Source organism: Ruditapes philippinarum, unplaced genomic scaffold (genome assembly GCF_026571515.1).
Source record: "Ruditapes philippinarum isolate M1 unplaced genomic scaffold, ASM2657151v2 ctg132_1_1_1_1, whole genome shotgun sequence".
Classification (NCBI taxonomy): domain Eukaryota; kingdom Metazoa; phylum Mollusca; class Bivalvia; order Venerida; family Veneridae; genus Ruditapes; species Ruditapes philippinarum.
Window position 1 is genome coordinate 1 of NW_026860195.1, and position 72089 is coordinate 72089.

At 32.6% G+C, this 72089-nt stretch overlaps 3 protein-coding genes and 1 long non-coding RNA gene across 6 annotated transcripts in view; 1 reads left to right on the forward strand and 3 right to left on the reverse strand.

The window, feature by feature from the left end:
* Positions 1 to 582: 582 nt before the first annotated feature.
* LOC132759175 (uncharacterized) lies at positions 583 to 18433 on the reverse strand. The gene is made up of 18 exons (XM_060750899.1): positions 18342 to 18433; positions 17743 to 17796; positions 17057 to 17108; positions 15678 to 15904; positions 13718 to 13872; positions 13161 to 13285; positions 12589 to 12685; positions 12077 to 12263; positions 11728 to 11813; positions 10966 to 11090; positions 10338 to 10431; positions 9564 to 9753; positions 8347 to 8429; positions 3925 to 4064; positions 3059 to 3149; positions 2452 to 2632; positions 1750 to 1858; positions 583 to 1153 (listed from the first exon to the last, which is right to left on the reverse strand). The coding sequence occupies exons 2-18, from the start codon at positions 17782 to 17784 to the stop codon at positions 978 to 980; spliced, it is 2160 nt and encodes a 719-aa protein (XP_060606882.1). The 5' UTR covers positions 17785 to 17796; positions 18342 to 18433; the 3' UTR covers positions 583 to 977.
* A 6391-nt stretch (positions 18434 to 24824) lies between these two features.
* LOC132759176 (B9 domain-containing protein 2-like) lies at positions 24825 to 30261 on the reverse strand. The gene is made up of 4 exons (XM_060750900.1): positions 30121 to 30261; positions 28040 to 28142; positions 26721 to 26846; positions 24825 to 26168 (listed from the first exon to the last, which is right to left on the reverse strand). Exons 2-4 carry the CDS (start codon positions 28125 to 28127, stop codon positions 25855 to 25857), a joined length of 528 nt encoding a protein of 175 aa, XP_060606883.1. The 5' UTR covers positions 28128 to 28142; positions 30121 to 30261; the 3' UTR covers positions 24825 to 25854.
* A 6875-nt stretch (positions 30262 to 37136) lies between these two features.
* Positions 37137 to 45083, forward strand: LOC132759177 (uncharacterized). Of its 2 annotated transcripts, none has more exons than XR_009629675.1 (3): positions 37137 to 37290; positions 42662 to 42832; positions 44799 to 45083. It is a non-coding gene; the product is annotated as an uncharacterized LOC132759177 (long non-coding RNA). The 2 variants fall into 2 exon arrangements; XR_009629676.1 differs by having other exon boundaries at positions 37280 to 37416.
* Positions 45084 to 50338: 5255 nt separating this feature from the next.
* LOC132759178 (serine/threonine-protein kinase Nek2-like) overlaps positions 50339 to 72089 on the reverse strand; it is a 22676-nt gene continuing 925 nt past the window's right edge. For both annotated transcript variants that reach the window (XM_060750902.1, XM_060750901.1), the window contains exons 2-9: positions 70517 to 70616; positions 69814 to 70031; positions 69087 to 69324; positions 67478 to 67687; positions 66712 to 66889; positions 65711 to 65807; positions 64700 to 64791; positions 50339 to 52166 (exon numbers count right to left, since the gene is read on the reverse strand). In XM_060750902.1, coding sequence (XP_060606885.1) covers positions 51877 to 52166; positions 64700 to 64791; positions 65711 to 65807; positions 66712 to 66889; positions 67478 to 67687; positions 69087 to 69324; positions 69814 to 70031; positions 70517 to 70616 — 1423 coding nt within the window. In that variant the 3' untranslated portion in view covers positions 50339 to 51876. The remainder of the gene's footprint in view (positions 52167 to 64699; positions 64792 to 65710; positions 65808 to 66711; positions 66890 to 67477; positions 67688 to 69086; positions 69325 to 69813; positions 70032 to 70516; positions 70617 to 72089) is intronic.

Sequence of the window (72089 nt, forward strand, 5' to 3'; positions counted from 1 at the left end):
GAGAACAGCGTTTTCTACAACAACCTCCAGAATGTGATGTAAAGTCACTGTCAGTATCAAATCTAGATCTAACTAAAAAGTCTTGTAAGTTTCTTGGACGTTTATAGGCAATTATGGGTGTGTAGTTATTGTGAATATTTTTAACACCTTCGTTTTTTGACAGATTTAGTAGGTCCCAATATTTATGAATAGTATTTCCAATATTAGGTAAGGACGGATTATATGTCACAATAAATGGAAGAACGTTTTTCTTTTCTTTATCTTGTGGCCGTAAGGCATCCTCTTGTGACATCTGTGACACGTGAAGAAACGCTGAATCTATAACCGTCTCAGGGAAATTTCTACTTATGAAGAATTCTCGTAGTTTGCTCAGTGAAGTAGAGAACACGTCGTCGTCGGATATAATTCTCCTGTAACGCTTAGCCTGACTGTGGGGTATTCCGTCTTTACACCGTGTTTTGGATGACAGGATGTATAATCAAGATATTGGTGGTTGTTAGTTATTATGAATTGATAATAAACAATATGCTAGTTGCTATGTAATTCTGGGCATGGTTAAATATCATATAGACAACAACTCAGTTTAAGGATAACTATTTTAATAATATCTAGCTATAGAATTGCAATCCTGAATAAATGTATTTAATAATTATCTTAAAATAACTTCAACAATACTTTAAGGAAATTCTTATGGTCTTGGTGTTATTTATTCAAATAATTTTTGATTTAATAAATGTTTTTTTTAATTCCTGTCTGTATAATGACCAAAACTACAGGAACAAGTAATACAATATTGTAAGACATTATTGTTTTTGAAATATTGTATCTGAAATATTGTTCTTAGAAGTTTTTTGTACATTTATCCTTTATGACAATCAATATACAACAACATTCTTCATTCAAATTACTAGTGAGATGTTATATAATTATAACCATACATTATCAAATATACATATTGAGTATAATGAAACATGATTTTAGCCAAACAGGTCTATATTTAGTAATAATTGTATCGTCTGCCATCCAGTTTTACGTTTAGCTAGGGATTTCTGCTTGTTAACAATAATACACGTTCCCACTGTTACACCAAGCAGAATGAGAGCTGCTAAAACGACGCTCACGGCGGCGATGGTGTTCCGCAACTCTTCAGATTCTGAAATAAAAAAATACACCAATAATGACACCACTAAATCTTCAGCAGACATATTGTTTGATAAGGTATTCTTTTAATGTTATTTTGAATCGTGTCACATGTACGTATATACATTCGCTAATCGTTAACAAATGCTTGAATTGTCTTTCTTATGAAGTACATGTATAATGAAGTGGTATATAATGTTAAAATTATAAGCGGACAATATATATTTGCCTGGACACGCATGTCGGTATGTTCAATCAGGAATGGTCATGTAACTTCTCTATTTGGGGTATAATCATTTATACAGGATTAACCCTTTTGGACCGCACTAGGTCTATACGAACCTGGGATTCGCACACGGAGTTTACTTTTTGAAAAGGCAAGATGTTTTTCGACAAGCGTCCGATGTCTATGATTCCAGAAGCTTATATAAAGTCTAAGGAATACATGTTAGTACAGATATAAGATCCAGAAGAACTTAAAAATACGCAAGGGCTAGAATACTTTGTTAAACAAACAGACCTATAACATAGTCGATACATTATATACTAGTCTATAGACTGTACACATATTTTGTTCGCTGATTTAATGGACTTAAATATAATACTTACTGACAGCTGTTCTTGGTCTGGTGGTATCTTGAGTTCGGAATGCAGCGGTAGTTGACAAATTTGGGTTAACTACATTCGAATCTGGTTGAATTTCTCCTGCAGTGCACCGCTGTAAATATGGTAAAATAAAGTTGTAGTAATACAAACACGTTTATACCGATATACCTATATATACCTTAACACGTATAGGAAATCAAAGCATTAATATGAAAATATTGACCTTAACACGTATAGGAAATCAAAGCATTAATATGAAAATATTGACCAATGCTACTTTATATGTAGTAGGACATAAACGAATATGATATGTTTTGCTGAAACAACATATAAAGAACCATAAAGAGTTATTGTGTGGAGCTCCTGACCTCCGTCCCAACTATCACGTTTTTAGGACCATATATTTTTCTTTTTCTTTTTTTTTTTCTTCATTAATTTAAAATGCGCATCATTCATAACTAAACTAAAAACTCACTCTTTTGTCTGTGAAATAGACAATTTTATAGAAAATATATATCATTACAAAAGCAAACAATATTAACAAACACTTCGTTGAATGTCTCCAGATTCAAACTAATTTTCATTTAAAAAGTAGGAAGCACACAGTGATTGAATTGTCCGTCCGTCCGAACGTTCGTCCTGCAGTCCGTGTCCGCACGACGATAATTATTCGTAAATCTTACTCATATCTGATATATTCCTTACATTTTCGCAGAATTTATTATTTTCCGTTGTACAAATGCTTATATTACAGGTCTGTTCTACATCTCCGGTATCCGGGACTGTAAATGTTCCACAGTCTATCTTAAATGGTGGTACCCCGTCCACTTCTGTAACATCTTTACAGTTTTCAGAAGTTTCATACGGCGACCCTGCAACTGAACAACTGTAAAGAAGGAAGTGCGGTCAAATACATGCTTAAGCTTTTTTAGTGTAAAAAATAACTACATGTATATATAAATTGCGCCAAAACATCAGAAGGCAACTACCGGAAATTTCGAATAATATAATTATGGTGGTCTGTGCCGCTAGTGTCCATGATCACGGACCGCGTACTGTTCTTAAGACTGACTTAGATTTTATATATTGAGTACATTGTAGTATACTATTGAAAGATACGAGTTGAGAAGCGCAGACACGTAGATTCCGTGCAATTTTATAACGTATATGATAATATCTCATTGTCCACCTAAGATGGCGCATATTGTTGGGAGATCCAAAAATGCTTAAACATGACAGATGTTGTATTTTTTATTATCTATTCGGATTAGACTAAATTAAACAGCATTGATGTAAAGACGCGTCTACGTACCCTTTCTCATCAATGAACATCCGTCGTTGATTATTCTGTGTTGCATAGCAACTATGGAGGAATATACCTTTTGCATTTACAAAAGCTGCACCTGAATACAGAAATGAAGTTATAAACTTATGAAAAAATTCACTGTTGACTATGTAATAAGTTTTGAAATTTTAATATTTTATATAACATTTGAAAAGTTAGATCATATTTCAAGCATACTAATATATGTGAGCATACTTATATATTCAAAACACCACTGTTTTAATTAAAACTTTAACGACAACCTGCTGGCGCCGAAAGTGATTAACGTTTGACACCAATGGCCAGCCTACATATCCGTCCAGTCTGATCAGGCTCTAGCATGTAGATATTTTTCTTGCATGTCAGACAGGATTATCTACCGTTTACACCGGTGCTAGAAAACCCTGTCTTACACCCCCCATGTAAGACAAGTCGCGTGCTTTAAATGACGTCATTGCTGCGCGCCTTTTATGAATGAATTTCGTTCTTAGGATGACGTCACTTAACCGTTATGAATGAAGTTGTATGTTCATACGCTACTATAAGAAAAAAGTACGTAATGAAAATATCAGGTTTCGTTATTTCTGTTCTGAAAATAATTGGTATGTAATATGCAAGAAAAAGAATCAAACACCGGCTGTCGGTACAGACGGGAATATCTAGCTCTCGGGTAACTGTTTAAGCGGAAACTCGGCAGAGCCTCGTTACCGCCGTAAACAGTTACCCTCGAGCTAGATATTCCGGTCTGTACCGGCAGCCAGTGTAAGATTCTTATAAAATCCCTTAAATTTTCAACTGGCTGAAGAGCAATGTTATTACACAAATTCAGAAGGTTGTGGGTTAAACAATCTTACTGGCCGGTCCTGTACCACCAGGTGTAACTTCAGCACCAAAGTTGACATTGTTTCCAATAGTGACTGGATCACTTGTTCTCGACAACGCTTGACCATTTGGTCCTTGTAGATTCATATTTAAAGCTGGCACGTTCACTACACTGAAATATACACGTTTAGTTCCAATAAAACGTTTACAAATAAAGTGCCATCAAATTTATTTTAAAAAGTTTTTTTTTATATAAATGGGTTTAGTGTAATCAATTTTAAAAATTTATTTCCCAATACTAAAAATGGCTGCTGTCTAATATAATGATGCAAAGTGAATTCTAAATAAATGAAACTCATGATTTATTTTTGGTTGGACGTTAATGTGATAATATGAGGTTATCATACATTGCTGAGAACAATACTGAATTCTACTTGACGGATACACAACTGTCAAATCTATTTCTGACAAGGCGCTGGCAGAATAATATGATATTCTGAATAATTAATGTTTCATGTTTTTTCCATCTGTGTACCAGTCCAAAAGAATCAGTATCGTACAAAACAATGTATAATGACCTCTTTATTTCACACCGCCATTTTTGGGGAGGCTATGCCGACCCAATGTTAATAACCGTCTGTCAAATCTTACTGCCGCGGTAATCAGGTCAAAAAATAGTACCTTGATTTTTTCTAAGCTGACTCATCACTCATCACAGACATTTACAATATGAAAATATTTTCATTCTTTAATTTCATATCTGCAATTTGTAAAGATAATAATTCTCTGAAAAATTCTTGATTTTTGTTTAAATCACTACTCCGTGACGTCATACTGCCGCGGTAATCAGGTCAAAAAATAGTACCTTGATTTTTTCTAAGCTGACTCATCACTCATCACAGACATTTACAATATGAAAATATTTTCATTCTTTAATTTCATATCTGCAATTTGTAAAGATAATAATTCTCTGAAAAATTCTTGAGTTTTGTTTAAATCACTACTCCGTGACGTCATACTGCCGCGGTAATCAGGTTAAGGCATACGTACGTCTGTAATAAATAGTTCTGGTATGAAAACCCTTCAAAATAATAACTTTATCAATATTTTTTAACAAAAAGCATAAATGAAAATTTATAAGTAAATGCTTTAATTCAGTGGCAAATATTCTTTATTATTTTTGATAACAATTTTCCAATTACTACGCAGCGACCAACTGTTTATGACGGGTCATTAACTAGAACGTTGCAACACCGTATTCTCAATATCATGCATGTTCTTTTGTTGTTATAAACTATTAATAGTCCTTAATATTTTTTAAAGACAAATAATTGTAAACTGTCGCTTACATCAGAGACATGGATCATGCTTGCGTGATAACTAAGGAAAACTAACTTATTTGTACACCCCAGGAGGCTGTACGCGGAAAACGCTCATAAACCGCTAAATCATATAGCTGTTTAGTAAATATTTTGCATACATTTAACTAAAAATTCACTGATGGTGATGAACATATAGTTTGAAAACATTATATTCTTTAACCATTATCGCCGAAAAAAAACTATTTAACTACAAAACCCCTAAGGACCTCCGACAAAATTCCAGCACAATATTACATTTTACATTAGCAAAATAAAAAAAGCAATACTTATATTTTCATCTTACATAATTCATTAATCAAACTTTTAACATAAAAGTATCTTTGGCAATTGACAGATCCCTACTCTGATCTTTTATTTGTATAGGAATAAATTTAAACATGTGCTCTTTTGTTTAGGAATATTTTGTAGTGAAAGTCTTATATATTCACTAATCTCATAATTAGAATTAGACAGGTCAGGAATTTATACAAACAGTTGTTTAGTTAACTATGCTCATTTTAATCCCAATAGAAACATTCAAATATTTGTGGTAAAAAACATGACCAAAGTACCTAGTAGTCGTTTACCCGGTGGTGATCCCATTAAACTGATTATATATTCGAATTGATTAGAAAACACAAATAGAAACATGTGTTTCCGTACAATAAAATCGGAAGTAAAGTGAACAGTTAATTGACAGAAATATGTGGTCAAATATGTTTTAACAAGGAAATAATTATTTCAGAGAAAGACGCAAAGATCAGTATGACCCCGTATTGTGTAATTAGAAAGTTTATTCAATTCTAGGGCATACATCATAATTTGATAGTCCATGTGTAATAAAATTCAAATTTTCAATACAGATTATGAGATACATAAAAAATATTAAAGAATAAGAAGCTTTAATTAAAAAACAAAAACAAAAAAACAAAAACAAAAAAAAACCGCATACATATACAAATTACTTACAGTCGAGCATCGGGAAGTCATTAACATATCTTACGAAACTTTAATTTGAAACCGATATTTGCGCGCGCTGAAGTGATTAATGTTTATTTGAAAAATAAAAAAAAAGAACTTTTATGGTTGTGTTCTAAAAATAATGGGCGGCATAAGAGGAATTTCTTATTCATTTTACAACACTTGAAAAATTACTACAGAAAATGTGTTGTTGTTTTGTTTTCAACAAAAGTGTGTGTGTTTTAAGTTTATTTATACTCGGCGCCGGAATAACCATATGTCCGAGATTATAGCATCTGGGACGTCTTTTTCAAGCAGATTCTTCCTGGAAGCCCATTCTTCGTTCTTTGGTGGTAAAGGAGACGACAATACCGTCAAGGCATCAACTTTCTGACTGACGACAACAAAAACGGCATCTATTAGCGCCAAACCTCCAGAGTAAGTCACGACAGGTCAACCAATCACCTCTGGTACTTATATGATGACTTGACTATGACCTTCCGTGTGCCTTCTCCGCGACGTGCACGCCTCAGGAGGTATTTGGAGAAGTTTCAACAAAAACTTCCAAAACACGCCATTTATAACACCATTCATAGCACTGACGGCTTCGATGTTCTCATCTATTTGCGGGAAATGGTCGACAGGGAAAACCCTACGTAATAACCGCACACCCTGTTAACAACAGATTTTCCGCAGTATATATTTCAAGCTAGTGAGGTTTAAAAATACACGTAGAATCTATCGATTAACTACCATAAGTTGGTTGAGTGTTGGCGGTAAAAAAAGAAGATATAACTTCCTGATCAATTTTCACTTAGGTTGATTCAGTTTTGAATAAGCTTTGCAGAGATGTATTTTTTCAAGAAATATTTAGCTTTAATATTATCCGACGCCGTCAGTAATGAAATGGGATTAATTTTCTGAAACGTGATTTTATTCGAGATTTGCTTCTGGAGAAGACAACCTTCTGTCCGTAGAGCAGGAATATTAATACTCATCACAAGACAGTATCTTATTGATCTCAATTATGGTACATCTAAACGTGCATAATTTTTATGTTCAATAAAAATGTTGCATCACTTGCAGTTGTTATTATCATTCAATAATATTAAAATGACATAAAGTATTATGATGAACAGTCCTAGAATATTTTGATAAGGAACCGTCAGTTGTAAAATGTTATTGTTATCTGATAATGAACAGTCGTCATACTTGCTGGTATGTCATTTATTATTGACAGTTTAGGTTTTTCAAAATTTGCATGATTAACAGTCCGAATGTAGACCTCAATTAAATGTTCTGGAATATTTACAAAATGAATAGTCAACCACATTAACCGTATATATGAATGGTTGAACACAACAGTAAGGATAAATAGCGCAATGTGCATATCTTTTTATTTTGGTAGCATATTTTAAGCAAAAAGAAAAGAAACTATAAGTCTGAAACATTCTCTCATAGCCTCCCCATCAGTACATTCAGTGCTTTGATTTAAATTTTGACAGAACATTGTAACTTTAAGGACAATATATATCATATTGATATAGATTTCTGGACTATAAAAATGAAAAACGAGGCTATATGGGGTATGTACGATAGAAAATGATTCAAACGAGGTTAAATTGATAAGAATTGATCCAATAATTATTTCCGCTGGAAAATGACTGGTGTTCGTTGGTTATATCGTATTAGGTGTGAAATAAACAACGTTATCAAGAATTGTACAGATATTCGCAACTTTTAGTACACTGTATAATTATATTACAAATATTTGTTTGTAGTGACAATTTCTTGCCCGCTTAATTCGTCTGGGGTAGCATTATGTCTCGTGCACATTCGATTTCTATGAGCCTCTGGTTTGTGGAGAAAATCAAATTATTGGTACAGAAGTTAATTAATTAATTAACTAGTTAATTGACTGGTCGCAAATATATGAATGCATAACTGGTGTATCCGGTAGAAAATGATTAACAAAACAAATCATATATCCGTGTATATGCTGTGTGTACACACCTAATCGATGCCACTTATTCATCTATCACACATAAACATCTATAACATCGTGTTTGGTATATATTATACAAAAGACCAAACAAATGCAATTATAAATCTTGCATAACAAAATAAACTTACTCTAACACAGACAATGTGAAACTATGTCCAATATAACCAAGCTTAGCACTTCCGCTAACATTGTTATCTGTTGCCCTACATCTCTGTAATATAATTTCAAATAGATTTTATTGCAAACAATTTAAGTTTATATAGATCATATTAGATATTTAAATATGCCATATGTTTCAACTATGAATAAATGTTGATTAACTAGTACTGGGCTGGAATGTAGAGAGCACGGTAAGTACTCTTATGATTTGTTTAATCATGAAGCTATAAAGCTTCTGTTGTCCATCAGTGGTCAAGGTCAAATCGTCTCAAGTACCAGAGACAATTGGTTGACCTGTTGTGACTAACTCGGGATGAGCCCTTTTTTGTTTGTTTCCATCAAGAAACTTGATGCCTTGGCAGTATTGCCGTACCTCCATCAACCACCAATGAACAAAAATATGTTAAGTAAGATCAGCATAAAATAACCGTCCCCAGAGTGGACCGGCATGGACTTTGAGATCTCGGACTTTTGAATTTCCGGCATCGAGCTAAAATGAAACTAAAACACACTGAAAGTGTCTGTTCGGTTAGCTCGGTAGAGATTGTGAATCGGGCGATCTGGGTTCGATTCCCGGACCATGCAGGTCACTTCCGTTGCGATTGATAATGAAATCCTTTCTACAGTCATCCACACTGTATCTCTGCTCTAACATGCACAGAAGTTCCTTTCGAAATTGAAGGCAACTAGTACTGGCAAACTGCTTGACAGCCTGCAATGGAACGATGCGATGGCTGAACTTTTCTACGCTTACAATGTGCATTACTGCCGTGATCTGGAGTAAAAATACCAACACCATCACCACAAAAAGGAATGTATCTTTGCTGCATGCAACAAGTTTTTAAAAACGACGCGATGGAGAAACGGCTTTAAACGGCCTTGTTGCGGGAAACTCAAGGTTCGAGTCTGACCGGAATTACATGTATATTTTTGTGTCTTACATTACTAATATATCTTATTATTAACCCAAACAATGCTGGTGACAACAAATTCTTTCCATGAGGCTATTGGGGGCATATCTGTATATTCATGCAATACTTTTCTCAAAAATTTCGCTACAGTATGATGAATTGTTTTGTCCTGATTGAAGATTCAACGGGGATAACTGATAGATATTTTGACCATATATTCTGCGAATATACAATACATCGCTTTATCAAGATTAACATTATTATATATTTGATACCTTTTTGCAGAAGTTGTGTCCTGCGACAGTACATTTGCCTGTATTACATCGTACCCTATAGACAGCGTTGCCAACTTTTCGAACAATTATTTGTCCTGTCGATAAAACAAATTTACTGTCTGGTGACGATAAAGTGTCGTCTGCCTCAAAGTCTGACACTGGGGTTAGTTCTGTATTCGGTACAAGGCATCTTGATTTAAAGATAAATATACTGAATATAGGAATATAAATAACTAATAACATACAACTGGAAAAGAATAAACAAAGGAGATCGATCAATGAATCAATCAATCAATCAATCAATCAATCAATCAATCAATCAAACAGCCGGCCAGTCAGTCTGTCTGTCTACTTTTTTTTTAAAGATTTAAAGATTGAATATACCAACATGTTATTAAAAATGTATCTTAATCAAAGCGCTGAAGGCACTAAAAGTATATAAGCAATAGCTTGTAATTTTCAGGGTGACTTACCAAAGAAGGCGGGGCTATAATCATTACAATTTAATAAATAATTTTACTTGTTTTATTGTTATTTTTTCTTGACGATGTATGTGATATATGCTTCTTTTCTTTATCTGCATTTGATAAGTTAAACATTCAAGTCATGATATCAAATAACAGAGATTAAATACTTAGAACAAGGTAGAAAGATTATTTGTTATCTAGAATTGACCTGAACATTTCATCTAAACTATTTGCTTATGACGATCACATAATTAGTAAAACTTATGTATGCACGTTTAAATCACTATAATGTAAAATGCATATATACCCGTTGGCATCAATGAAAGTTGTGGGGTTTGTCATCGCTGCGTTTGTAGAATAAGTACAGCTGTACAGGTAGAAACCTTTAGCATCACGTAAATCTATAAGTTTAGAAAGCTTCCAAATAATTCGCTCTTATTTAAAGATCTGATCGTGTATATCCGTAAAATAGGAATGTGTTACAGCATATACAGGGTAGAGACGCTCGTATTTTAAATGTGCCTGGCATTTCTTCATTACTTTTGAATGAAATCAAAACGGAACAATTTGTATAAATAACGTAATTTGGGTTTTATAATGAATAAGAATATACTTAAATTGGTTATTTACACAAATCACAATCTGTAAATGCTAATTTGTCCATTATGATACAAGAAGTAAAGACAAGAGAAGGTCAGAAAGTTAAAGGAAAAGAATATTAAACCACACAATAGCTAGTTTTTCTATTTCAGGCTCATTGTTTAAACAGCATTGGCGTTATTCTGAAAGAATTTCAAAGTTTGTAGCTATCAATCATAAGGGACTAGAATTTCTTGATTTACATGCAAAATTGACCTCGGCTGAACAATTTAGAAAATGTATATGCATTTTGTTTATGCTGTTACTATAGATATTTTAATATTTCGTACACTTACCAGAACCTCCGTCTATCCCGCTAGGAACAGTCACAGCAGTTATTCGAATGTTATTTCCAGAGTTTACGGATGTTAGTGCCGTAGTTCCAGTTGTAGACGCAGGGAACAACTGAAGTGCTCGTTGCCTGTGATAAATGTATATGGTATATTATCCGTCAGTTAACGATCAAATGAGGAGGAGCAAAAACAGCAGTAGTAACAAATGTGTTCATTCTAATCTGTCCAGGACATAACCGTGTGGCTAAAGTTGCTGACTATGAATCATTGCCCCTTACCGCAGTTAGCTCGAATCTTGCAATGGGATGTATGGGGGTCGGTGCTTCAACTTAGACCTAGAACAAATTCTACGGAGATAACACGGGTTCTTCCTCAACAAGTAAAGCCGAAAAGTCACCCTGTGACTCTTAGCATAAGATACCGAAAAACAGGAAGTTTTTTCTTTTAATAAACGGAATACCCTGATATTGCAAGCGTTTCGACATATATTTACGTGCGTTTAGTTATATTTTGAATATATCATCAAGGGTATAGAACATTTAATGTTTAGCCTCAGTGGCATAAAATGTTTACGATAAATGAAGGCTTTATGTTAAAAGGAAATTTCTATTTTACCAAAAATGACGGAGATACGAGAAACGGCAAACTGGGAATATAATATACGTATTTGATTACATGTTTGAATCTTGTCATCGTCTTTAGAGGCCATTTTTGTAAAACAGAGACTCTAGCCTGGATAAAACTTATAAATAACGAAAAGCTTACTGTTGAACATTGAAGCTTGTTGAGTACGTGACACCGGTGTTAACACTACTTGGACATAAATCGTTGTTTATGCTGGCCGAACAATACTGAAATATAATGATGACATACACACATCACCGAAAGTTAAACAATACTCAAAACTTTCATCATGTAACCAGAAATATCCTTAATGACTTGCTGAAACTTTAGCTAATTAAAACCGTTCACAAAGATTTTAGCGAGCAAGTAAAAAATACATGTACTTAATATTTTATGATTTCTTATTCTTCAAAACAATCACTATGGACATTGTAAGCATACCAGTGTTATTTTTTGTAGACGACAAAACAAATTAGGGAACAAAGCTTACATCCAAACAACAGGGATCATTTATTGCTGTACATTTTCTCACAGCACATTCGAAATAGATCGTGTCCCGGTTATCCAACAAAACCGCCGTGGAAAATTTAGCTTCAAGCTTGATGTGGTTCCCAGTATTGGTGACTTGTCTGAACGATGTAGTGGGTGCAAACGCTGCACCCGTCACTGGCCCCCATCTTTCAAAATTTTAAAAAATAACAAAAAATTTTTAATAAATTTTATAATTAAAAAATTTTATTAAAAATCAAAAAATTTAGGAAGTTCTCAAAAAATTATGTTAATGTTTGTGAAATTAAAAAACCCAAAAAGCAGTTTCCCAAACGAGTAGCATTTGTAAAATTTTTGCAAAGGTAAAAACGTTTTTAAAAATTTAAATTTTTTAGAAAAAAACACTTTTATATTTTTCTAACTGAAGTTTGATATAATTCAACAAATGAAATTTTCTATCCATCATTAAAGTAAGCCAGTGAAAATAATAGATAATTTATAACTCATTTTTACCCGTTTGCATCTATGAATTTTTGTCCGTCAGTTGGGTCGGCAGGGTTTGTCTTAGCAAAGCAATTATATAGAGCAAAGCCCTTAGCATCTTTTAGTTCTGCAATTAATGAAGAATATTAACAGTTTTTTGAGCTTAATGTTGATGTATTTATCAGGAAACTAAAAGTTTACATAATCGTTCATGTTTATATTTTCCTTACTCAATAAAAGATATAGATATGCTTAATTAGTCTTGGTCTATTCAGTGATATACAACTTTGACAATTTTAATCATATACTGTTACTAATAATATAACATTTCTATCATACTATTTGCTCATTTTTATACATTTGTATATATATTTACTTATTTTGTCTACTTATTCTAGTATATATACAGTGCATATAGTAAACTAAATATTGATTACCTGTAGATATATAGTAAACTAAATATTGATTACCTGTAGATATATAGTAAACTAAATATTGATTACCTGTAGATATATAGTAAACTAAATATTGATTACCTGTAGATATATAGTAAACTAAATATTGATTACCTGTAGATATATAGTAAACTAAATATTGATTACCTGTAGATGTCAATCTTCCGTCTGGGTACAAATTTGCTACGTAGTATATGTTAGCGTTTCTTGCAATGGTGTTAACACCCGTTAGATCAATCAGATTTTCGGGGAAAACAGATAAACTGTCCACGCTAAAAGTACAAACAAGTACACAAACATGAGCGGAGCTGTCATATATACATTATATTGTACACTGTCAGTGTACATATAATCATCAGTTAACTGCCCACTTTTAGAAAGTACATGTACCAGAATCAATACATCGGCTATTCTTTTTCTCTCTCATATTGATGCCAAAAAGATCAAATAAATTTCTTTTTAAACAAAGTCAAGTTGTGTTTGTTTTTCTTACACTATAGCTGCAATAACTCATCATGTATGTCTATGTCTTTATCTATATGCTGGTGTCGACATAATTATCTTGAAAAGAGACTCATATGCTCGTCTTCTTTTATTTGAGACAACATAAAGCAATTATAGCATGAAATGAAGAAGAAGTATAACTCTTTAATACTCTTATGTACATATTCTAAATGAAAAAAAATATTAACAAAGATAGTTACTTAATATCAACGAGCGTTTCAACTCGTCCATCTGTAAGGTCGTTAGGGTTACACTGTAGTGTCAGGATAAAGCCGATGTTGTTAGGGTAGTATTCAATCGGGTAGCTGTATGCTTTAACCCGCCAGTTATAAATCCTTTGCCCGTTCACAGTAGTCTACAAGAAAAGCATTGATGCAAAGCATCAAAGGGCGACGCCAAAAGAATTAGATCCAGGTTTGCACCTAAATACTTAACAAAAGATGTGTACTTTATAGTACTACCATTACATGTGACCTGGAGGCTATAGGCCCAGTTTAAATTGAAACTTAAACCAAAAAGAATAGACTCTGTCTTGCCAAGATTCAAAGACAATTTATAGTCAATTAACCAATCTTATAAGACTCATTATAATAAGAAAGAATTTCTTATATAATAAGAAAGAATTTCTTCAGATTTATTTTACCAGACACAAGTCATCAGCATATAATCACAGGCACCAGTATCGGACCTGGGAAGAAAAAATATGACTAGATTGATAAAAAAAACTGTGTTCATAAACCCCCCCCCCCCCCCCCAAAAAAAAAATGTAAATAATGACCCCTTTAAAAATATACTTAGAATAATTAACTTAAAGTATATTTTTAATGGGGGTCATTATTTACATTTTATTTTGGTTTTTGACACTTTTGAGATGAACACAGTTTTTTTTTTATCAATCTGGTCATATTTTTTCTTCCCAGGTTTTAATTTAATTAATAAAATGCAATATTTAAAGAAGAGCATGATTTTTTGCTGCATCGCTTGAAAATAATAAAACAGAATCCGACAAGGGTTTGAGATATTTCACACACTGAACAAATAATTGTAAAGATTACAGCAAAAAACAAAGGAATAAAAGGATTAAATTCGGTATAATATAACAAATAAAACATGGCCTTTCGGGCAAAATGCAAGTTTACGGACTGGTTGGTCAGACCTCGGAAGGTATATGGCCCTCAGCTGCGCTTCGGGCCATATACCTTCCTCAGTCTGACCAACCAGTCCGTAAACTTTCATATTGCCCTCAATGCCATGTTTTATTTGTTAAATGTATAACTAAAGACTACACGTTCGGTCATTAAAATACAATGTATAACATAAGAATACACGCAAGGTCATTAAAGTACAATGTAAAAAATAAGAATACACGCACGGTCATAAAAATACAATGTATAACTAAAGAATACACACGGTCATTAAAATGCTATGTATAACATCAGAATACACACACGGTCATTAAAATACATGCAATGTATAACTAAAGAATACACGCACGGTCATTAAAATACAATGTATAACTAAAGAATACACACACGGTCATTAAAATGCAATGTAAAAAATAAGAATACACACACGGTCATTAAAATACAATGTATAACTAAAGAATACACGCTCGGTCATTAAAATACAATGTAAAAAATAAGAATACACGCACGGTCATAAAAATACAATGTATAACTAAAGAATACACGCACGGTCATTAAAATAGAACATAAGAAGACACGCACGGTCATTAAATTTTAGAATACACGCACGGTGATTAACATACAATGTTTAACTTAAAAATGCACAATATTATCATTAAATTCAATGTATATTATAAGAAAATATGTAAGATTATTAAAATACAATGTATAACATAAGAAAACATATAAGGTAATTAAAATACAATGTATAATACGACGTGCGGTCATGTAAATATTAAAAGAAGACTGAGATAAGAATGTATGGACAATGTGGTCTAGAAAATTGGTCACGTGAAATATTTACCTGAGCATGCGCTGTAATTTACAAGTATTACCTATATATTGCAAAGTCATAAGAAATATGTTTCCATTCTACATGTGTGTTTAAGAATTTATAATCAAATGAACGGTAAGTATGAAAATATGATAAAATGTTAGTTTTCATGATTGTTCTCAGCAATAATATAACATATACCTTTGTCATACCGCAACTATTTATCATTTCGGAATCGTCGTTCATGTTGATTTTAGAGGTAACGTAAAATGGGGAAACTATATTTCCTGAACCAGATATCACACACGATGTGATCTCCACTTCTTCAGCATCAATGGCATTCAATCTTGTCGCATGTGCATTCACATCATATACAAACAACTCAAGACGTAATTGATTTGAAGGGTGAAGTGAGCACTTGTAATAGCCTATCAATATATCAAATGATATATCACATATAGTGTGATGTAAAATGACGCCTGTCAATATATCAAATAATATATCAAATAAAATGTGATGTAAAATGACGCCTGTCAATATATCAAATAATATATCAAATACAGTGTGATGAAAATTGACGCCTATCAATATATCAAATAATATATCAAATATAGTGTAAAGTGACGCCTTTCAATATATCAAATATAGTGTGACGCAAAATGACGCCTGTCAATCAAGTATATCAAATAATATATCAAAATAAAATGTGATGAAAATTGACGCCTGTCAATATATCAAATAATACATCAAATACAGTGTGATGTTAAATGACGCCTGTCAATATATCAAATAATACATCAAATATTATACAAATATGGACTTTTTAGCTGTTGAATATGATGTGATATGTACTGAAAAATTAATATTGACCTCGGCGATAGCCGAGGTCAATATTAATTTTTCAGTGATATAGCCGAGGTCAATATTAATTTTTCAGTACATATCACATCATATTCAACAGCTAAAAAGTACATATCTGTTTTATTATATAATCTATAAATAGCTTTTATATGGCTTATCACATCTGCCATTGCATACGACGGAAATCCATTGGCATGCTAATCCCTATTTTTCTTAAAAATGAAAAACGGTAACTAAAATAGACTAATTTGACTCTCATGTACACTAAACTGAACGTTTCTTCAGAATAATAGCAACAAAATCTATTTTTAGAAGAAAAACCGGTGAATATACTCTGAAAATCTATTTTTAGGAAAAAAACAGTGAATATACTCTGATATTGACCTGTTATTTTTTACAAAAAGTTGCTTGTTAGCCAATCAGGGAAAGGCATTTCAAAGCTATTTATAGATTATATAATAAAGTGCGATGTAAAATGACGCCTGTCAATATATCAAGTAATATATCAAATAAAATGTGATGTAAAATGACGCCTGTCAACATATCAAATAATATATCAAATATTGTGTGATGTAAAATTTTGTCGCCATATTAAAGAAAACCGAATACCCAGTCAATCAAAGCTTTATTTGTCCATTGATAGAGATTACTCAGAATAGACGAAAATCATTTCATTTATATATAGATTACAATGGTAAATGTATTATTTAAATAATTACCTTTTAGACTGATGTCTTTTATTGTAGACTGTGTATGAACACATACAACTATCTGAAATGTAAAAACATAACCTGATCATAGCGGACGCATGTTTCAGCTTAATTTCTCAGTATCCACTTTTGGAACTTTATCAATGTCTATCAAGGGGTGGGGGAAGGGGTCGCGGTTCACGGACCTAGTAATACAAATACACGTGAAACATTGATTGATAATGTAACTCATACAAATGTTGACACAGATTAAGATGAAACTTTAAGCATCTGATTAAATATGAAAGATAAAAAAAAAAGTAGTTAGACCAAGAAGCGATAACAAAATTAGTTCCTTTTTAGCTTACCCTATGTTATTTGTTGCACAATGTTTAAATTGTCCTTTTGTTATTCAAATAGCAAACATATTTTCTATCAGTTAAAGATTTATTAGAATTATTGAAATTATTTAACAATTTCAAGAAAAAAATGAAAATTTCACAGGTATAAATACGATTTTTGTCACAAAATGTGTTCACATCTTTAAATCTTTTTACCAGAAGGCTGCAGTCAACAATGGTGTAACTATGTAATACCAGACTTTTTGTTGTTTTTATTTATCTATCGTGTTTGAGATATGATTATGTTAATAAGCATTGTCATAGTTGTATAATATATGTAGAAGGCAAACGCTGTATTTAAAACGGCATATTTACCAGCAGCAGACAATAAACACTGTAAACGCTTGAAAACCTCATGATGGAAACTCACTGAAAATGAAAAAATTTTACATATCAAAATATGTTGGAAGATTAATAAAGTTTGCTATCTAGATTTAAATTACTTCTGACGTTTGTATGTAGCCAACTGTAGTTACTTATTCCATAATACCAGGACACAATCAAATTACTGTGACAAATGTTCGGATGCCAAGTAGGATAAATCGAGGGATTTTCGTTTCCTATAGTAATATGTTATGTATATAATAAGCATAAACAAAATAAAATACATGTAGACTGCATGACTATCTTATCATTGCACATATAAAGGACATTACCCGGAGAAAAATGAAACTAAAACAGACTATATTGTTCTATTAAAGGGAATTATTCTAAACACAGGCTATTTACCGAATAGAAAAATAAATTAAACGTTGTACTCAATACTATCGCCAGATAACGTTAAAAACCGTGATTAAATATTATTTACAGGGAGTTCATTTGATTAAATATTAAACTTTTCTTACAATACCTTAAAAATATAGTCAAGAAAAAAGGCATAAAGGATTTAAAATGATTCACCAAGAAAAACATACCTCTTTATATGTTATATTCCTCCATTTGTTGAACGACATACATGGATGAAATGAGGAATTGATCAAGCATATACAGATGTAACCGTGTGTAACTAGGCATATCCTTGTCAAACTCTACTTCATATATTTTAATAAAAAACGAAATCTTTATTCTTTACATCGTTTAAATCACACATTTATTTGCTATTTGCAACTGAAACATCATGACTTGACGTCTTTTTTTCTAATTTCATTAGTAATATATGGTTGTTATGTTTAAACAGTGAAATCTGCAGACACCTTGCTCAGTTCGTACATACTACTACATTAAATTGGAGTGGTATTCGGTAAATAGCCTTTGTTACCGAGGATGCCTTGCTAAATGAAATGAAGATCTTTTGATTTTTTGAACAGCTAGAATTATAGAAAAATAAATGTTTATCACATGCATAAAAGTCAACGCATGAGATAGAAGTGTTTTAGATATCATTTAAAAACATATTTGCTACATCTTCAAATGATATCATACAACAGAATAATTTAGTAATATCGACATAGTGACTTTTATTATTTACAGTAAAGTTGAAATATGCTGCATGGTCATAAAACTTGCTAGTTTTGAATTCATTGATAATCTAAAATAAAGATTTAGAATGATTTGTAATATGATTTGCAAAGTATCTGCTTATATAATTGGTGTACCACAAAAAAGTTACAATATTAAATTGTTCGTGACATGGTAAATGTGTTTAGGGTTTGAAATTTTCTTCTAAATTCATCTGGGTGTAACTAAAATTTAATATAGGGTGTTTCCTCAAGTTAAATTACATAGATTAAGTGACCTGAAACAGAATATGATGCAGCGTTAACCATGCGGAACTATTTTCCTCCACCCGAAGATGCGGGATAGCATGGTTGACTTCACCTATATGATCTGTAAAATATTACCTCGACTCACTCAAGGAGGGAAAGGGGAGAGAAACGTGTAAAAAAATTTGTAGTTACAAAGGACATTTGTCTTTGCCTGAATTTGTAAGATTCAAAGTTACGGATTTCGCAAAACTGAAAGCTGATTAATTCGATGTAATGTTATGAATTTACGTTACATAAATCTAAATAGATAGCAGATACGTAGAAAACGTCTTTTAGACAATTTTAAGTGTAAAGCTAAACAGATGCTACATGGAATATAAAATATAATTGTTTAAATTTTGAAAAATAATCATTCCAAAATACCATTATGTTAGTATACACTATTTCCTCAAGAGCCAAAGGCGCATGCACAAAATTATTGTGTGTTAAAATTTAATAAGAGAAACAGTCTATGTTACAAATCTTCCAACAATCGACCATAAAATTATTGAAACAACCTTACCATTAAAATATTTTGCATGATGATAGCTTCTTTACGTCAAGACACTTGCTCAGTGTATGAAATGCGACAATTGAGAGAGCACGTTTGGTACTAGTCGTATTATTGTAATGAAATACTCTTGAACTGTAGATCAACTTTACAGAGAATATGGAGGGATTGTCGGTGTCTGTCTCAGCACCCACGTCAGTCACCGTGTCCTTAAGTTGCTAACAACAATAGCTGCTATAAAACTCTTGATTAAATAAACTATATATTAATCATTACGATTTTACATGGCAAAGAAATTAAGAAGTAAATATGCTGCCATAATTTAAAACAACTATTCAGAGGCATTTGATAAAAAAAAAGTATCACCATTTCTGCTTTAGTGTGAACTTAAAAAGATAAAAATAAGAATAAAAATCAAAGCACTGAATGTACTGATGGGGAGGCTATGACAGAATGTTTCAGGCTTATAGTTTCTTTTCTTTTTGCTTAAAATGTGCTGTTAAATAAGAAGATATGCACATTGCGCCATTTATCGCTCAGCCATTCATATATATGGTTAATATGGTTGACTATTCATTTTGTTAATATTCCAGAACATATCATTGAGGTCTACATTCCGATTGTTAATCATGCAAATTTTGAAAAACCTAAAAAACCATTTATAAAATGACACACCAGCAGGTATGACGACTGTTCATCATATAAGATCATAATTTACCATTTTTACAACTGACGGTTCCTTATCAAAATATTCTAGGACTGTTCATCATAAAATACTTTATGTCATTTTAATATCATTGAATGATAATAACAACTGCAAGTTAAGCAACATTTTAATTGAACATAAAATTATACATTATTTACATGTACCATAATTGAGATCAATAAGACACTGTCTTGTGATGAGTATTAATATTCATGCTCTACGGACAGAAAGTTGTCTTCTCCCGAAGCAAATCTCGAATAAAATCACGTTTCAGGAAATTATTCTCAATTTCATTACTCGTCGCTGACTTTGACGGCTTCGGATAAATTTAAAGCTAAATATTCTTGAAAAATACATATCTGCAAAGCTTATTCAAAATTGAATCAAACCTAAGTGAAAATTGATCAGGAAGTTATATCTTCTTTTTTTTACCAACTTATGGTAGTTATTCGATAGATTTTAAACCTCACTAGCTTGAAATATATACTGCGGTAAATCTGTTGTTAACAGGATGTGCGGTTATAAACGTAGGTTTCCTTGTCGACCATTTCCCGCAAATATGATGAGAACATCGAAGCGTCAGTGCTATGAATGGTGTTATAAAAAGCGTCTTTTGGAGGTTTTTGTTGAAACTTCTCCAAATCCCTCCAGAGGTATGCACGTCGCGGAGAAGGCACACGGAAGGTCAAGGTCAAGTCATCTCAAGTACCAGAGGTGATTGGTTGACCTGTCGTAACTTACTCTGGAGGTTTGGGGCTAATGAATGCCGTTTTTGTTGTCGTCAGTCAGGAAGTTGATGCATTGACAGTACTGTCGTCTCCTTTACCACTAACGAACGAAGAATGGCTACCAGGAAGATTCTGCTTGAAAAAGACGTCCCCGATGCTATAATCTCGGACATATGGTTATTCCGGTGCCGAGAATAAATGAACTTAAAACACACACTCTTGTTGAAAACAAAACAAAAAAAACAACAACATATTTTCTGTAGTAATTTTTCAAGTGTTGTAAAATGAAAACGAAATTCGTCTTATGCCGCCAATTATTTTTAGAACACAAACATATATAACTTCTTTTTTATTTTGCTTTATTCAAATAAACATAAATCACTTCAGCGCGCGCAAAATATCGTTTTCAATTTAAAATTTCGTAAGATATGTTTTGATGAATTTCCGATGCTCGACTGTAAGTCATTCGTATATATATGCGTTGTTTTTTTTTTTTTTTTTTTTTTTTAAAGCTTCTTATTCTTTAATATTTTTATGTATCTTCATAATCTGTATTGAAAATTTTATTACACATGGACTATCAAATTATGATTCGTTGCCCTAGAATTGAATAAACTTTCTAATTACACAATACGGGGTCATTCATTTGATTGAAGACTGATCTTTGCGTCTTTCTCTGAAATAATTATTTCCTTGTTAAAACATATTTGACCACATATTTCTGTCATTTAACTGTTCACTTTACTTCCGATTTTTGTTGTACCGAAACACATGTTTCTATTTGTGTTTTCTATTCGAATCTATAATCAGTTTAATGGGATCACCACCGGGTAAACGACTACTAGGTACTTTGGTCATGTTTTTTACCCCAAATATTTGAATGTTTCTATTGGGATTAAATGAGCGTAGATAACTAAACTACTGGTTGTATAAATCCCTGACCTGTCTAATTCTAATAATGAGATTAGTGGATATATTAAGACTTTCACTACAAAATATTCCTAAACAAAAAGAGCGCATGTTTAAATTTATTCCTTTACAAATAAAAGATCAGAGTAGGGATCTGTCAATTGCCAGACATATTTTTAAAAGATACTTTTATGTTAAAAGTTTGATTAATGAATTATGTAAGATGAAAATATAAGTATTGCTTTTTTTATTTTGCTAATATTAAATGCAATCTTGTGGTGAAATTTTGTGGGAGGGTCCTTACGGATTTTGTAGTTAAATAGTTTTTTTTTCGGCGATACATGGTTTAAGAATATAATGTTTCAAACTATATGTTCATCACCATTAGTGAATTTTTTTAGTTCTAAATGTATGCAAAATATTTACTAACAGCTATATGATATAGCGGTTAATGAGCGTTTTCCGCGTACAGCCTCCTAAGGTGTACTAATAAGTTAGTTTTCCTTAGTTATCACGCAAGCATGATCCATGTCTCTGATGTAAGCGACAGTTTACCATTATTTGTATTTTTATTTGTCTTTAAAAAAATAAATATTAAGGACTATTAATGGTTTATAACAACAAAAGAACATGCATTATATTGAAGACTACGGTGTTGCAACGTTCTAGTTAATGACCCGTCATAAACAGTTTGTCGCTGCGTAGTAATTGGAAAATTGTTATCAAAAATAATAAAGAATATTTGCCACCTAATTAAAGCATTTATCTATAAATTTTTCATTTATGCTTTTTGTTTAAAAAATATTGATAAAGTTATTATATAGAAGGGTTTTCATACCAGAACTATTTATTACCAACGTACGTATGCCTAAACCTGATTACCGCGGCAGTATGAACGTCACGGAGTAGTGATTTTGAAAAAATAAACAAAAATCGAGAATTATTATCTTTACAAATTGCAGATATGAAATTAAAGAATGAAAATATTTTCATATTGTAAATGTCTGTGATTAGTGATGAGTCAGCTTAGAAAAAATCAAGGTACTATTTTTTGACCTGATTACCGCGGCAGTAAGATTTGACGGACGGTTATTAACATTGGGTCGGCATAGCCTCCCCAATAAGTGCAATTTCTGAATGTTTTATTTATTACAAAATAGAAAAATATCATTCTTTAGTAATTAAATGTCCAAACGACACTTTTGGGGCATGCATTTGTTTCTAAGTTGGTCCTTAAACAAAAACAAAAAAAAACCCCGAAAAATCCCTACAATGCATAAAGCTATGATGGTGAAAACGTGCTGATGCGATAGTAAGCAAGTGAAATCACCCTTTGCGCAACGTAGGTACCCGAGCTAGAACAAAGACAGGGTTTTATCTGAGAAGAGCAGCTCTGACTTTCATATAAAATAATTACAATCCTTGTTTTTCTTTGTAATTGGAGGGCTAATACGTCCGTCATACAGAATTCGAAAATGCGTTCTCATTCTTTGTTTCTGCACTTATATTTTGTGTGCAAAGCGAAGTCCCTACATTCGCTAAAACAAGATCTGATAGAATAAATAAAAGAAGATCTAAACATATTGAGGTTTGTGATTCCTTTTCAATAAAAGGAGTTTGTATGGCCAAGAAGCTGCTATATAGAGGGGGTTTCTAAAAAAAATAATGGTTTATTCTGTGAATTATTTTTAGTGTCTAAAAGTTCTTGAATCTTACCGAAATGTAATTGCAAGGATTACTTAGAGGACGTAAATTTTTAAGAAGTTTTTAATTCATTACTTAACAGAACATAAGTACCTGAAGATTACAGAATATTGTTTGTATATTGGTTTGTTCAGACGGTAACAAAATCTCATTATCTGGTTTTAGAGAAGATAATTCTGTTTTGTTCAGCATTAGTATGCAATATGATATTCTAACGTTATCTCACCGGTACGTTCGCTGCTGGTCAAGACGGAATGAGCAAAACAAGATTAGTCAACAGTCCACTATAAAGTGTCTACAAATATTCCAGGTAACTACATAATGCCGTAGTTATTCAAAGAATTAGCATATATAGATTAACATTGTTGTTGTTTTTGAAGGATCATCAGTGTTCATAAATGTAGTGTTCGATAGAAAACTAAAGATTGCCGACTACACAGTCTAATACAAGAGCAGAAACAATATAAGAGAGAAAATATGTTATTACCAATACATATAAGTTTAAAAATTACACAACGAACCCAGCAAAGCAAATTGGATGGATTTTTATTAAAGCCATTCTGAAATTTTCAAATATAACAAAATGATTTGGTAATATATATCTATTAGTTTATGGACTTGATTTATAAATTACATCCTACTGCAGTTTCCTGAATATGTATAATGGGTCTGCCTAGCTTTTAATTTGGTACAGATCATTAACAGTCAGTGTTTTTTTACATTATATAACAGACAGGGGCGTAGCCAGCTTTTTTCAACTTGTAGGCACATAAAAGGGGGTCTGGGGGCTTAGCCCCCGGAAGCCAAAAACAAGTTCATGCAGTTTAAAAGGAGCAAAATTCACATTCCAAAGTATTTTCAAGGAAAATTATCAAAACAATAATTTTTAAACTATGAATTTTGATTAGATGGCATACTTTATTGAGGGTGGTAAATCATGGCGCCACACAGACTTGATTTGACTATACGGCTTGAACTCACTACCTACTCCATTCTCGCCTGTTTTATGGTATTTTTGGGACTTTTGAAAATGTTAATTTCTTGACCAACTTGTAGGCCCGTGCCTACATGGCCTAATAGTAGCTACGCCTCTGACAGAGACCCGTAAAAGGCCTCCTCAAAATTGAAATTTTCTTTCAAATAATGCAGGATTCCCCAAAATCCTAACTTACACCAGGTTTTTCCTTTTCCAAATTAGCAATTGAATAATAAAATAATTTATAACAATCTTTCCTAGATCATCGCTTTACAGAAGGTTTAGGATGTCACTATGCAATTATTCAAAATTTACATGCAAGTTAATTCTAGAACTTGAACTAGAATATGTTGTTCATACTACATGTAAATTGTGTAAGGAAATGGTGTTGAAAATGCCAAATATTAATCTAAGTCAGGTCACTATTTGTTTAAATCTAACAAACAGAAATGTAGGAAAGAACCAATTGTAAAATTTAAATATGAAATGAATAGCCTGAATATCATTGGTATATAAAATTATTGTGTTTGCTACAAATTACAATGTACTAATGTCTAGGAAGTTGATAGCCACATTTACTATGAAATCTTTTTCTCTGAAGCATTCATTGCATTCACTGTAGTGTTTATCTGAACTGAAATGCACTTATCAAAAATTTAACAAATTATTTTAAAAATTATTGTTAAACAAAGTCAGGAGAGCTTTTAATTACAATGCGTATGAATAATAAATTATTTTTAGCTTCCAATAAAAATAATTATATTATTGCCATAAAAATTTGTAATTACCATGCATTTTACTCTTAAGTACAAAGATTACCAACAAATAAATTACATGTATTTAAATTGATCAACATCATTCAAAGCAGTAACAGTTATCAAATACACTTTTAAATTACAGATATAAGAAAATGAATTTTGTCAAGTAAGAAACAACCCATGTTCTACGTTATAATCACTAACCTAGTTTAAATACTACCTCATAATGGTTTATAAACATGTGTTTGATCAATCTTTGACATTCAAACTTTCTTTCATACACTGTTTTGTATAAGTATCATTCTATCATCCATCTTATAATTTCATCTATGTAAAATAATCGTTGCCTAACACCCCCAGTACACATAATTCATTTGATGTAATAATATGCTAACATTCTATTCCAAATTTGTCAAAGTTTCTCAATATCACACCTATCTGTAAATGGACAGATCCCATGGCAATAGTATGAAGTTTGTATCTATCTGCTCCACTGTAGATCAGATCTGGGTTTTTAAGTTGAGGGCCTCCACCAAGGAAGCTCTGTGATACTTGTTCCATATAGCTACCAGAGGGCCGCCATGTTGGACACTCGAGATTATGTATACCAGGTGATGTTGGAATATGGCAGAAACCATATCCATACAGTTCATTCCTACCAAAACTATCTTGATGCCAGACTTGAAAATGTAATTTTGGCCATCCTGAAATGATAAATTTAATAAATCCAATAATATATAGTATTAATCAGGACATTATGATATATCAGACAATAATTAAAGTCCTTGTAATTCAACTCTTATTAAACAGCCTTTTCAAAACATTTCAGAAAGTTCAACTTTGTAACATACAGACAAGTCACATATTACAATTATATTTAAAAAAAATAGTACAAAACATCTACAATATTCTCTAGGGCTTGTCACTCGCACACAACATCAGTTTTATGATTGATTGGCAGAATAAATACTTGATTAACTTAATATTATGTGCATTATTTACTGGTTATAAAAAAAGTTTTTCATACTTTCAGATAACTTTAATTCATGAAAGACACATAAAAAAAATATATACAGCTTTGCCTAAAATATTATTTTCCTAAAATGTATATTCTGCACCTTCCTTCTTTTCAACATGCCCACATTGCAAATTACAAGTAGCGTCTGACTCAGTAAAGTAACAAAAATTTGTTTATCAAGTTACAGTGCTACAATTAAGCATTTCAATGATTTCTAATAATGAAATTATAGTCTAACCTTGTAAACCTTTAGTAGCAAAGTGAACATCTATTGGGTGTGAGAAGTATGCTGCAGAGTGATTTTGTGGGTTATCTACCTGAGTCTGTCCTTCCCTCACACCTGCTAAAATCTTCCATGCACCACCTGACAATAACAATTACACAATATGTCAAAGATGAACAATAAAATCTCATTCTTCAAGAAGAACTGATTTTGCAGGGGAAAAAACCACCAAGAAATTCCTTATTTCATCAATGTAGAATATTTCCAGTTGTTAAACAATAGTAAAATTCAATACTTCAAATACTTATCTATAATTAACCTATTTTACATAAGTTGTCTCATTAAAGCAATTGTACACATACAAAAAAGAAACTGTGCTATATTTTCATGATTACTCGGAGTAACTGGGTGATTTTTTTCCATCTGAGTACTGGCACACTTGCCTACAAATTGCATACATGTACATGTAAATTGAGTGAAATTTTACCAGATATTTTACCCCAATATGACTTGAACGCTGGCATGCAACTTTTTACATGCGGACATCAAGCGATAAGTTTTTTATGTTTTATTTCTCACTAAACTTTTACACTCGGAAACATCACATTTCATATTGAATTTTGACTTGTTAATAAGACACCACAGCTTCGAGAAAACTATACTTCATTCTCTTGAGCTTCCTACACCAGGAAGAAGTGTCACTGACGTTGCAAGACAGTTTAACTGCCATTGCAACACAATTATCAATCTGTGGCAGTGTTTCCAGCAATCTGGAGGCATATGAGATGATTTGGTTAAGGTAGGCCAAAGATAACAACTGCTAGTCAAGAAACTATACACAATGCATTTAAGTAACAGGTTTAAAACTGCTACAAGTACTGCTAGACAATTTGGCATATCTAGAAAAACCTTTCTGAATCATTTGAGCAAGACTACAAACCCAATAAAGGGCAGGCGGTCATACTTAAGCTAGATTATTAATCCTCGTAACCATAATCTTCAGAGACTCTGGTTCCTCTTGCCCTGTGAGCAAGAGTATTGTTTAGTTTTATTTATTTGATTCATAGGAGAGGTGAAGAAATTTCAGAGACTGAAACACATTTGCAGTAAAAATTGACAATTTAACAAACCCGAATTATGCAATTAACATGAACAAAACAGTGGCGTTTATCTTTGATTATGACAGAAAATACTGCATCATGAAGGCGGATATAAATATCCCAGATTTTGGTTTTTACAAGAATAGGCCTGTCAGAAAAATTAGTAAAACCAAGTGCACAGTTTCCTTTTTGCATTAGTATATTTGTAGTGTAAAAAAACTACTATCATTTCACCTGTGTTTATTCCCCATTTGCAGAATAAGCTGTGTTCAGGAAAGCCTGATCCACCGATGATCTGTCCAATTATGTGTACTTCTGCCATTTATATACTTAAAATCTGTAAAACATCAGAAATTGATTCATAGCATTTTTAAAATCACTTCAATACATGTATATAGATAAAATTCTTCAAATGAAGAACAGATCTGCTATTATTTTATTAATTCATTTTAAAACAAATTATTTCCATAGTTATCCTTCACAATTCATGTCAAATTATTTTCATTATTTTTCAATGAAAGGACTAATGATACAAACTTATCATGAAATCGTAATGGTAGTCAGACTATTCTCTCCCTTACCAGTTCCTGCCCTGATGTTTTCTCCCTGACTGTTTTTGGGAAAGAACTGTCTGCATATGTGCAGAAAGTTCCTCCCCATTTCTAATTCTATCAATACATTATAAATATAATATGTATTTAGATGTTTAATAAATGGGTAAGCTTATTGTTAATAATAGATTAGAAAAATATATTTAACAGATTGCTACACAATAATATGTGTTAATTATGAGTCTGTTGATTATTCTTTGTTAAGTTTTGTAAAGGTTAAAGTTTATTAGTACGTATTTACATTATTAAATTAGTCAGGGGCAGCACAGCCCCGCAACCAATTATTATTAAATTATTCTTATAAACAGTTGATTTACCAGACTGATTAACAGTTTGTCGATTTACCAAAGTAAATGTGTTACAACTCATTTGAAATTCTGCAATCCTATTGGACAAATAGAGGATATTGAATGAGTGTAAGTTCAATACTGAATTTATTGCACGAGTTGAATAAAATCATATTATGCGAGCCTCTGGCGAGCATAATATTATTTTATTCAACTCGTGCAATAAATTCAGTAATGAACTTACACGAATTTAATATTCTATTTATCACATACCCAAAATAAAGACCATTTAAAGTGAAATAAGAGTCATTTTTCATTGACGCGCCTATAGTATAACGCTAACATTTAGCGCATCTTTACACTATGTTTGTACAACGCTAATGACGTCACGTCAAAATATATGCACGGCCGTGCAATACCATATTTACGGAGTTGCAAAATCGGCACGGGTGTGTGATAAAAAATAATTTCAAACACTACTGTTAATTAATGTTATATTGCATCATGTTTTTACATGAACGTATCATACAATTAATAGTTTTTTATGTGTTTTGTCTGACAAAGTAAATTAGCAGAAGAACTCTTAAATTAATTAGTAGTTGAAATATAATTATTATTTATGTACTAGTAAATTAGAAATAGCCACCTTGAATTTGATGATGATTTTTTATTTGGATATTTTCAGTTGGTTTTATCTCTTTATCTACTATATAAATACTGAAGTGTACGTAAGTGATGTAAAATTTTCAATCAAAAAGCATTTCTAACGACTAAGCATCCCTTTTTTAGTGTTAATGTTATACATTATCAGGGTTTCTCCTTTCTATAGCAAGCAGGACCATTTAAAAGCATCTGCCTGTCTGGAAAATTCTTTTAAACATTATTACATTCATTTAAACAATCTTCATAATTTATGAAATATAATTAAATCTTGTAAAACTAAAATAATATCTTACAAAATATTGGGGGAGAACTGTCTGCATATATGATGATTATATCAAATTTGGGACAGAACAGTCAGGGGAGGAAATGGTTTGGGGGAAGAACCGTATGGGAGAGGAACTGGTAAGGGAGATTATAGTCTGGGGCAAAACTGTCAGGGGAGGAAATGGTTTGGGGGAAAACCGTCAGGGGAAGGAACTGGTAAGGGAGAGAATAGCCTTTCACTGTGAAAAGATTTTTATCATTTTCGACTATTCCCTAAAAATCTACCAGAATGATAAAGTAAATTGAAATTATGCATAAATTCAAATCTGTAAAGTTTATTCACAAAATAATCTGTGCATTTATCAATTTCTTAAAGTAGTTAGAAATGGTTAACATGTTCAAACAAGAAAGTTTTGCTTACTAGTTAAGTTTTAATATTTCATAGTACTGTAAGGGAAATGATAAACAAACATACAGAAATTTAACCTACATGTAATATATAAATCTATGATACAAAGTTTTAAAACAGTGACATGACAAAAGCTTCTAGCGCAATATTTTTTAGCTGATGTACTCCACAAAAATTCATTTGTCCACCATATTTGTTTACCTCGACTGGTTATGTTTTTCTTTACTTGTATTTAGAAATGTTGTATGAAATTGTCCGGTATACCCGGATATCGAAAATTAGCTTTTTTTTCGCAAAAATAAAATGTAGAGGAAAAAACTTATTTCAGTGTATCAACGCATATTTAAGAATGAGATATGAGAATAAGTAACGAAATAATATAAAACAAGAGTAACTCGCCCTATAACGACTCGCCCCATCTCAGTGACCCATTCGCCCCATTAAATATCTAGGATATTCAAGTTTTTTCTATAAATACATGATTTATTTTCACCGAGTGGTATGAAAATAAATATTTCATGAGTGGCGGTAGCCACGAGTGAAATATGGTAAATTTCATGCCACAAGATGAAAATAAATCATGTATTTATAGAAAAAACTTGAATTTTCTGTTTATTATGTACATTTTTCTCTTTTTGGCGATAAAATTTGAAAAACTTTCCCTTAAATTTGGTGTACTGGTAGAATTTAAAAGAAAGTAGTCCGGCAAGACACCAGTGAAAATACGGAAAATATGTTTCACTGCAGTGAAAAATAAATTTTTACAGTGAAAATACGGAAAATGAAAATACGCATTTTATTTCATCAATATTTCTCAATATTTCATTTGTAAGTATATAATAAATATTTTTAATTAATTTGGATTGTTCAAAAATATTTCTTAAAACAAGAACTTATCGTTGCGAAACGCGTTGGAAACAGACAAATGACTTTAAGGGCCCAGTAGAGGAACAAGACCTGAATGAAAAGCATGATTACCGGAAAAGCAGTGTTAAAAGAATGTAGAAACACTACTGTAACGTTTATAAATAGTTCCTAGAATTCTCAGTAAGCCAAATGATTTCAAAAAGCAGACATGAATGAATGAATGATAAAGACATAATTATGACCAGACACAACCATCAATGTACTCTTTTGACATTCAAGTATAACTATCACCTTACAAACTGTCAACCTGGCGTATGCGTGGCCGCAGAACTATGCCTACTGCAGTAGCTATTTCAAAATCCATTTATAAATGACAGAATTATTGACTGCATGCAGAGACATATAAATAGAGGATATTCAAGTTTTTTTTAATATAAATACAGAAACTTTTTTTTCGTAAAGTGGTATGAAAATAAATATATCGCCACGAGTGAAATATCATGATTTTCATACCACAAGATGAAAATAAATTTTGTATTTATAGAAAAAAAAACTAGAATTTACTGTTTATTTAATACATTTTGCTGTTGGTTTTTACAATACAATTTTAAAGACTTTTCCTTAAATTTTGCGTACTGGCAGAATTTAGAAGAAATTAGTCCGGCAAGACACCAGTGTAAATACGCAAAAATATGTTTCACTGCAGTGAAAATAAATTTTTACAGTGAAAATACGGAAAATGAAAATACGCATTTTATTTCATCAATATTTCTCAATATTTCATTTATAAGTATATGATAAATATGTATTTTAACGTCTCTGCTGCATGGATATAACCATCGATGTACTTTTATGAAACTATAAACCTTAGAAACCTTTATTGATCTTAACGCGACAAACTTGTCAAATCTTTTTTAAAGAATCATATATTTAAGCCAAATTATTACAAAATCTGTCACTGATCGAATGACAGAAATGGGCAGTACAAAACGGCATATTTATGCATAATTATTTCAAAGTCAACCAATGAATGGCATAAAGCTATCAACAAACAAATTATTCACAATCATCACATTTGACATATAAGTGTGACCTTGACCTTTGAACTTGAGACATGACCCTAATTTAATTGAATGGTGTTATGGTGATAACTGACAATCGGTCATTCAGACAATAGTGCATGTACAAGCAGTGACGTTGAAACGTACATGCACATTTGTACTTAAATGTTTTCAAAGTATTTGCCGTTGTGTGCTATATAAGTTTGATGCCTTATAACCCATTGGGTGAATAATTATGTTCTTATACCATAAGGAGTCCTTTTGTTGAAAAATGTAGCATTGTAAACGAAGCTATGACTATTGAACTGTTGTTTGATTTGATTGTAAACAATCATAATTTATCTTAAAGTTGAAGGTTTAAAATATGTTCTACTTCTTTATTTCTTGCATATCAGACTGGCGTTTCCGTGAGTTTTACCCATGCCGGAAATTTCATCTGGCATGGGGGGTGCCAGATGAGTCGCGTGCCAAACAACAACGTCATTTTAGCGCGCTTTATGAATGAACCGCGTTAAAATGACGTCGTTTTAGAAGGGAAATATGTGCTAAGGATGACGTCATTTCGCCGTTGTTATTTAAGTTGTAAGTTCATACGCTATTGTTAGAAAATAGTTATGGATGAAATGACTTTAATTTCCATGAACATATATCATATTGAGGTAAACCATTTTAAATATGAAATAATATGGCAGAATATGCAAGAAAAAATATCTAACATATGTTTGCGGTTCGGATCGGAATATCCGTCCCTCGGGAACCCGCCCATGGGCGGGTCCCCTCGGGACGGATATTCCGGTCCGAACCACAATATTATTAATCATTTAATTAAACAAAGAATGTCCAAGGTAACGTTAGATGATAAAAACACAAATTAAATGTACGAAAACAAATAAAATGTTGTTGTTTTCGCTTATTAGAACAGTAATTATTCCTTAGTTAGATAGCAAATGAATCAGTCGACTTAGATTTATTAAATTCCAATCATTATAAGGATACGTTTAGGATAAATAGATTAAACACTTAAATTAGTAATTCTCAGATATAATCAATTAAAATTTTGTAAAAAAAATACGGCATTACGATTTCTGCAAGGCCGCACATGACAGCATATTTGTCTTTTTCAAGTGAACGTTATCGTTTTGTGTATTCCTTTATCCCGCCAACAATATGTATTATCTTTAAGATTAGCTCAAACTGTCTGAAAAATACCACTCGAAAACTTTTGTTTGAATCACAATATACTTGTGCCGGATTTCATTTGTCATATTTTATGTTCATAAAGCAGACTATTCGAACTGTTTAGAAATGTTTGTGAAAATGCCATTTTTCAGGACGCCTCAATGATGACGTTTTCAAATAAATAAACGTCGCAATTACAAACCGTTGATACTTGATGGAAAATTCTAACATGAAATTTTACGATTTTTACACCAAACTCCGGAAAACTTTGGACAAGATCCATTTTTTTATGGATGCATTATAAAATTTCAACATACGTCGCAGTTTTTGAGCTGTACCGCTGTAGCGTTTTCATGGTTATTTAAGGCGGCCTGAGACGGCACTGGATACCATTAAATCAATAATATTTTGCACTTTTTTTAGATGAATTATCAATGTTTGCGCAGGTATAAATCAAAATTGTATCATAGTTTGGAGACCTTTCTGTTGAAAATGTGTCAGGGTTAAATCGTATACATATACATGCACAGTGCGTTAACTGGAGTGCGGGTATTAGTTACCCGCACTCCAGAGCATGCCCATTGATTGGCTCATTTTTGCTGGGGTTTACATATTGTGACGGCAGAGAAAGGGAAAGCGACAGAAATATCATATTCAGATGTTCGTTCATTGGTCCATTTTTGCCGGGGTTTCATATTGTGACAACAGGGAACGTGTTTTTATGTTTGACTATGATACAAAAGAGAAAGAACACCAAAACACTCGGCAATCTGATTAATACTCGGGGGCTACGCCCCCTCGTACAAATCAGATAGCCTCGTGTTTCGGTGTTCTTTCTATTACAAAGAAATTATAAAAATTATCAGAATTATAAACCAATTCCGGGGTAATTCTGGATCATCCCTTGCATATGAAAAAAATAATCATATATCATGACATTTTGTTCAAAGACTTTAGCTATCTTTATTTATGAAATTGGAAACTGGTATCTTTTATGTCCTTAATGAGGTATACAAAACACAATCTTTTTACCATACAATAGTAGATAAAGTCAACATTTACATTTTTAAAGTAAAAAATAACTGGAAAATCAGCATCAATATTTCATTATTACATTTCATATGTTTTATCTATTTTTGTTGATATCTAAACATTTTTTTTCAAAAATCTTTCCAATGTCAGTGGCCCGTGGTCAAGAAGAAGAAGAACTTTATAAAATTGAAAAAAATCACCGCAGAATGTCCTGTTCCTATATTACTAAGTTGCCATGTGCTTGTTTTTTTGTTGTTGTTTGTGTGTGTGTGTGTGTGTTTTTTTGTTGTTTTTTTTTTGAAAAATTAACGTTAAAAATAATATTTATCAAGTGCCGGGGTTATATATATGTATTTATAATACTGCACGCATGTTCCTGGAAGGTTATATGACCTTTTATAATACTGCACGTTTGTAACGTCGCTATTCATTGGATATTAATGACGTTTAAATTATTAGTTATAAAGATTGTTGACAGGTTATATGGCCCTATATAAACGGCTAAAGCCCTCAAGAAATAGAAAATTGTGATTTGTAAATTAAAAAGGTGGCAAGTTTCATAAAAATATCAATATTAAAGGAATCGCGTTTTAATGACTAGTTTTACTAAAAATTTTATTAAGATGTAATGATTGGTCATTTGCTTAAAATAATTTTTATGGCAGTTTTAAATTGTACTGACCTCTTAAATATCTAAAATGGATTCATTGACGGAACAAATTCTTATTGAATATTAGTGTTTGAAATTATTATTATCATTTGTACAATACAAAGGCAGTATTTTGATAATACTTTATTTCGGATAATCGCTATTATCTATAAAATATATAATGAATATATATAAAAAAAACTATTATTCAGACCAGAGACATAGATAACAGAGATAAGCAGCTCCTATATACTCCATTGAAATATCACTCATGCCTATCAAAAAGTGAAAAATTAGGCATTTTGTAGCAAATAAAACTTAATGGATGTACATTTGATCCTTTAAAGGTATACTATAATCAAATTTGATTTTTAAAAATATTAATAATTGTTACACAGTCTCTTTGTATGTATAAAATAAACATGTTTCGACTTCATTTAAAGTAGATATGTTGTGTTTTGAACTCTACACACTATAGGTGGTCACAATATGAATATATAGTGTTATTAAAAACTGGCAAATTTTTAAGAAAGGACCAACATTACTTGACCCGTAATAGGGAATGCAGCTTCCTATAAATAGTTTATTCATTATTTTATTCAAATTAAATTTATTCAGTAAGAATTTCATGGATTTCAATACATTTCTAAGATAAAAATATTTTACCCAAAGATGAGCATAGTATATCTTTAATATTATACACCATTTGAAAGGTAAATCTTTTATCTATTGCTGCATGTTAAAATATTGGTAACTTTCCATGCCTTTCACTTAGAAAAACATGGCAGAACATACCCACTGAGCCAGTTTTTTGTCATATGAATAGTTTTGTAACAAAAAATATTATAGTAGTTCTCTTTAAAAAATAATGTAACATTTATTTAAATGGGAACTGTAAATATTTTTATCTGCAGCCATAGACAAATGCATAAGCTTTCAGAAAATGTATTGTTTTTCCTGATTTTGATATTTGGTTAATAAGTTTTACTTGCTACAAGTTTTAAGTTTATCAGGCACGCGTGATATTTTAACTGGCTAGGAAGTTGCCCATCTCTGTTATCTATGTCTCTGTTCAGATGAATAAATTGATCAAGTGTTTGACATTATTCTCATCAACGCATACATTGGTAAGTGCTATTTTGTAAATGCTTACTACTAAACACCATGCAGGGGAATTATATTGGAAAGACCCTGCAAACACTAACCTATACAAAATACAATGTGATGTTAAACCATCCAAAAGGTACCATAAACAGCACTAGAAAGTAAAGGAAATCACACAATTTTTATCTCATATTTCAACATTTTCTCAGTCTTTGGATCCCAAGACCCACCCCAATCACATACGTTTATCTTAATTCAAGTCTTAATTATCATCTAGATATTTACAAAAACGGTAGTTAATCACCACATATATATAAGAAAAGTACATTACCACTCATAAGATGAGCTATAAACGACATTAATTACAATTTTTATCAGATGAACAAGATGCTGACCCAATCTTCAAACATACGCAATATCCGCCTGTTGCATTTGATTTTGATTTTGTCAAAATCCTTAACCCATATGCCAGCCCCCAGAATACCCTGTTCTGTAACCGCCCGTGGACAGTATGGTCCAGAAAAAGTTCGGCCGGAAGGCTGCTACAAAATCTTTATGCATCCCCATTTTTTGGGGCATTAAAATAAGTTAAAACAACTAATTAATATAGTCTGTTTACGAGAATTAATATGGAGTAAATAACTAATGTTTTGAAAAGTCACACCAGCTTAATGCATAGGTCATGTCAAATCCGCGATAGCACAGACAGTATAGAGTGATTGTCTAATATATTAGGGGTCTGTAGTTCGATCCCTACTTTTGCCGTTGTTTTAAGGCCTACTCTTTTTCTTTATTTCTGCAGTATATTTTCATGAAAATGGCCGAGTGCTTCCAATATTGTCTACACATAATTATATGAATCAACTAAGAAACATTGTCTCAATTTGTATTGTGTTCAACGCCATTGAAACGACATTTTCTAATTTTAATCCGAATTCATTATAAATTTTAATTCTGAAAGCATGTTATTTAAAATGAGTTTAATTGCTAAACATATTAAATCAAAAAGAAATCATTAATCTGTAGCTTACCCTATTCCGCTATACCGCTCAGTATAATTTCTCCATAGGCACAAACTATATTTAATCAAATCTCACTGAGTACATCTCACGGAAATTACCGAAAATCTTTCGAAGATTAATATATTGTGTGCATTGACCGTGTAATTAGTATGGAATTGACAGGTTAATAAAACCAAACAATATATACAATGTATATATATTAACTATATACACAATATATGTTGTTCTTAAACAAAATAATAGAGATTTAAGCGGTAAATATCCGCGGAAAGGATCAACCCAAAACCAGTCACAAAAGTGCAGAAAAGGGCAGGTAATCCAGACTAGTTTGACATTGGTAAGTTGGTGTGTTATGAAAGGATGTGATAGCTTGCTACTTTGTTGATTACATAAGAAGTTTGTTAATATTTAGAAGCTTGTGTTAAACTGACATTTTCATATTCCACTGGTGAGATTATTTGGAGTAAGTTATTGCTATAGGTTACTCCGCCGTTGCTGAAAGTCTTCGAGTTATGCACATTTCGGACCACATACTTTTCGGTCCAAATTTTTGTACATTTCGAAACGTGATACTGATATTACTAACATTTATAATTATGCTGTAATACACTTGGTATAAAAAGGGAGTGAAACGTCTTGGTGTGAACCGTCTTGGTGTGAAACGTCTGTCTACCATATAAAAGCTCACAATGTATGGTAAAATGTAAAGTGTCAACTCGGCCCTAAACCAACTCGGCACGGGTCAACTCGGCCCTCTATTTAAAACATATATTAGGATATAGATTGTTTAGTAAATAAAAATTTTAAGGAGAAAATTACTATAAAGTTTTTCAGAATTTATATGAATTGACATGCCATATTTCAAGCCACCCAGATAGGGGGATTTGGACCAAAAGTAGGGGGATTTTTAAGCAAGCACAAACCAGTCGTAATTGTACAACAATGCAAACATACATGTATAATTAAATTTCCCCCATTTTATTATGAAAATTAACATTTCTACAAGATCATTTGATATTTTCAAGTTTTAACATACATGACTGTGAAGGAATAATATGTAAACAATTGCAAATAAACATAGGTACTGTAAATATTTGATGTAAAGAAAATAAGAATCCCTGTAAAACAAACATAATTAATTGCATGTATATCATATAAAATACATTTTTATATCAGATATATATTGAATCAGTTTAGTACAAATGATGCATTCAAAATCATTCAAATAAATATACTTTAACAGCCAAAGTTGTTTCTCTTTAAATGAAAGGTAAAGATTTTTCTCTTTAAATGAAAGGTATCAACATTTTCACAGAGAATTTTTGTAGCATAGAAAGATGAAATAAAAAAATGCTGCCTTAAAAATTTTCCGTTGACACTTCATAAACAGTAAAAAAAAAATCTGACACAAATCTTAATCCAGTTTACTCAGGTCATTATGTACTTCACACCTCACTTTGTTAACACACATCGATTGCATCATGCTTACCATATATGGAAGTAGGGAGTCTAGACGCTACGTCACTTGATACCTGTATGTACATGTAAACTTAGTCCAATAGATTAGACGTTACAGGCTTGTTATAGTTTTATGATGGTCAAGCCTGACGTCTAATAGTTATTGCTCATAAACGCGTAGCATTTTGAAAAATTAAAAAAATGTCTGTTGACTTGCCTTTCAAGCTTTATTCAAAAGCTTATCTTCTGTTCTTTCAATTGCATGGTCTATCATTAACAAAAACTTTCAAACAATGTACTTATCAATCAAAAATAAAATATAAATATCAGTCTATTTTGCTCATCGGCCATACTGGTTAAGTAAAGCGTTTTACAGATTGATTCCAATTTTTTAAACGGAAAAATATATTCGAAACACACTGACGGTGCATGGGCAATTATTTCGTTGAAAAAATATTCTGTTAGAAACTTCTGGACTCATTTAAACGCTTGCATTTGAATTAGCCAATCAGATTTCGCGCACTGTATGGCGGCCATTTGTATATCGGCTGTACAAGGAATTTAATTAAATGAGAGGATTTAATCATGACTTTTCGGATGTGACAGTTCAATTATTTTGTTAAAAGGTATTTATTTTTTAGTTTTGTTCATAAATAGGTCAAAATTAATGTAAATACACGCTGTTTTAATTGTTTAAATTCATTAGATCTAAATCGATGTCTAATGTCAATTTTTTTGCTACACGATTTTGCAAAGATCTGTTAAGACCTAACGTAACATAGAAAATGAAAAATGTAAAATATCAGATTAATGAATGATAAATATGAAATAGGTTACGTATAGGTCTTATAATTAGGACTAATGTAAACTGTGTAATTGATGAAGGGTTGTGTAGAGGTTGTTTGGAGTGTACTGACTACTGGATAATAATTGGACCTAATTATTTTGGCCCTTTGGGTGTTAAAACAGGTATTATTTATTATTTATCTGATTGAAACGGATTTTACCTCTGTCAATCCCTCCTGTTTGTTGGTTACCGTGAGACAAAGCTAGTTTATATTATTTTTGCAACAACATAGATCACAGTTACATAATAAGAAATACATAATATAAAAAATAATAGTTTCAAACATTGCTAATCTGTGATTCTTTGAGTTTCTATTGCCTGATCATTATTTTTTTATCTGCACTTATCAACTTCAAAGACCCAATGCCGACAACAAACTCAAGGCGGGGTTACATATCCCAACAAAAATTGATACGTCACACATTCAGTATCGGACGCTGTCATTGGTTAAGCACCTGCAATACTGACACTGATTGACAGGTTTATCAAAGGAGAATTGTCATACATGAATGATTTGTTATTCCTTGACAGCTGAAGTGTGTCGGAGTAACTAACAATACAATTATCCTGCTGTTTAATGGGGAAATATTACTTCTGGCATATATAGTTGTAAAAGTTGTTTAAGTCTATTGTTTAATTATGTTTATTGGTAAAAATGATGCTTAAATTTTTTTGTTGGTTGAATTTTTGAAAATTGGGGGTTTTCGATCCCACATCGGGAGATCGGGAGACATGGTCGAAAATCGGGGGTTTTTATCCCCCGGTAGGGGATATGGCATGTATGATATGATCACTTACAAACAGAAATTGAAAAAGTTGGCAGTGTACCTGTACGTAATCGTATTGTTTGAAATAATCTTTGTTAAGAAGAGATATCAAGACATTGATTATTGATAGCATTTGTCTGCACTAAAACAGACTTTAAACTGGAATTTGCCATTCATGAAATGTGCATAAAACTTGACAACAGATTAAACTTGGTCTTCTGAAATGTAGCACATTCAAGTTAAATATTCTTATTGTTATCATTTTTATTTCTGTTTTTAATAGTCTTTAAAACATAGACCTGGAAGTGTACTTTCAAATTTATGGTTTATCATTTTACATTGTAATCTTTTTTGTTATATGAATTTTGGCCTACTTTCACTTTGGACAGATTTGGTGAAAACAAACATGGCTGACAAAGCGGAATCACCTTTAGCATTCTATGTTGGAAGAAATTTGGCATGGGTACTTAAAATTTACTTTGATGTTTCATCTTCGAATGAGCATTTGACAAGCCTGTGACTTTGACTTACGCAATATTTAAGTTTCTTGGGGTGTCTTGGGGTAATCCTGGGACTGAAAATGTGTATCTTTCTGTCCCAGGGTTATCTTGGGGTGTCTTGGGGGTAAATAGACCGACCTCTGTGCAAAGTTAGTCCAATATCAGTATGTTAGATAGTAGACAGACATTTCACTCCCAAGACAGTTAACATCCATAGGTGTTAGGCGCGTTGATTGGTCACTACCCCCCCCCCCCCCCCCCCCCCCCCCCCCCACTCACCCACTCTACAACCCTCCTACCTCTCAAAAACATGTCATTGAATATCGTGTTATTGATATATCATCGATATTCATCATCCGATACAATATTGATACACACTTTCAAATATCGATACAAGCTAAAATTTATTTATTTCTGTTGGTGAATATACCTCTCTATTTTGCCTAATAAGAGAAGTCACTTTTTTCCAGTTTTCTTGGCTAACTTGAACTTTAAACTCTGTTTTCAAATGTCAGTGACAAAAATAACAGAAAAAAGCAATCTTTCTGTTAGTTTTTAGCTCGACTATTCGCAGAATAATCGAGCTAATGCAGTCACCCATTTGTCGGCGTCGGCGTCCCTGTGGTTAAGTTTTTGTATGTAAGCTGGTATCTCCATAACTACTGAAGGGAATGGATTGAAACTTCACACACTTGTTCTCTGTGATTATCTAAGATGATTGGCACAAGTCCCATAACTCTGATTTGCTTTTTTACATAATTATGCCCCTTTTTCGACTTAGAAATTCTTGGTTAAGTTTTTGTATGTAAGCTGGTATCTCCATAACTACTGAAGGGAATGGATTGAAACTTCACACACTTGTTCTCTGTGATTATCTAAGATGATTGGTACAAGTCCCATAACTCTGATTTGCTTTTTTACATAATTATGCCCCTTTTTCGACTTAGAAATTCTTGGTTAAGTTTTTGCGTGTAAGCTGGTATCTCCATAACTACTGATGGGAATGGATTGAAACTTCACACACTTGTTCTCTGTGATTATCTAAGATGATTGGTACAAGTCCCATAACTCTGATTTGCTTTTTTACATAATTATGCCCCTTTTTCGACTTAGAAATTCTTGGTTAAGTTTTTGCGTGTAAGCTGGTATCTCCATAACTACTGAAGGGAATGGATTGAAACTTCACACACTTGTTCTCTGTGATTATCTAAGATGATTGGCACAAGTCCCATAACTCTGATTTGCTTTTTTACATAATAATGCCCCTTTTTCGACTTAGAAATTCTTGGTTAAGTTTTTGCGTGTAAGCTGGTATCTCCATAACTACTTAAGGGAATGGATTGAAACTTTCACACACTTGTTTTCTGTGATTATCTTAGATGATTGGCACAAGTCCCATAACTCTGATTTGCTTTTTTACATAATTATGCCCCTTTTTCGACTTAGAAATTCTTGGTTAAGTTTTTGTGTGTAAGCTTGTATATCCATTACTACTGAAGGAATGTATTGAAACTTGAAGGGTTTGTACCTTTTCGGACAATTTTATGTATTCATATAGGTAAGCATTATTATACTCAATGAAACACCCTTGTGACAAATTTTCGAATAGTCGAGCGTTACTGTCCTCCGACAGTTCTTGTTAGTATTTGTAATGACTAGGCCTAATACAAGCATGCATAAGCCATAATACCATGATTCCAATTGAAAAAACATATTTGAATGTTTTTCATTATATATACTGTTAAATTCGATATATCGTCGATATTTTTCTCTAGATATTATATCGTCGATATTTGTCTCTAGATATATTGATACAAAATTGTCAATGACAGCCCTAATGTGAACTGCAGTATTTTTCATTTGAAACTTGTTTTAATATCTGGTATAGGCTTTTAATTCAATTTTCTTCATTTCCCATTCATTTTGGTAATACCAAACTTGATATTAAACACAAAAAGGTTCAGATTATTTTTGTTAAGAAAAAAAGATATTAAAAAAAAATTATGAACTTTTTCATATAAATTTTTTTTTGCACTGATAGATTTTGAATGGGTCGGTTTTAACCAGTGTTTGACATTCAAATGTTATCTAACTGGATGATGAAATCTAAATAATATACTATTCTCTTCATTTCAGTTTTGATGGCTGGCCTGTATTCTTCTATTAAGCCATTCATCCCGTCGGCTCTGTTTGTCACTGCCCTTGTAGTAAGCATACGCTGGGACATTAACAAGCGCAAGGAAACTTTAGCGAGACTTAAGCAAGACCTTGAAGATAAAAGACGTGAGCACAACTTAACTGAATAAGGTATAATATGATTCATAATTTTTAAGCTTGGCTTTCTCCCAGAAATATTTTGATCTATTGCTACAGTCAGGTTGTTGTTACCTTCCAGAAACTTTAACATTGACAATTGTTTAATACTTGGACACAACAATCATTTGGGTAAACAGGAGCTAAAAATAGAAAAATCTTTTAAACATTCTAGTGGCTGTAGTTTTGATCCAAGTATTCTGGAAATTTGTCAGGAAGGTGGTTTTGATGATTTCTAGGTTAAGTTCGCATATGGGTCATCTCCAGTCAAAAACTAGGTCACAGGAGCTGAAAATAGAAAAAGCTTGTTAACACTCTTGTGGCTGCAGTTTTGATCCAAATATCCTGAATATTGATCAGGAAGGTTGTTTTGATGATTTGTAGGTAAAGTTTGAATATGGGTCATCTCCGGTCAAAAACTAGGTCACAGAAGCTAGAAATAGGAAAAAGCTTCTTTGCACTCTCATGGCTGCAGTTTGGATCCAAATTTCCTGGAAATCAGTCAGGAATGTTGTTTTGATGATTTCTAGGTCAAGTTTGAATATGGGTCACCTGGGGTCAAAAGCTAGGTCACACTGCCCAGATATGGAAACACTAGAGTTCAAATTTTTGACTCCATTGTCATCAAATTTGGTCAGGATGCAGACATTGCTCGGATGTGGTTGATGATTCAGGGCCATCATGGCCCTCTTGTTTATATTCACAGCTATCACATATTTACCATTTGCACAATTTCAGGTATGGAACTGAAATTTGGTATCAAATGACTTATATCTTGACCTAGTGACCTACTTTCTTCCTTTTGCTGTACATCTATGAAATTAGGATGAAGTATGTAGTAAAAGTAAAATTACATTTTGTATGAAGTTTGGTCTAGTGACAAACATTATTCAAATTCTTGTAATAAACACCAGCTTATACTGCTTTCACACAAATAACAGTCTGTCCTCAGGTCAGCAATTTTGGGCCAATGGCCCCCTTGTTTTTAGCTCACCTGAGCTTGCTCAGTCAGGGTGAACTTTTAGGATTGTTGAATGTCCATCGTCTGTCCACACTTGTTTGTTAACAATCTATCGGTTACATTTTTGCCTGAATCATCATCAAACTTTGTCAGGATGCTTATGCTCGAATGAGTTTGAACATGGTCATCTGGGATGAAAAACTAGGTCACAGGAGCTAAAAATAGAAAAATCTTGTTAACACTGTAGCGGTCACGTTTTTGCCTCAGTCATCATTAAACTTGGTCAGGATGCTAATCTAGTTGATACCTCGGATGAGTTTGAAAATGGGTTATCTCTGATGAAAAACTAGGTCACCGGAGCTATAAAAAAGAAAAACCTTGTTAACACTCTAGTGGCTACTGTTTTGATCCAAATATCCTGTAAATTGGTCTGAAGGTTTGTTTTGATGATTTTTAGGTCAAGATCGAACATGGCTCATCACGGATGAAAAACTAGGTCACACCGCCCAAATTTGGAAAAACTTTGTTAACACTCTAGTGGTCACATTCTTGACTCACTTGTTATGAAACTTGGTCAGGATGCTTGTCTAGGTAATTGTTCGGATGAGTTCAATGGGTCAGGTGAGGGATCTAGCGCCATCATGGCCCTCTTGTTTGAGATCCATATCTCAATCTTTGAAATGCTTCATATAAAACTTTCCTGAGGCGGGGGACATTGGTAACTCTGTTACATATTCTTGTTTGTATAGAAACAAAAACAAAATCTTCTGTTCCTAATATTTTCTTTTGTAATTATGCATGTGCATAGCATTTTTTCACAAATGCAATCTTGGTTTTATTAGGAATTCTTTATGTTTTTTATCCCGCTGAAAGTATTTTTTCCAATTTTTCAAAGGCAGCTTCTATCAAAGTTCTATCTAGTTTATTTAGGGCAGTACAACATGCTTGAAATGTGAGAAATAAAGTAATAGATATATTTGATATATTATTTCTTTACAGATGAGGACTGGTCTTAGATTAATGTTTGCTGGGCGTTTTTGGAAAACGTGGACAGCCATGACCCTTGGCATACCTGTCGCTCTGGTATTATCCCATTTGTTGGAAAGGGAATGGGATAGAGAAGCATATGCAATGAGAGGACGTAGTAATTTGTTTAAGGAAGATTATAGAAAACTTAAACTACAAGATCCTTCCAAGGAACTTTGGACCTAAAAATTAAAACTGTTACCATTCTGTTTGATGTTTAATCTTGTTCCTGAAATAAAAATGACTTTATAAATCAGATCAGTTTTACTTTTACAAATATTATCGCTTGTTTTTTTTGTTTCTTTTTTTTTAAAATAGTTGAATGATGAGAATGTATCAAATATTTTGATTGTATCACAATACAGAGTATCATGATTCTAACATACAAAGTGAATGCAGTTTGTAATGTAACTTGTTCAAGCCGTTTTTATGTAATATCCACTATGCCATAGTTCTGTTTTATTATGCTCCCCAAAAAATTTCGGGGGAGCTTATAGTCGCCGCCTTGTCCGTCCGTCCGTCCGTCCGTCCCCTTATTTGTCCGGGACATAACTTTGAAACAACAAGAGATATCAACATGAAACTTTGTAGGTAGATAGATCTCATTGAGTAGGTGTGCATTGCACAAGAACCGTAACTCTGCCTTGCCTAATTTTTGAATTATTCCCCTTTGTTTATTTTTACACTTTGAACTTTGTCCGGGACATAACTCTAAAAGTATAAGAGGTATCAACATGAAACTTTGTAGGTAGATAGATCTCATTGAGTAGGTGTGCAGTGCACAAGAACCGTAACTCTGCCTTGCCCAATTTTTGAATTATCCCCCTTTGTTTATTTTACACTTTGAACTTTGTCTGGGACATAACTCTAAAAGTATAAGAGGTATCAACATGAAACTTTGTAGGTAGATAGATCTCATTGAGTAGGTGTGCAGTGCACAAGAACTGTAACTCTGCCTTGCCTAATTTTTAATTATCCCCCTTTGTTTATTTTACACTTTGAACTTTGTCCGGGACATAACTCTAAAAGTATAAGAGGTATCAACATGAAACTTTGTAGGTAGATAGATCTCTTTGTAGGTGTGCAGTGCACAAGAACCATAACTCTGCCTTGCCTAATTTTTGAATTATCCCCCTTTGTTTATTTTACACTTTGAACTTTGCCCGGGACATAACTCTAAAAGTATAAGTGGTATCAACATGAAATTTTGTAGGTAGAAAGATTTCATAGAGTAGGTGTGCAGTGCACAAGAACCGTAACTCTGACTTGCCTAATTTTTGAATTATTCCCCTTTGTTTATTTTGACACTTTGAACTTTGTCCAAGACATTAACTGTAAAACTATAAGAGGTATCAACATGAAACTTTGTAGGTAGATAGATCTCATTGAGTAGGTGTGCAGTGCACAAGAACCATAACTCTGCCTTGCCTAATTTTTTAATTATTCCCCTTTGTTTATTTTCACACTTTGAACTTTGTCCGGGACATAACTCTAAAACTATAAGAGGTATCAACATGAAACTTTGTAGGTAGATAGATCTCATTAAGTAGGTTTGCAGTGCACAAGAACTGTAACACTGTCTTGCCTACTTTTGGAGTTATTGCCCTTTGTTCATTTTGACACTTTGAACTTTGTCCGGGACATTACTATTAAGTGATATCTGAACATGAAACGTTGTAGATAGATAGGTCTCATTGGATGGAAGTGCAGTGCTTAAGAATCATTACTCTGCCTTGCCTTATTTTGAAGTAATTGCTCTTTGTTTATTTTTACTTTTTGACTTTTGTCCGAGACATAACTTTAAAACTATTAGAGATATCAACATGAAACTTTGTAGGTAGCTAGATATAATTGGATAGAACTGCAATGCTTAAAGAACCTAAACAAAGCCTGGTCTAATTTTGGAGTTATTGCCCTTTGTTCATTTTTACACTTTGAATTTTACCAGGGACATAACTCTGATATCATCAGGAAACTTTATAGATTTTTTTTAGATAGATCTCATTGAATAGAAGTGCAGTGCAAAAAAAGCATAACTCTGCCTTGCCTAATTTTGGAGTTTTTGCCCTTTGTTCATTTTTTTTATACTTTCCTGTGTCCAGAACCTTCTCGGGGAGCATCACCCGGTTCAACCGGTTCTTGTTTAATTTATTTATTTTTAGCTCACCTGTCACAAAGTGACATGGTGAGTTTTTGTGATTGCTTTTCGTCCGGCGCCCGTCCGTAAACATTTTTTTAAACGACATCTTCTCATAAACCGCTAAGCCAATTTCATCCAAACTTCACAGGAATGTTCCTTTGGTAGTCAACTTTAAAACTTGTTCAAAGAATTTAATTCCAAGCAAAACTCTGGTTTCTGTGGCAACCAAAAGAAACAAGAGCCCAGTTTGAGCCGGGTGATGCTCCCCGAATAGGTTTTGGACACAGGAAAGTACACCTCTTGTAGTTTCAGAGTTATGTCCCTGGAAAAAGTTCAAAGTGCAATAATTCCAAAATTCGGCAAGGCAGAGTAACTGTTCTTTGGACTGCACTTCTAATCAATGTGATCTTTCAACCTACAAAGTTTCTTGATGATATCTCTAATGATTTCCGAGTTATGTCCCGGACAACTTCAAAAAGTAAAATAAACAAAGGGCAATAACTCCAGAATTAGGCTAGGCAGAGTTATGATTCTTGTGCACTGCATATCTACCCATTGAGATATATCTACCTACAAAGGTTCATGTTGATATCTCTTATAGTTTTACAGCTATGTCCTGGACAAGATTTTTCTAAAAGGGGAGACAATTCAAAAATGAAGCTTAACAGAGTTATGGTTCTTTTGCACTGCACCTCTACTCAATGAGATCTATCTACCTACAATGTTTCATCTTGATATCTCTTATACTTTTAGAGTTATGTTCCAGACAAAGTTCAAAGTGTTAAAATTAAAGGGCAATAACTCCAAAATTAGGACAAAAAGAGTTATTGTTCTTATGCACTGCACATCTACCCATTGAGAACTATTCACCTACAATGTTTCATCTTGATATCTCTTATAGTTTTAGAGTTATGTTCCGGACAAAGTTCAAAGTGTTAAAATTAACAAAGGGCAATAACTCCAAAATTAGGACAAAAAGAGTAATTGTTCTTATGCACCTCACATCTACTCATTGAGATCTATTCACCTACAAAGTTTCATGTTGATATCTCTTATAGTTTTAAAGTTATGCCCCGGACAAGATTTTTCTATAAGGGGAGATAATTCAAAAACCGGGCAAAATAGAGTTATGGCTCTTTGACACTGCACTCCCCCTCAATGCCCTCTACCACTTTTTGAAGTTTCAACAAATTATCTCCAATGGTTTTCAAGTTATGCTCCGGACAAGACAACGGACGGACGGACAAGGCGTCGACTATATGCTCCCCCCGAAATTTTTCGGGGAGCATAAAAACTTAAAATATCTTCTTTTAGAAAACCGAAAGAGCTAGAGCTTAAATATGTGGCATGAAACATCATCTAGTCAGTGTCTACCAATGTTGTTCAAATAAATGCTCTGGGGTTAAAATTGGCGGGATCCCAAGGGGTCATTGATTTTCCTAATTTGTATATAGTAAAAACTTAAAAAATCTTCTTTTAAAAAACCCAAATAGCTAGAGCTTAGATATTGAGCATGAAACATCTTCTAGTGAGTGTCTACCAAGTTTGTTAAAATAAAAGCCCTGGGGTCAAAATTGGCCCGCTTCAGTGGGGCATTGTTTTTCCCTTTATGTATATAGTAAAAACTTAAAAAATCTTTGTTTAAAAAACTGTAAGAGCTACAGCTTAGATATTTATCATGAAACATCTTCAAATGGGTGTCTACCAAGTTTGTTCAAATAAAAGCCCCTGGGTTAAAATTTGCCCCGCCCCAGGGGCCTATGTACAAGTGAGCGATTTCAGCCTCACTGGTGGAGGAAGACCTCAGATTCTCTTCTGTGCATTATTTTAGGCTCGAATGGGTAGACCTGAGTAGAACCACCAACTTTCTTTCTGCTAGCTGAATAGCTTCCTCACATGAAAGAATCTCAAGTCCCTGTAGGGATTCGCACTAACAATTGTCAACTGGGGTAAAAAAATAAGTCACACAGCCCAAATATGGAAAAACCTTGTTAACACTCTAGTGGTCATATTTTTTATATGCCCGAAAAAATTTCGGGCATATTATGTTATACCCCTTGATGTCCGTCCGCAATTTGGTTTCCGGAGCATAACTTAAGTTCCATTTGGCCCACAATATTCAAACTTCATAGGAGGATTGCTATTTGAATGAGGTAATACTTTATTTAATTCCCATGTCTTACAAAAAAAACACAAAAAACAGCATATAATGCTTCGCCTAGCGGTGCTCTTGTTACTCAATTGTCATCAAACTTGGTCAGGATGCTTGTCTAGTTAATTGCTCTGAGAAATCTGAACATGGGTCACGTCTGATGTAAAACTAGGTCACAGGAGCTTAAAATAGCAAAGTCTTGTTAACTTTCTAGTGGCTACTGTTATCCAAATATCCTGAAAATTGGACTGCAAGTTTGTTTTGATGATTGAATATGGGTCACCTGGGGTCAAAAACTAGGTCACACTGCCCAAATATAGAAAAACCTTGTTAACACTTTAGTGGTCACATTTTTGACTCAGTTGTCAGCCAACTTGGTCAGGATGCTTGTTTTAATAATTGCTTGGATGAGTTAGCTGGGTTAGGTGAGCGATCAAGGACCATACGGGCCCTCTTGTTATCTTAACTTTGACCTCTCTATGTGACCTTGACTTTGGTAGCAGGGACCTGGATTATGCGTGCAATACTTAGCCTCAAAAAAGTGAACATTTGTGCCATTAAATGTAAAAGTTTTGCTTCAAACAAGCACCTTTCAATGACCTTTAACTGTGACCTTAACCCTCGAGACCTGGTTCATGCATGTGACACTGCTTCTCTATGAAGTTTCATTGGAATCCCTCCATGCATGTAGGAGATATGCTCCAGACAAAATCTGGATATTTCATAATCTTTTGTGACATTGACATTGCATATATTGACCGAAATTACAAGTGTCACAGCCATAGTATAACGATAATGACCATTTGTAGTTACAAATAAATAAATGATGACTAAATGGTCCTTCTACAAATCTTCATATTTTTACTTGAACTTTGACCTGTGTGACCTTGACTGCAGGGACCTGAATTTTACACACGACACTCTGCCTCACAATAATAAACATTTGTGTCGGGTTATAATGAAATCCCTAAATGGATGTAAGTTTTGCTTCGGACAAGTGTATTTTTATAAGCTTCAAGTGTAACTTTGAGCTAGAGACCCGATTCATGCCCGCATCACAGCTTCTCATGAACATTTCTATATAGTTTTTATAAAATCTATGTGTGTTAGAGATGTGCTACAAAATTGGACGCTGCCCGCACGCCAGGGGCGTTCATATAATATGTTTTGAACAGGCGTATAAAAAGTTTTAAATGATTTAATAGAAATAGTAACAAGCAATGAAATAAATAAAAATATTTATTATAACAAACATTTGATGGTCATCAGAAACATATGTATATTGGTCAAAATCACAACTTTATAAAGAAAAAAAATTACAACCATTAAAGCATGCTCAAACAAAATAACACAATATGTTGTAATAATGTATCATATATTTTCATATTGAGATCAAAATTTTATGTTGGACGGAATTCTTATAAAAACAAAATTGATATATACATGTACATCATACTAACAAAACTTCATATTTCAAGATTATGCAATTTGGACATATGCTATTATACAGTTTATTCTACCTATAATTATATTTATATGATAACTGTAGCATATGCCTTCAAGATGTTCCTATGTCCCAGAAACAGTACCAGAGAACTTAAATGTTCACCATGTGTAGATGTAGTATTTTTTTGAAGCCCAAACTGAGCAACTTAAATTACCATCATAATAGGTATAAGGGGTCAGCCCTATCATAATTAACATCATTCATAATAAAAATAGGTCTAATATTATATTAAGGTATTATAGGGTATTGAACATTAAGCAAATTGTTACCTTTCAAAATATCAAGTTTTTGCATGTATAATTTTATTGCCTTTTTTAAACTATGATATAAACAAATTCACAGGTTTGCACACATGAACCTGTACTAAACATAATAAATATACAAAGACCTATCTAGTTTATCATCAGTTAATTGGTACATTATTTGGTTGAGTGATTATATCCTACTGCATGTGTATGTTACTTTCCAAATCATGTGAAGTGATAGGATATAGTTTCACAGGTTTAAAATCAACAGATAGTACTTCATTTTTTCAAAAAATAGTAGAATAAATAAACATTAGAAAATAAAAAAATCACTATTTTAATTATTTTTTAACAATGTCATAAGGTGAATACTATACAATAAAACGTACCAGCATGCAAGGCTTAAGTGTAACAAGTCTGTTCCATTAATTTACAGAAACATATTTTGCAACATAAAATGTACTTTGAGCAAGTGTGAACATTAAGTCTGTAAAACAAAAAGTTCCTCAATATTACAGTAGCCTTATCTATAGTAATTAAAATATCACAATATAAACATCACAACTGTCCATTTATTACTTACATGAAATATTTCAATTACATGTGATATATAACTAAAAATAACTTTGTAATATAAACTTATCTTAAAGCATTATACATCACAGCAATCATAATAACTGGTTTTACAGTACTCTCAGACCACCCCCTCCCCCAGCTCATATTTCTCTTTTTGTCACATTTAAAGTATAGCGATCTGAAAGTTGCTTTAATAATCAAGTAAAAAATATACATGTATAAATTCAGAGTGCTTTTAATGTGTATTAGATATTTGAGAATACAAAGGAGGGGACATTTTGGAATACCCTAGGCAACTATAAATAGCCTCTTCAAAAGAAAAAGCAAAGCTTGATTACAAGCAAAAAGAAAAACGACAACAACAACCCTAAAATATCCTTCATTAATAATAAATTATAAATTTTGCATAAAAATAAGCCATTGGAATAGAACTATCTGAATAAAAGGAGATTCCTGGACTGTGTACCAGCACGATCGTCAGTCCGTCTCAGTTCCATCGATCGATGTTTTACTTGATATAAACGCTCCTTCAATTCATGTTTTTTTAACAAATCCTGAATGTAGCCACTATCATAGTCAGAATATTTATTTAGAGGATCACCATAGCGATCTTTAAATCGTTGATTCTCTTTACCATATATATCAAATGAGACTTTCTTCTTTGGAGTCTCAACTTCCTTTTTCTTTGGTAAACAAGATGACTGACTATCAGCAGTAGACTCTGAAATGAAATTATTATAACAAAATTATTTTTTCCTTACAACACATATCTTAAGACTATAAATCAACTCTCAAAACAACAAATGCTTCAATGTTTATACTTCATTACATTGCACCAGACAACTACAAGATGCTTTTTTCTTTTTGGCATATTACTAGCTTGACCCTTGAGTTACAATAAGCATTTAGGTCAGATTGATAGGAATATATGAACACCAGCTACACTGTTAAAAGGGGTTTTGAACAAAATTATTTCATGCTTTCCAGTGTTTTACTGTAATATATCAGATGATTGTATTCTGAAAAACCACTAGTGAAATTTATTAAATACAATTTTCACTGTAGTCGGACTACATCTGAATGCGGATGAAAAGAATATCATAACTAAATGGAATATAGGGCAAAAATAAATGCTGTCACGTAAATTTTGCTTCTTTAGGACAAGAAAGTCGATGTTATCATACATCATGTTAAAAATGTTACAAAAGTAGAGAAATTTAACAGAATTATATTTCAGATGTTGTGATGACGTCATAAAGAAGAATGTGCTACATAACGCGGGAAAATCAGTAAAAAGTATTTAAAATCACTTAAAAAGCATGAAAAAGAAAAGAAAATTTATTTGTTTTACATATAAGAATGAAATATATTTCATTTGTGAACACCAGCTTTTCTATTTTCACTCGTGGCTATGCCACTCGTGAAAATATTGCATCTGGTGTTCACTCAGTGAAATATATTTCAATCTAACATGCAAAACAAACAAATATCCTGTATTTAATGTACATTTAAAAACAAGGTTTTTATTTTTGAAAGACCATAAACAAGAAATATCACTCTGATGAAAATACACAGAAAAAGGAAGAAAGAATATCAGATATACACTTTGGTTGCCGTATTAAAATGTGATGCATTGCCATAAGGATAATTCATGTTTATGATGCTTAAACAAAATTCTAACAACACAAATCTTATGATACTTAGGCTGTCTTCAAACTTTCTACGTTACAAAGACATCTAAGTTTACAAAATACTAGTACATGTACATTGAAAAATCAATTCAAATGAAATTCTGAACAATAAACCATATTAAATTCTTTTCTGTAAAGCCTTTATTAAACAAGAGCACCGCTAGGCGGAGCATTATATACCTGAAAGTGTTGTTTTTTTTGTAAGGATGAAGCATTTGTAAAACATGGGAATCAGCTGTTCATCCTATAAAATTTTACAGCTGTAGGTTGATTAATACTTAAGTTATTAATAATGACCTTAACCTTAGACCTTGTGACCCCAAAATCAATAGGGGTCTTCTACCTTATATGGACAATCATCCTAAGAAGTTTGAATATTGTGGGCCAATTGGAACTTTAATTATGCTCTAGAAACTGTTTTCAGTATTAAGGTAAAAGTGACTTTGACCTTGTGACCCCAAAATCAATAGGGTTCTTCTACCCAATATGGACAATCATCCTATGAAGTTTGAATATTGTGGGCCAAATGGACTTGAGTTATGCTCCGGAAACTGTTTTCAGTTTTAAGGATATAGTGACCTTGACCGCTGACCTTTTGACCCCAAAATCAATAGGGGTCTTCTACCTAATATGGACACTCATCCTATGAAGTTTGAACATTGTGGGCCAGATGGAACTTAAGTTATGCTCCGGAAACTGTTTTGAGAATCAAGGTAATAGTGACTTTGACCTTGTGACCCCAAAATCAATAGGGGTCTTCTACCCAATATGGACAATCATCCTATGAAGTTTGAACATTGTGGGTCGAATGGAACTTAAGTTATGCTCTGGAAACAGTTTTCAGTTTTAAGGTAATAGTGACCTTGACCTTTGACCTTTTGACCCCAAAATCAATAGGGGTCTGTTACCCAATATGGACAATCATCCTATGAAGTTTGAACATTGTGGGCCAATTGGAACTTAATTTATGCTCCGACTGTTTTCAGTATCAAGGTAATAGTGACCTTGACCTTTTGACCCCAAAATCAATAGGGTCTTCTACCCAATATGGACAATCATCCTATGAAGTTTGAACATTGTGGACCAATTGGAACTTAAGTTATGCTCCGGAAACTGTTTTCAGTATCAAGGTAATAGTGACCTTTGACATTGTGACCCCAAAATCAATAGGGGTCTGTTACCCAATGTGGACAATCATCCTATGAAGTTTGGTTGGTCGAATGGAACTTAAGTTATGCTCCGGAATCTGTTTTCAGTTTTAAGGTAATAGTGACCTTGACCTTTGACCCCAAAATCAATAGGGGTCTTCTACCCAATATGGACAATCATCCTATGAAGTTTGAACATTGTGGGCCAAATGGAACTTAAGTTATGCTCCGGAAACCAAATTGCTAACGGACGTACGGACAGACAGACGGACGCCAGGGGGTATAACATAATATGCCCTTTCGGGCATATAAAAATATCCCTATACAGGCCCTTATTATAAAAGAAAATAATAACAGCAGTATTTCTAGGTGCACCTTGGTTAAAATATAAGGCTATTGGTACTTTGCGAAACGGAACGGAACGGAACGAGAGGCACCACATAGGGGAAATTAATAAATGAAATGTAAATTCTTAAAATCAATATAAAGTAATCATAATAGTAAATTATACGAATTCTGTATAATCTATGTCTATCCGATGAAACTCATTGTACACAAACAATTAAGTATGAACTATAGTTTTGTCTAGTTCCGTTTCGTTTCGCAAAGTACCATTACCTTCATGGGTATTGGTATTTTGCGAAACGGAACGAAACGAGAAAAAAAAATTATTTATATACATGAAATGTTTTTTATCTAATAATCGTTTATGCTTCAATGTACAATAATGATCACAAGAATTTGTATGTCAATATTGTTCAAGTAATTTGCGACAGCTCATCAACGCCATAACTAATAACTGGAACCATACAACACTTTACTAAAAGTAAAGGTAGAATTTCTTATTAACGTCGCTAGTCGACGAACCAAGATCGCTAGCTGGTCTTGTAGTCTAACCTGCTAACACTGCGCTACTGACTTCCTTTGTATCAAACTCATAGATACATGTATCTTCATAAATAACCTCGGCATGGAATTTTGTTATAAGATTATAGGACAATTTGTATGTTTGTAAAGGGAAGGTTTTTTTGCATATTTCCTTGTATGTGCACGCGTGATTATTCTCCACATTATACCAAATTAGCCCTTTCTCTCTTGTTTTGTTCCGTTTCGCAAAGTACCAATACCCACACAGGTATTGGTACTTTGCGAAACGGAACGAAACGAGACAAAATATATTTAAATCAATTATTCTTTTTCGGAATGTCGGATAATCGTTAATGTTTGAAAACTTTTGAGTCGAAACGTTGTATATTTTTCAAATTAAATAATTAATTTTTTAATATTCAAACTTACATTAGATTATAGGAAAATTTGTATGTCTGTGAAGGGAAGATTTTTTGCATTATTCCATGCATGTACATTACGCTGTAATCTTTATTTACATAATACAAATATAACTAAATTAGCCCTTTCTCTCTTGTTTCGTTCCGTTTCGCAAAGTACCAATACCCACACAGGTATTGGTACTTTGCGAAACGGAACGAAACAAGACAAAATATATTTATATCATTTTTAGGAATGTCGGATAATCGTTAATGTTTGTATAACTGTCGAGCTTGAATCTGCAACTAATCATTATAATGTATTAAGGAGAATCTGTATGATTCTGTTCTTTGCATGTCATTGCTTCTAATGAGATATGAATAACCTATTTTTATTTGAATTCTTACTGTCGACATATTGAACTACATAATACATTTGTAACCAAAGGTCTTTTTATATTCTGTTTCGTTCCGTTTCGCAAAGTACCAATACCCACACCGGATTTGGTACTTTGCGAAACAAAACGGAACGAGCAAATTTTTTTACTATGTACAGGAATATTAAATAATCATTTCTATATGTGTTGTTTTTTTGTATTACTGTAGAGTTTCGATCTGCAACTTGTCTTTTTATGTCTGAAGATAACAGGAGAATTTGTATGTCCGTGTGAAGGGAATTATTTACATGTACATTTGTAACTCATTGTACCGAAATTTTAGTATCCTTATTTTTTTTCTAATTCTAAGGTATCAGTACCTTGAATCACATATTATTTCATGCTTTCCAGTGTTTTATTGTAATATATCAGATGATTATATTCTAATAAACCACTAGTGAAATTTATAAAATATAATTTTCACTGTAGCCGGACTATATCTAAATGCGGATGAAAAGAAAATCATAACTAAATGGAATAACAGGCAGAAATAAACGCTGTCATGCGTAAATTTTGCTTCTTTATGAAAAGAAAGTCGATGTCACCATACATCATGTTAAAAATGTACCAAAATTAGAGAAATTTAACAGAACTATATTTCAAAATTGATGATGGAGAATGCGCGACGTTACGCGGCAAAATCAGTAAATAATACTTAAAATCACTTAAAAAGCATGAAATAAAAAGAAAATTTATTTGTTTTACATATAAGATTGAAATATATTTCATTCGTGAACACCAGCTATTATATTTTCACTCGTGGCTACGCCACTCGTGAAAATATTGCATCTGGTGTTCACTCAGTGAAATTATATTTCAATCTTACATGCAAAACAAACAAATATCCTCTATATACATATGTGGCCAAATTAGCTTTTCCTATCTCGTTTCGTTCCGTTTCGCAAAGTACCAATACCCACACAGGTATTGGTACTTTGTGAAACGGAACGTAACGAGAAATAATAATGGTATTTTACATGAAATATTTCAGACATTCATATATAATGATCGTTTATGCTTGCCTGTAAATAAAAGTCGAGTCTGGATTGGTAAATCATTGTGGTTTTTTTTTTGCCGACTTTAAATATATCTTATCTTACATATATCATTTTTGGTTGTATTGTATTAATTGCCGTGCCCGCATCCGAAAATATGATTCTCCGTCTATTTATCTTTTCATTCTTATTGTCGGCATCTTGGATTACATAATACATATACATGTATAACCAAATAAGCCTTTTCTCTCTCGTTTCGTTCCGTTTCGCAAAGTACCAATACCCACACGGGTATTGGTACTTTGCGAAACGGAACGAAACAAGAGAATTTTATTTTATTTAAAAAACTTATGGTATTGTTTGCCAATATTGACCTTGGACATTTGAATATTCAACGTTTTGTCGGTAATTGTCGAACTTCGAAGTAAATCATACAGATTTTAAAGTCTGGCAAAACGGTATACATGGTTTATGTATACTTACAGTTACCGCCACAAACGAAATTACTTTCGTTTCGAACAATACGCAGTTTATGGTATCTGTAATATCTATAGCAAATATTTATTATTTTACGTTAATTCGATTTACTCTATTGCACATTCCTTTATATCTTTGAACGCAAGTTGTATGCAAGTAAATATGTAAAATATATTCTCTTCAAGTGCATGTATACAAATTCTCCTATCATCTCTCAATACAAAAGTGAATTTTCGGATGCGGGCTCGGCATTATACATCCATACCACAATATATAAATGATTATTCATCATGTGTTGCTCTATTGTATTCCGATTCGTCTAACGAAGGTACATACGCAGGTGTGTATAGTTACAGTATGTTGCATTGTACCAGTAATTTCGTATTATGTCTTTGTTTTAGTTTAAAGTTGATGTCAATTACTTAAAAAACAATGATTTACCAATCCAGACTCGAATGTATTCTACAGGCAAGTATAAACGATTATTAGATATGAATGCCTGAAAAATTTCATGTAAAAGTACATTAATTTTTTTTTTGTTCCGTTTCGTTTCGCAAAGTACCAATACCTGTGTGGGTATTGGTACTTTACGAAACGGAACGGATCGATAAAGCAAAAGCTCATTTGGCCTTAAAGGTATTTGCCGATTGAGTATGCATCAGAATTAGAAAGTAAGTAAAGGATAATCAAAGTTCAGTACAAGCAGTTACATGCAAAGAAATGCATCAAAAGTATTCCCTTCTCACGAAAATAGTATACAAATTCTCCTGTAATCTTCAGACATGAAATGACAAGTTGCAGATCGAAGCTCTACAGTATTAGAAATAAACACATCAATACAATGTTATTTGATATTCCTGTACATGTTTAAATTTGCTCGTTCCGTTTCGTTTCGCAAAGTACTAATTCCAGTGTTGGTATTGGTACTTTGCGAAACGGAACGGAACAGAATATAAAAAGACTACTATAATTTGGTTACAAATGTATTATGTAATTCAAGATGCCGACAGTAAGAATTCAAATAATAATAGCTAAATCATATTTAATTACAAATCATTAAATGGAAGGAACACGAACTAACAGATTATCCTTAATACATAATAATGATTAGTTGCAGATTCAAACTTGACAGTTATACAAACATTAACGATTATCCGATATTCCGAAAAAGAATAATTGATATAAATATATTCTGTCTCGTTTCGTTCCGTTTCGCAAAGTACCAATACCTGTGTGGGTATTGGTATTTGCGAACGGAAGAAAAAGGAGAAAAAGGGCTAATATTTGGTTATTTTTTTAAAGAGCATTAAGTATGAGTAAAAGGCAAAATTGTGTTTGAAGAAAAGTATTTTTAAAATAACACGCGTGAACATGCAAGAAAATATGCAAAAAGCCTTCCCTTTACAAACATACAAATTTTTCAATAATCTTATAACATACATGTAAAAAGGCGACTTGTAGATACAGGGTCGACAATAATTACTACATACATAAAGCCATTAATGATTATTTGATATACCCGGCAAAATTGCATGTTGGAGTTATTTATGAAGGTACATGTACCTATGAGTTTGATACATAGGAAGTCAGTAGCGCAGGTGTTAGCAGGTTAGACTACAAGACCAGCGATCCTGGTTCGATTCTCGCCGCAGCTGATATCAAGACTAGTGTTCAGAGCTCGGTGATTTACTTCAATGTGTTTTGTTTCCAGGAGTATCGGCCCAGACTGGATGCGGGGATATAAATGACGCTTATCGGTTTAAGCAACATTATAGGTTTAAAGTTATTGTATTTAAAAAAATTATTACATTTTCTCTAGTCTACAGCAAAAAAACAAAACAAAAACATCTGCTTGAATGAGGGCTGTCTCGAAGTTCGGCGGAGTCGGGCGCCGCGGAGTCGTGGTAAATAAAATAATATTCTCTTGTTTCGTTCCGTTTCGCAAAGTACCAATACCCACACGGGTATTGGTACTTTGCGAAACGGAACGAAACGAGAGAGAAAAGGCTAATTTGGTTATATATGTATTGTATGTATATGTGTATGTATAAGAGAGAACGGGCTAATTAAGTTATATTTGTATTATGTAAATAAAGATTACAGCGTAATGAACATGCATGGAATAATGCAAAAAATCTTCCCTTCACAGACATACAAATTTTCCTATAATCTAATGTAAGTTTGAATATTAAAAATGTAATTATTCTATTTGAAAAATATACAACGTTTCGACATCAGGTATACCTTGTTTACAGGAAATGACGTCAACGTAATATGACGTCAAGGACAACGACGTCAAAATGGAATACATAATTTGGCGTTTAATCTTACATATATAATAACATACATGTAGAAAGGTGCCTTGCAGGTCTAGGCCGGCAATTTTTAACTACATATATATATAAATATACTATATATATATATTTATATATAAATTATTCGAAAATGCCCGGCGAGTATTGCCATGTCGAGGCTCTTTATGAAGCTCATGGTATCTATAACAGTTTGAGAGTAATGTATATGTTATTCATACATAAGGAGTCAGTAGGGAGTGTGTAGCAGGTTGGAATACAACACAGCCGTCCGGTTCGATTCCCGGCCGCAATTGATATCGAAGCTAGTGTTCAGTGCTCGGTGAATTACTTAATAGGGTATTGTTTCCAGCAATATCGGCCTAGACTGGATGCTGGGGAGGTATATGACGCTTACCGTGGGCACGACGTGAAAAAAGTGGTTTCATCCATTCAAAGCGGGGACCTTTCGTCGATTAGCCACGTTAAACAAGAAACTTTACCTTTACTTTTAATAGTGTTGCATGGTAGTAATTTCTAATTATGGCGTTGATGAACTGTTGTAAATTACATTAACAATATTGACTTGCAAATCCTTGCGATCATGTACATGCAAGTATAAACGATTATCGATTATTAGATATGAATTCCTGAAAAAAAATCAGATCATGTTAATAAATCATTTGTTCTCGTTTCGTTCCGTTTCGCAAAGTACCAATACCTGTGTGGGTATTGGTAATTTGCGTAACGTAACGAAACAAGACGAATTTTATTTCATTTCTTAACCTGCTGCATGTGAGACAGCTTATGTTTAGTACCATTTTACAAGATGACCGGTAAATCATATAAGGTTGCTCTCTGATTCATATACATGAACAAATGCGCTTGACAACAGATGTTCGATTTATAATCATTTGGTGCTATGCTGATTTATATACATGAACAAATGGGCTCGACAACAGATGTTCGATTTATAATCATTTGGTGCTTTGCTTTTAACTACAAATGATAGATAACTTGTTTTATTCCTTTCACCGATTTAATTATCTAAACGTTTTGAATTTTTGTTTCGTTCCGTTTCGCAAAATACCAATACCCGTGTGGGTAACGGTATTTTGCGTAACGTAACGGAACAAGACTAAAAATTAATGTTTTGCGTAATATGAGTTTCAGTGGACATTATACACCATTCGACTATGATTATACAGAGTTCATATAATTTACTATATAAGTTATTATTATGATTATGTTGATTTTTTCCAAATTTTAAGTTGACTCCTTAATTTCCCCTAAATGGTGCCCCTTGTTCCGTTTCGTTTCGTTACGTTCCATTTCGCAAAGTACCAATAGCCAAAATATAACAAAAGTTTTCAAACTGACAGAATACCTGAAATAATGCTTGATAGTGAAAGAAGGACAATGCAGGGATTTTAAAGTTCACAGAGGAGGATAATTTCATGCTCATGTTATTGGTAACAGTGACTTAAAATAATGCCCCTCATTCAAATTCATACTTAAATTGGTAATAGAGATAGACAATGAACATATCTCTTGGATTGCCCCCTAAGTACCAACATGAATGTGTAATTAATCCATGAAAAACCTTCAAATATTAATGAAATAGTGATTTTAAAAGGTAACTCTTCTGCGGGCAACATAACTTTTAAAGTGCTTAAATGTTATGTGACAACCTAAGATAACAAGAACCTGTTGAGACCGGTGATGCTCCCCGAATTGGTTTTGAACACAGAAAAGTATACCTATCGTAGTTTCAGAGTTATGTCCCGGACAAAGTGCAATAATTCCAAATGTAGAACAAAGTTCAAAATGTAAATATGAACAAAGAGCAATAACTCTAAAATAAGGCAAGGCAGAGTTACAGTTCTTGTGGATTGCAAATCTACCCAATTAGATTTATCTTCCTACAAATTTTCATGTTGATAGCTCTTATAGTTTCAGAGTTATGTTCCGGACAAAGTTCAATAAGTAAAAATGAACAAAAGGCAATTTCTCAAAAATTAGGCATGGCAGAGTTATTGTTATTTTGCACTGCACTTCTACCCAATGAGATCTATCTACCTACAAAGTTTTATGTTGATAACTCTTATAGTTTCAGAGTTATGTCCCGGACAAAGTTCAAAGTATAAAAATAAACAAAGGGCACTAACTCCAAAATAAGGCAAAACAGAGTTGTTTTTTTTGCACTGCACATCTACCCAATGAGATCTATCTTCTTACAAAGTTTCACGTTGATACCTCTTGTTGTTTCAGAGTTATGTCCTGGACAAGAAAGTGGACTGACGTCTGGCTCAAATGGAATAAGGGGCCATTTCTTTTGGGTTTTTTTCTTTTGTTTAATAGAGGGCCAATGGCACCTTACTCATTTGTTACGGAATGAACTCTATTATTCTCTTTTGTTCTGTTTACAGTTATATGGCCCCCTATCCCTATTGGGTAGTGCGGACAGACAGACGGACAAAGCGGCAACTATATACTCACCCTTCAGGGAGCATTATGAAACAGATATTAGTTATCAGGACTCAGTGGAGCTTATTAAGGACTTGGTACAAAATTGTCACACGTCTTTACAATACTAATATGAAGACTTGTTATGAATCAGTCAACATTCTCATCTTGTACAAAAATATACTTCATGTGAGACAGTCATGGTCAAAAGAGTTGTCCTTAAATGGTTTTTTATATTTGGTTTCTTGTTTCAGTTAACTAAATAATTATATTTACTGGCCATATAAGTAATTATGAAATTAAAAACAAAGTTTGCACTCCTGCCTGAACAAGCAATTATCATAGTATTGCAGGCAATCCATAAGTCCCCTACCGGTAAGAGCCCAAGCAACATTCTGAAGGGCCATTGGCCATTCACTTAGGTTCCTATTTTAAGTAAATTTGTTGAAAAAGTTCTTTAAAAGTGATCACAGGAAACAGTTTTTATGTACAGACAGACGGACTGAAGGACACTCTAAAAGTTATTTTTTAAACATCCCTGTTATCAAAATATAACATTTTTAAAATCCTATCATGATTGAAGAAGTTGGAGTAAAAATTACCAATTTCTCAAGTTCAAAAGGGGCATAATTCTGGAAATAGTCTTGCTAGAGTATTGAACACTCACAAATGTTGAGTGATAATAAGAAACATTTATATGAAGTTTGAAGTAGATACATTCAGAAAAAGAAGTTATTAAAAAAACAATGTTTTTTTTCATGAAAATTTTAAGTTCAAGGGAGGTAATTCTAATAAATTTTGTGCTAGAGTTGTAAACCTTGTCACATATGATGTGGTTGATGACAAGCAACTTATATTTAAAGTTTGAAGAAAATACCTTAAGAAATAAAGAACTTATAGTGAAAAACTTAAAAAACTAGAATCAAAAATCCTGAAATTCAGTTTATTTGTTGCCATAGCAACCAGAATTTTCAACATAGGAAGATAAGAAAAGGATGTGCATAATTTCCATACTGCCATCTACCCATATGTCAAGTTTCATAAACATATTTTCAGTACTTTTTGTGTTATCACTAGATCCAGGTTATGTGTATAATTTGCCATATTTTCAGTCTATTTGTTGCCATAGCAACCAGAATTTTCAACATAGGAAGAAAAGAAAAAGACGTGCATAATCTCCATACTGCCATCTATCCATATATCAAGTTTCATAAAAATATTTTCAGTACTTTTTGCGTTATCGCGGGATCCAGGTTATGTGTAAAATTTGCAATATTTTCAGTCTATTTGTTGCCATAGCAACCAGAATTTTCAACACAGGAAGAAAAGAAAAAGACGTGCATAATCTCCATACTGCCATCTATCCATATATCAAGTTTCATTAAAATATTTTCAGTACTTTTTGCGTTATCGCGGGATCCAGTTTTGTGGACGGACAGACAGACGGACGGACGGACTGACGGACGGACAGACAGACAGACGGACGGAGGGTAAACCTAAAGTCCCCTCCGGTAAACCGGTAGGGGACTAAAAATAAATATTTCATGTTTCAAAGCAATATCCAAGTATGGAAAGGTTAATAATTTTGTCAAAATTCCTAACAAGAGTTATATCCTCTTGTCTGGAAGTTAAACCAATGGTCATTAACAAGTATAAAATACTTCAAAAACAAAACCTTAAAGTGTAAAGTGGAACATATGATAATCATTACTGAAATTCTAAGCCAAAAAGGCATTCAGTAGTAGTTATGTCAAATTCCAGAGTACTGCTATTTTACCTGGAAATGGGGATGATCGTCATTAACAAAGTAAATTTTTTCTTTCAAAATTTCAAAGCAATAATGAAAAAAGATTATTTAGATTTAGACAGTATAATACTAATGGTTGAAATTATCAGTACCATTAGTGACACCTGCATAGCAGGATAGCTCTTCATGTTATAATAGTTATATTACATAAGAGCAGACCAAGTCCTCAATATTTACCAAAATAAAGAGCCATAAAAAGTAACAAGTTAGTAAAACTTACGCATGCAATATTATTAGCACTTACTTTTTTCAAGATGATTCATTGATGAATAAAAAACTTTTCTGTATTATTCTCTTATAAAGACCAAATACATGAGCACACAACAACAGATCATTACTATTTTGTGATAATTTAACATTAACTAATTGAAACTTCTTTCCTTCTGTATACAAGACAAATCCTACAAGAGCACAAAATAATGTAAAATTTCTGCAGACTGAAAATACATCTATTAACCTTTACATCATGAAAATGAAAGAACAATTATAACAGATGATTAAAGATTTCAGATCAAGTCATGTGATTTCTTATTTCAATCACAAAGTATTCATATAATTTCAGTTTTCCATTAAAAAAATCACCAAAATTTTGTACAATTACTCTTTACGATTTCTATCAAACAATTGTACAGGTTTGACTTTTTGTACTGGTGAAAGAACAGTTTTCTTGGATTTACCTGGTATAGGTACATAATCACACTCTCTCCTCAACAATTTATCTGTATCTTTCCTCATTTTATGTTCATAATCCATCAGTAATGTTTCTGCCCTGCAAAAAAATATCAAAATAAAATGTTAGTGAACTTGCTTTTGCAAAAAAAAAATCATTTTATTTGTGCCCTGTCCAATTTAACACCAAACAAGAAATAATGTTGTTACAGCAGTCTTCTATTCCCAACAGAGACAAATACTAAATGCTTCATGGTGCAACTCTAATAGAAATGTATGCAAGATGAACCATGTACATTGGGTGACAGATGGATCTTGGACAATGGGTGACAGATGGATCATGAACATTGTGTGACAGATGGATCATGAACATTGGGTGACAGATGGATCATGAACATTGGGTGACAGATGTATCATGGACATTGGGTGACAGATGGATTATTAACATTGGGTGACAGATGGATCATGAACATGGGGCGACAGATGGATCATGGACATTGGGTGATAGACGGATCTTGGACATCAGGTGACAGATGGATCATGAACATTGGGTGACATATGGATCATGGACATTGGGTGACAGCTGAATCATGGACATTGGGTGACATATGGATCATGGACATTGGGTGACAGATGGATCATGAACACTGGGTGACAGATGGATCATGAACACTGGATGACAGATGGATCATGAACATTGGGTGACAGATGGATCATGAACATTGGGTGACAGATGGATCATGAACATTGGGTGACAGATGGATCATGAACATTGGGTGACAGATGGATCATGAACATTGGGTGACAGATGGATCAATGATCCAAAAAGCTGACATAAGCAATGTGTGCTGGAGCATCAGCACTACAACAAAGATAAATGACAACACAAGCAGTAGGTGGTTGACAACCATTATTAAAGAAATAGGTTATTGTCAGCAGGACTGGAAGGCAATTATCTATCCATATAAACTTACTTCTAAACTTGGTAAGATATATTAAAGTTTGATCTTCGTACTGACCTTGTGTACTTTTCTTCAGCTAATTTCTCCCTAACAGTAGCACTTTTGTTTTTGTCTTCTATCATCTTTTCACGAACATCCAACTCTCTTTCTCTTCCTAAAGAAAATATACATTAAACTGTGATAATGAAAAATTCTTGTTTACTGCAAAGATATTTGAAGTGTTGAAAATAAAAGAAAACTTCAATGTGTACATAACACCTTAACAGATATTTCCATTAAAATTTATATGAAAAACCTTTTTGTAAATTGGGTCTTGATGATATATGTGAAATAAGCCTGTCAATATAACTGTCTCATTGTTTAGCTGAGTGAAAACTTCTTATTATTTTATGTTCAGATGAATACAAGCTACGTTAATATGCTGGTAAGCTTCATACAAGGCATCGTCGGATACCCACGGACCAACAATTAACATTTATCAGCTGTGGGATTTCTGACCGATATCCAGTTGATTAGAGGTGTGTCAAAGACACCTATTTCATTGGTCGTCTCACAATTACATGAAGTGATTAAAACAAATAAAAATTCTCATTCTATACAACATTCGGTATTTAATACAGACAAAATTGTGGCAACAAATTAAATTCAGCTGTGAAAAGTTCAATATTAAAAAAGTGAATGATTTCCAGCAAAAAAGCATAGAAAATATACAAGTTAGTGACCATTGTCTTACAACTGTGCCTTGTCATGATAATCAAGTTAGAGATTTTTCACTATAGTAGAAAAAAAAACGTGCTAAAAATATGTTCAGTACTTTTTGAGTTATCATGGGATCGAGTTTTTGCGGAAAGGCAGACTGACTGACGGAGAGACAGTAAACCTGTTGTCCCCTGCGGCTATACCAGTAGGACACTAATAACCACATGAAACAGACATAAGTTGCACTAAGCAAATCCATTGTATAACTTAGAATGAAGAAGAACAAGAAGGCCATGATTACCATATCAAAAATAAATGGTATGGTTATATGTTATGTTTTTTACAAAAAGCCAACTTACTTTCAAGATCTTTTTTTTTATTTTCTAACTCTCTTTCCAAATTTCTAAGTTCCATTTCCCATGTTTTAAAGTCTATGGAAGTATGCTGTTGTCCTGACATTTTACGCTCTAGTTTTATGCGTTTCTGAGACACAAGTGGGTATTCTAACAGCTCTTCTATGCTTAATCTTTTGGAAACCTGAAACAGATGTAATTTAAACAAACTTTTATTTCTGTACTAAGGTATGTAACTGAAGACAAAGCAATTTACAGCAGCCATTAAAAGTGAAGTGATGTAAACTTGTGTGCATTTTATTGCAAGGAGCATATTAGTTTTTATTAAAAGGCTTAGCAGTAGGAAATTAAATCAGAAAATGTTCTATTTCACACAAAAGCAATGCAAATATCACTAAATTTTATCTGCTAATTTTCAATGGAAACCAAACAAAAAATATTCCAAATTCACAAGACCACCGATATATGGAGACAATGTAGGACCGTTATTAGTAAGACCAACCAGTACATTTTTTAATCTGACAAAGTAATAGAAAGATTCAGTTCAGCCAGTAAAACAGTTGCCTGTGCTTGATAGTAAAAGAAATAAAATGTTTGACTTCAAAATAGGGTAGGTTTATTCAAAATCCATGAAAGTTATAATTTTCCTTCATAAAAGTCTACATCTATTATCTATGCTAGAGGCTATGATTAATTTAACTCAGCATTGCTGCATGTAAAATAACTAAGCTGCAGTGAGTAAAAACACAAAACATTAAGAAAACAAACTTACCTCAACATGTAACATTTTGCCAATAACTGTATTGAGATCATCAGAGTATCTAACTGGAATGCGACTGAAGTCCCCGATTCTTATCTTTCTATTTAATTCTGTTTGGTTTGAGGCAATAAAAGGTGGATGAAGGGCACAGAGCTCATACAGAACACAGCCCATTGACCAGATATCACTCTTTTCATTGTAGGCCATATTGTTCACAAGTTCCTGGAAAAAACAACAATAAGAGTTCCGCTAAGGCTGGGCAATATTAACCCTATGGCAAATTTAAAAGAAGGTAAAATGAAAAAAAAACTGTCTAATTTTTTAGGTAAAAGCATGTTTGTAATAGATTATTTGCAATAGAAGGGGCATAACTTTGTCACTAATGAATAAATTTCAGAGAAAAATCAATGTAACCTGTGTTTTGATATAACAAACATACAGGCAAAGTATAAGCACATTCAAAAGTTATCCTGTGGTAACAGAAAATCTGGTTAAAAAGGGGGATAACTCTATCATTTATAAGTTGATTGCAGAGGAAATCGAACTTGACATGTGTTTTGATATAATATGCCAAATTTAATCACTATTATTTAAGTTCTTCAAAAGTTATGCAACAGAAACCAATTGTCTACAGACGAACATTGGTCTAAAATGGAATATGTGGACTCATTACTTGTGTTGTTTTCTTTTGTTTAATAAAAGGCGATTGACCCCTTATTCTATTGTTATGAAATGAACTGTATTTTTCTTTTTGTTCTGTTTACAATTAGATGGACCCTATACCTATTTGGTAGTGAGGACAGACGGACAGACAAAGCCATACCATTAAAATCTCTAAGTTTCTTTTGGCATATAATAGTAAAACACAGCTAAGTCCAAATTGATTACTCTGCTGTGAATTTCGTACCAATATCGTGAATACGACTGTTGAAGTTTACCTGTTGACTATCTACATGTATAAAGTGTACATCTGATAATAATAAATTTATTGAACTCCCGAGTAATCTGTGTTTGGTCCAGGGGTACCGTACCTGTACTCTTGAGTCTTCAATTGAAAAAGAGTGCAAACAACAAAGGGGTCTAGGGCCCTGGATATCTGATTCTGAACTGTGAAATGTGGCAAGTACATCAAAATTAATATCGTCTGTAGTTAAAGTTGAACTTATTAAATATAATTTCTAATTTTAACCCTGCAGACAATGATTTAAAAAGATATTTTGTTATTAAGTAATCTGGAAAATTTTGTAGCACAAATGTACATACATGCATCTGAATTGCAGTTTTGTTAATATACCAGTAAACATTTTAAAAATAACATATTATTGCTTCACAGAAGATCTGTAATAAAATAGATGAAAACTTGGAAAAATGATAAAGTATTCATAAAGATACAAAAAATACAAATTATACAAGATTTCAGAAAGTTTTACAACACAGTCAACCTACATGTCAAAAGATTATACAAAACTGAAATCCATTTACTTACATGTATTTACTAGTAAACACAACAGTGTGCTGGAAATTTATTCAACTATTCATTATAAAGGTACCGGTAAAGAATAAGTTGTAAATTTATAACCTAAATGAGTGTCAATATGGCTTAGAACAGAATGTAACTTACTGGACTCATGTAATATGGAGTGCCGACATATGTATTAGCAAAGCTTGTCTCATGATGTAGCACCCTTGCTAAACCAAAATCACCAAGTTTCACATTCTTATCTGTGTCAAGAAATACATTTGCAGGCTTCATGTCTCTATGGAGAACAGCACGGCCATTTTTCCGCTGGTGACATTCTTGTAGAGCCAGGGTAAGCTGTATCAAAATCTTCCATATAAACTCTTCATCTAAGTAGGCTCTACAAAATTATTTGTCACATTCTTATTTTCTTTTTAATTTTCAAATTTTCTTTTACTTTTAGTTTGTAACTAGTTTGAGCAAAGTGATTGTCTAAGATTTCATGCATTAAGGAAAATGTAACCTGTGAAAGCAAAATTTCTGATGAATCAAAATCATTTTAGTGATCATGGTATAAAATATCTCATGGATCATTTCTATGAAATTATAAAGAAATCAAAGAGACCAATTTTTTTTACAAAGAATAAAGCTTTCCTTTATGGTTGAAACAGCAACCAAAGTTTTGCATAAAACATTATAAATTTTGAAATAGAATTACCAAAGAGAGTTATAAACATTCTTAAACACATAAGGTTCCTTGACTTTGACTTGTTTTAAAACAAGATACTGTTTACCAGAAAAGTAGACTGAAACACTAAAGGCAAGTGTTTGCAACAGCACATCTTCAACATGTTATTCTCTTGTTGACTGAAAACTAGAGCGAACTTACCCTTCTCTTTTATTTTTGGCTATGATGGTTGAAAGATCCCCACCTTTACAATATTCCATCACAATATAAATTGTAGTACGAGCCCTGTCTATAATTCTGTCATAATATCTAACAATGTATGGACTCTTCAGTTCTCTGAGGAGATTGACCTCAGATACCAACATCTGTTTCTCTGTCTCTGTCATTGACCCATAATCAAGCTCCTTCCATACAAGTATCTAAATGAGATTATTAACTTCTTACTTATTCATGCTAAAATATGCTGACAAATACAAGCAGGGTGTTCACTAGCCATGAAATCCTGAGGGTCATTTTGACCAGATACAAGGCAAATCCCCATGATTTTAACAAAATTTGACCCTCCAGTTAAAATCCTGTGGGTCAAATCAGGTCTTTTTGAAATTTGAAGGGTCAAAGTGTCATTTCAAGGGTCAAACGGACACACTGACAAGTAAAATAGAACTCTAAATCTATCAAATATAGTATATAAAACTAATCAGTCAAAAGTTATGTTAAGACTTTAAATATTTAATATATTTTAATTTATCGACATAATTTGAGAGGCAGTTAAAAATTTCTATCATATTTAATGAAACCAGGCATTATAATGATTTTTATCTTAAATAGTTTGTAAGTTGAAATGGTGCTAGCCCTTTTTTCATCTTGAATGATCATGTCAGACCAAGACATGATCCTTAATTACCTTGCCATCTTTTTTCCTTTCAATTTTCTTACAAGTTCCATAAGATCCTGTGCCAATTGTTGATAGTACCTCAAAGTCATCAAGAGTTGTTGTTTTACTCCTAGAATAAAATATGTGATTTACCTTTAAGGTGTCAAATTGATTTTTCAAAGAAGTCAGAATATAAATGTCCCTCTAAAATTATTTGCAAACAACTTCACTATACTTTCTGTCACTTAATTTTTTTCATTCAAGCTTAGACTTTATATAACAGGTCATGCAACAGCTGAGTAGATAAGCAATCTAATATGTCGGTATCCAGTAGGGATGTAACAATACGGCAAAAAACGTATTGCAATATATTGCCATTTTGCTGAAATGTATTGCAATATATTGCATTACGTATTGTTGTATATATAGAGCTGTCATCGATATCGACAATATCGATGTATCGTTGATATTTTTTTGTCGATCAATAATCGATACACATTTTAAAAAATCGATACTTTTGACTTATATATTAAATGTCTAGAAATTATACAATTCACCCAAAATATATGCAGAAACAGTTATTTATATCTAATGTTATGCTTTTGTTATATAGTGGAATTATTTCATAGCAATGGTGACAACATGTTTTTGACTGAAATCATTGAAACAGGTATGAAAGTGAATGACAGACAAGTGAGTATAGGATATTATCGATATATCGGTGTATCGTTGATTTTAGTCACTTGATATCGATATATCGTTGATATGCTTTGCACTGAATCAATGACAGCTCTACGTATATATATTTTGATATGAAGATGGAGTAACATTTGATATGAAGATGGAGTTACATTATTTATTATCATTATATGTATATATTCTTAGTAAAAACTTCACAAAAATGTAAGGACTAAATAGAAAGTAAAGTGTCACACAATTTGATAAACAAAACTAGTTGCGCGTGACCTTTCACATCTGGGCCGCTTATGTAAATTATGTGGCCGCCTATTTTAAGTGTACTAGTTGTCAGATATTTTTATCTTATGTTGGCGCCGATAAAATTTGCCAGTTAAAGATTTTATGCGAAATTAGAAGGCTATTAATTGAAAATTATGATTTTTATAAAATACCGGTTTTCCAAAAATTGTATTGCGGTACGAAATTTATTTTTTTCATATTGCAATATATCGGTATACTGGTAAACCGTTACACCCTTAGTATCCAGTTAAAAGTCTAGTGATTGATAAATTAAGCATAGTGCTTAAATAGTACATTAATGCTTATATTACACAAAAATTACTGAAAATACATTGATACAATTTCATAACACACAATATTAAGACCATTATTTAATAAGTACAAAGAATTGAGGAGAACTAAAGACGGCAAATGTTGAAGCTTTGGATATTCTATTGCTTACTCAGCAAATGATTAAAGCTAGTATAAGAGGTCTCTTTAAGTTCAAATTTTCAACGCTAATGTTCTTCAAGTAAACATTAGAATGTTACAGTTTATGATTGCTAACATAAATTTACTTGAATAAGTATGCATTTATTGTTCTTAAAAACTTTAAAGGGACTGATTGACAGTCACAACAACTGAC

Bases quoted from the DNA above. Each gene is read 5' to 3' on its own strand.
- LOC132759175 (XM_060750899.1), bottom strand. From the start codon at position 17,784: ATGAGGTTTTCAAGCGTTTACAGTGTTTATTGTCTGCTGCTG. The intron at 11,091-11,727 runs GTAAGCTTTTCG...CATTTATCACAG, and splicing joins ACAAGCTTCAATGTTCAACA to GCAACGAGCACTTCAGTTGT. The intron at 9,754-10,337 runs GTATATATGCAT...CTTTAAATCAAG, and splicing joins ACTTTCATTGATGCCAACGG to ATGCCTTGTACCGAATACAG.
- LOC132759176 (XM_060750900.1), bottom strand. From the start codon at position 28,127: ATGGCAGAAGTACACATAATTGGACAGATCATCGGTGGATCAGGCTTT. The intron at 26,847-28,039 runs GTGAAATGATAG...TGTTATTGTCAG, and splicing joins CAAATGGGGAATAAACACAG to GTGGTGCATGGAAGATTTTA. The intron at 26,169-26,720 runs GTTAGACTATAA...TTATCATTTCAG, and splicing joins TGCTACTAAAGGTTTACAAG to GATGGCCAAAATTACATTTT.